Below are 72089 nucleotides of genomic sequence, written 5' to 3' on the forward strand. Positions count from 1 at the left end.
TGGCAGTCACATGCCAGCCTCTTGCCACCTTGGCCCACTCTGGACTGGGTACCATTAAGTACAGGATGGAGGCTGGCGGGAGCTGAAGGCAGCTCAGCGCGGGCCTGCAGGCATCCCCCAGCATGAACAGCCTGGGTGCTGTGGACAGCATGTTGATGGCAGAGGCAGAGATTCCTGGGCAGAAAGGGGTGGATCCCTGTTGAAATCCCACCTTCTGGCCAGGGACGGCCTGAATCCTGGGCTGCCAGTTGCAGGTGGAGTGTGGGCCTGGAGTGAGAATTTATGGTGCTTTTTCTGGGCCCATCCCCATGGCCACCCATGGACCAATCATCACATACTTCCTCCCTTCTGAGCCCATAAAAACCTCTGGACTCAGTCAGACTCACACAGATGTCAGGACTACCAGCGGTGGGAAGGAGCTACCCACTTCAGTTCTCCTCGACTTGTTGGGACAACCTGACTGTGGAAAGGAGCTATGCACTGCAGGCTTCCTATTTGCTGAGAGCTAGACACTTGTTGGGACAACCTGCCTGCATAAAGGAACGACCCACTTCAGGTCTCCTGAGAGCTGTTCTGTTACTCAGTGAAGCTCCACTCTGCCTTGCTCACCCTCCAGTTATCCACATACCCCATTCTTCCTGTATTCAGGCCAAGAACTTGAGACCCACTGAGTGGCAGGACTGAAAGAGCTGTAACACAAATAGGGTTGAAACACATCCCCTGCTTGCCAGGTCGTGGGCCTCTAGAAGGAGGAAGAGCTGTGGTCCTTTGTGGAGCCCAGACCTAGGGACTCCCTGAGTCAGGGTTGTGACACTCGCTTTGAGGCTCTGCGGTTTCTGGCATCTGTAGGCTTCCTGGCACCACCTTGCTCCCCTCTTCCAGACATGGGTGTCTGCAGCAGAAGCCGCATGCAGTACATCTGGTCCAGCTGCAGCCTCACATGGAGCTGGCACCTGTGCCAGTGCCTGGAGCTGCCTGCCCCGCTGCAGCAGCCAAATGTGCCTGGTGTGCAGTGGTTGGACCTTGCGCTGGCTCGACCATACACCCCTCGCTGCTGTAGGCCTGGCTTGCCCTTGGCAGGTGTGGGATCTGGGCTGATAGTGTAAGCAGAGCACAGCCTACTGGGCTGAGTGGGCGGAATGAGCCCAGCAGGCACAAGCAATACTCAAGCAGAAGGCGCCCCTGGCCACAGAAGTTTCTGGCCAGGAAGCAACACCCCAAAGATCCTGTGACAGCATCCGCTTGAAAGTTTCTCTAGAACTATTTTCATAATCGCTGTTTTTATTCTTGCCTGGATCTAATCTACTGAAAAGCCTATCAAACACGTTCTTTATTTCTGTTACTTTGTTTTTGTTTTTAAAAATTTCTGGTAATTCTTTCTTATTCTTTCTTACATTTCCCATCTTTTCTTCTTACATTACCCACCTGTTTTGGTATATCCTTTATATTAGAAAGCATAGAAAATTATCCATATAGTAGATTTTCCAGCTACTTTTTCCATTAGAGCCTGAAACATATTAATCATAGTTCTGATGAAATCTTGGTCATTTAGTGGGCCTGTGTCTCCGGGCTGTGACATTCACAAATATTTATTCAGTGATATAGCTGTTTTTTCTTTTTAACCTCCTGCTCTTTTCTCTTTTCAGTGAGAACAGCAACCTGATCTACTTTCTTCAAGCCCTGACTCGCCCTAATTTTGCTCCCTGCTACACAAGGCTAGAGGGAGCTGATGTGGAAGCAATGCCCTAAGCTGGTCTAAAGTTCTGGAAAAGTCTTTCTCTGTAAAGGTTTTCATTTTTGTTGTTGTTGTTTTAATAGACAGGTCTTTGGGTGTATTTCACAGTGATTACTATATCTCCTCTCAGACAGAGCCATGAGGGGTTGTCTTCTCCGTGGAAATCTGATCGTGTTCCTGGAGAGAAAGCCTGTGAAAGCTTGAGGGATCCCACCAAGAGAGTTTCTCACTCTCATGCTAGTTCTTACTTATCCTCTAGTAATTTATCAAAATTTATCATGTAAGAGTTCATACTAGCTTTTGGCTTCAGATATGCAGATCTTGACTGTGTCTCTCTTGATGTGGCTGCCTCTCCAGATTTGAGGATGGTGGTTTGCCTTGCAACCTCAGTTCTCCTTGTGGTCCAAGAAAACCCATCGATTTTCAGTCCAGCTTTCTCTTTTTATAAGGATTTGAGTGTAGACAGTAAGGTCTTTACATAACGGAAGTTGTCCTGCCAATAGTTTTTGCATCCATCTACATTCGGATTCTTTCTGTTGTTTAATCTGGTTATTCTTCTTTCTACTACATGTTTTTGCATTTGCTTTACTCTGTCTCAAATGCTCTCCATTCCAGTCTTCAACTAGATAGCACTTCCTTCCAAATTGAAATAATGTTTACCAAGAGAGTTCTTCACTATAACTCTAGCACTGCTACACCACACTGTACCTAGACATATACAACCGATGCTGTTATTTTTATTCACATATCCTACTGCTTCTTGTTTACTTGTATTTGCAATTTTAACTGAAACTATGTAGTTCAATTAATATATGTTATTGCAAACAGTCTCTTAGCTCCAGTAAAGGAAAATCAATATCTGTTCTTGTTCATTGGTGTATATATAACTGTGTTTTCAAAAGATAGCCGTTATTTCCATTTAAGGATTAAAAAAATGGATACAGAGAGAATGAGATAAAATAAAGTATGTCTTTATTATTGACATTTCTATTATTATAATATCTCGTTAAAACAAGTAAAATAAAATTAGCAACAATTGCCTGCTAAGAGCAGTAGCTTCTTTTGGAAAGTAGTAATACTGGCCTAATGTTTATTTTAGGGAAGATGAAAATAGAAAATATTCTAAAGCTCCATTTCCCACAATTCTGAATATGTCATAACTTTCATTTGAGTTTTGCATTACAGTGATACCGATAAGATATTTTAAGTGATAAATTATGGGTCCAAATTTAGCTTACACTGAAAATATCAGTATCACTATCATTTATATTACATTTAAAATGTCTTATTAGTATCACTATCACTATAAGTGTTCAGAGCATCACTTAAATGAAAGTTACTACATATTTGGAATTTTGGGGAAATGGAGCAACAGAACAGAACATTCAATATCTTATTTAATTTTAAAATACATGAAGTGTGTCTGCGTGTATCTGTATATGTATATATATATGAACTTGTGAAAGTGCAATCCTCAATGTCACACACCTGCATGCCACATACACACACCCATGCAGTGTCACAAAAACAGTGACTGCACCCTCACATGTTCTCACAGCATGATGGCATGAGGTTATGTTCCTATTTATCCAAACAGTCCCTGCTTATACGCTCATTTGTCACCACATAATTGTTATTAAAATATCAATACTATCAAGTCATTTAGTTGGAAAGATTATTATGCAGAAGGCAAAATCCATTTGTATTATGCTTTTATGTACCCTTCTTATGAAGGTATTTACTCCCTGTATTATCTATTTAAATGAACAAATATTATAAACTAACAAATATAAATAAAAAATGCAGAGGAAAAAGCTTGCATATTTCAATATGCCTTGAAATCTTACCTTCCATCTAAACATGCTAAAATGTTAGACAAGATCCAGGGGTGAAGAAAAGCAATGTTTTTCCTGCTGAAGTGTGCACTAGCAATGGTAAAAGAGTGTGAGAAGCCAGGCACGGTGGCTCTCAGCAGTAACACCAGCACTTTGGGAGGCCAAGGCAGGCAGATCACCTGAGGTTGGGAGTTCAAGACCAGCCTGACCAACATGGAGAAACCCCATCTCTACTAAAAATACAAAATTAGCCGACTTTGGTGGCGCATACCTGTAATCCTAGCTACTCGGGAGGCTGAGGCAGGAGAATCACTTGAACCTAGGAGGCGGAGGTTGCAGTGAGCCAAGAGCATGCCTTGCATTCCAGCCTGGCAATAAAAGCTCCATCCACCCCCCCCAAAAAAAAGAAGAGTTTGAGAAGAAGCTAAAGAAGACCAACTATGAAGAGGGGAGTCCGTTATACTCATTGCTTTCAATATAAAAAGCAGTCTTTAATGGTACAGATAAATATGTAGAATTGCTTGTTAGCTAAAAGTTTCTTGAGTTGTTTATTTCTCTGAAAATTTTTGTTGCAATTTTTACAACTGTTATTAAATTACTATAAATAAACCACAGTATTATTATTATATTTCTATTTGAAAAAAATACTTGAAAGTTAACCACTAAAATAGGACAGTTTGTAAATCTCACATGTTTTCCTGGCCTTGGACGAACACTACTGAATTATTGAGAATGAATTGCCCACTGCAGCTTGGAATAATCAGGGAATACTTCTCACCGATAAAGAATCGGAAGTATGAACAGAAATAATACAAGCAGAGAGGAGTGCATTCTCCAGTGTCTGGAAAGGTAATATATAGGGCATGTCCGTTGATCTGCATCTAGGAGAGTTCATGGGGAGTGTGCAGGACTTCTATTGGGGAAAATGGGAATACGCTTATAAAAATATGACGTGAAGCCTGTTTGTGGGAGTTGAAAGACACGTTAGAGAAACATTTATCTTACAGGAAGTACTAAACCTTTGGAGGTATTTGAGCAAGTGGGTGCCAATATGTACAGCAAACGAAAAACGTGTTTGCCCTGGAAGATAACTTTCTCTCACAGAAAAGAATACTGGCCCCAAGAATATCTCAATCCTTAATATTATGATAATTGATCTGAAAAATTGAACACATGAAATCTTCCTTACAAACTGACTGCTGTTTCTCACACAAGCCTGTTCTCCGTCTCCATATGCATTATGTTTTAATTATTTGGTTAATGACATGTATTTGGTTACACATGTTCAGCTGTTCTTCATTTTCTTTCACAAATCTCTATTTGGATATGTCAAATAGCTACTAGATCCAGTGAGGACTCCGGATTTTATTAATGTTACTTGCCTTTATCATTCTGACCCTTTAACACTGTCATACTCACACGTAAGAACGGTCATGGTTTTATTCCTCCCCCTTTGTATTTCTTATTCTCCAAAATGAATTCCCATTTCCTTCTCTCTACTTTCATTAGCAGCTAATGTACCAAATCTTTTCTGTAATCACAAGTGAGCATGGTGAATATTTATTTTCAGAACCCATAACTAGACCACATTGCTTTTGTTAGCCTTCCAGAATTGCACTGTGACTATGATACCTTCACAATAGCAATTTCACAGCTTTTACGATAAACATTATTATATTTCTCACTTTGACCATTTAAAACAAGGTTGTTTGGTGAAAAATACACCCAGCTGAAGGTTTTCAAGCTGAACAGTGTATGGCTTTTAATTGCAGAAATGCATTATGTAAATTATCTATTATTTTTATGCCATCACCAGCCCAAGAGCATGTAATAGAGTAAAAAAATCTTTGGTGTATACTGCTTATAACTTTTCTTACTTTTGGCTACTAAGACATTGGGAGAAAAAACAAACTTTCTATTTGTGAAGATTTATAAACATCTTAAAATTGGTATTTAAATAGATGAATTATTTGCTGAAATAGTAGATTTTAATTAAAGCCGCATAATGAGTAATGTTACAGCACAGTACAAAAATTTATCTTACAAGATTAAATTATTAACTTGTTTTATAAATCTTACATGATTTATGCAATGCTAATTAAAGTGTAATGAAGTAATGTCATCAACACATGACCAACGCTTCTCATTTCAAAAACTACTTATGCAAGTTTTGTTTCTTAAAACGGAATTTGTAATTTATTTTTCTGTAGTACTTACATAGTGTGTACTCATTAGGATTTAATGAAAAACATTTACATGTGATTTAAACATTGCCTTTTATTAAAATTATATTTTAACTCTGAATCAATTTGGACTGTGGCTATTTTTTTCCATATATGTCTTCAATAAGAGATCCTCTTTTTGATTTTCCAGAGAATCAGTTCACATCTGCTTATATAAAACATTGCATTCTTTATAGATAACTAATTATTGCTAATCTACTGTGCTTGAGGGAAAGGAAGCTGTATTAAGCTAGCTGACATGAAATTCAGGAAAACTGAACCAAAACTTAAAAAGTGGAGGGAAAAAAAGCGAAAATGCTGATGACTGAGGAATAAAATATAAAGCATCTAATCCTTCCAAATGTTGTAAGTAGTTTTATTATCTTTGTTCACTTTGTCTTTGTTGACCAAAATATGAATTATAATTACCTTAATGCTCCAAAAAGCAATAACAACAAACTTCCAGAGGAAGTAAATATTGCCATTACAATTTCCAAGATACTGGTAAGCATTCTTAAAACTCATTAAGTTGTATCAATCTTTTAGAAAAGAAAAAATTATGATGGAATTGGCTTTTAGTTTAGATGAGTTCTAATATAGTTCACTCCTGTTAAATACTCATAAAAGTATTTAATCTAGGAAAGATCAAATAAACATTTAGACACATTTCTTTCTGATTTGGCATATGATTTGAAATGGAATCTTTCTATTCCAGAGAAGTATTAATTAGTTAAAGAAACATTATTTCCTAAAGGATATCTCATAATAGAGATCCAAAAGTTGCTTTTTAAAACAAGATTCACAGATCAAACATCTTGAGAAAAAAAAATGTGTTCCATCATCCACTAAGAGAATCACAGTCAACTTAGAATACAAAAAAGGCTTTGGAAAATTTTTTTTTAACTCTAAAGTTTTCAAATGTTTTTCACCATGGAATCTAATTTTTATGAAGTAACTCATCAATACCAATTTGGATAAACGTACCCTGCCTAACCATTTTGCTAACATTCCTATTAAAAGTGCTACTCAGTATATATTAATATACATAACCATAGCTTTATTTTATGAAATTCACAGTTCAGTATACCTTTTGTAGGAAAAAGTAGTTTAATAATGAAATATATTAGTAATACCCTTCAGTTTCTTTGGCTGATGCAATCTATTATAAAAAATGAAAGTAGTATTAAAAGGAGATTTTTCAGTAGAAAAGTCATTATTTAAACATGCTTATAAGTTTTGGCTCCTTTATATTTTTTAATTTGTGAATTTGTAAAGTTTAAGAAATGATTAAATTATGAAAATTTAGGTTGTGTACCTTGTATCACAATAAATATAAACTAATGTTTAAAAAATGGCCATCATAGCAACCATACCAAAATATGTATTTTAAATGGTTGAATTTTTTTCAGAATAATACATCTATAAATGGTGTACATAGTAACATTTTAAAAAATATTGTTTGCTGTTTGTCTAATTTTTATTTTCTTCATCTAATACCAGTGGTTTAAGTAGTTTTCAATAATTTAAGCTTTTATTACATAGACAATTCAACCACGAGCAAACAGCTCATTCACATATAGGAACTTTTTATTTTTATTTTTATTTTTTTTTTTGAGATAGAATCTCACTCAGCCGCCCAGGCTGGAGTGCTGTGTGCAGTGGCGCCATCTCGGCTCACTGCAACCACCGTTTCCTGGGTTCAAGCGATTCTCCCATCTCAGCTTCCCGAGTAGCTGAGATTAGAGGTACCCGCCATCATGCCCTGCTAATTTTTGTATTTTAGTAGAGACGGGGTTTCACCATATTGGCCAGGCTGGTCTTGAACTCCTGACATCAGATGATCTGCCCACTTTGGCCTCCCAAACAGGCATGAGCCACCACGCCCAGCCCACATATAGGAACTTTCTAAAATGTAATCTTAGTCTTTTTTTCTTCATATGTGTTCCTTATAATGTAGTTTTCATCAAGTATACAATGTATTTTTTACCCTATTTTAGAAAATAATTTTTTCACTAATATGTTGTAGTAAAACTTTAACCACATGTCAGAACAAAATGAAATATAAATAAATACAAAATCCGTACATATTAGTTTATCTTATTTGCAATGACAACTGATTAGCCACACTTGAAATCCTGGGAATCACTCTAAAGATTTTCTTTTTCTTTGCTTTGCACAATAAGGTGTATAATTCTACCCTACAAATAGAGAACCTTACATTCAAGTAGGAAATGCATTAACAAATAATTGAAATACATTCTCTTAAGTTCTATATCAAAATATGTGTGTGTATATATACATGTGTTTTTGTGTACATAAGCAGGTATGCATGTATATATAAGACTACACACATGTAGGGGAAGTTATACACAATGGTTGACATAAAGATATAATCATAAACAAAGGTAAAAATGATCAATTATAAATGAAACTGTGGCTGGTTCGGTGCTTATATCTGTAATCCTAGCATTTTGGGTGTCTGAGGTGGGAGGACACATTGAGCCCTGGAGGTAGAGGCTGCAGTGAGCTGTGGTCCCACTGCACTGCAGCCTGGGCCACAGAGTGAGACCTTGTCTCAAAACAAACAAAAACAAATGCCTGGAATAATGAAATAGGATGCTTTATTTAGGTAAATATATACAGTTAACCCTTGAACACTGGTCTGAACTGTGCAGGTCAGCTTATATGTGAATTTTTTTTCAACCAAACACAGACTGAAAATGTGTTCGCCAGATGAAAAACTTACACACGCTGAGGGCCAACTTTTCGCATATTGGGTTCTCACTGGGCTGACTGAGGGACTTGAGTACGTGTGGATCTTGGTAAATTTGGGAGGTCCTGGAACCAATACCCCATATATATCTAGGGATTAATTTACTGTGACTAGCAGAAGGGCTAACAATAGGCTACTGAGTTTGAGATAATAGGAAGGAAAAAGTCGCATTGGTCTTATAAAGAAGTATGAGATGCAGAGCTACTGAAGAGTTAAATTAATCTTATGCTTCTATAAGATTTTTAAAACATTATTATTACAGAGTTTAGGGCAGGTTACAAGGAGTGTCTAACAGGGGCAAGAAGACAATTTTAGAGAGATCCTTGCAGTAGCCAAAGTAGGAAAAGATGGATTTGAGCAGTAACTGCGCTCACTCAGAAGTGGCAACAAAAGTAAGAACTAGGAGGCATCGCTGACAGAATACAGCATCAAATGAAACGTGGAGTTTGAGAAAGAGGCAGGTCGTGTTTAATATTAACATTATTTTCATATTGTTATTAATAAAAACAAAAATTGTAGAAGCATAACGAGATGGTAATGGGGGAAACCTAAGTACATATTTTTAGTAGATTTGAGAAGCTGTGTCAGTATAAGTGTAAAATACAGGGCTTAGTAAAACAGACATCAGCTTGAATAACAAAAATAATGAACCTTGTGTCATTTTGGGTATGTTACTTAATTTCTCTGGGCCAAGTTTCATTCATTGTATAATGGGACAATAATTGTATAAAGGGACAATATTACTTATTGTTTAGTTGGTTCTGAAAATTAAATGTTACAGTATAAAAAAGGTAATGTTAAAATGGCACCAGGCCCATGGGAAACATTGATTAATGTTGAAAATTATTACTATCTGTTAAAAGTAAATTCCAATAACTACCTCATTAGGTGGTTGGGTATATATACAAGATACTGTTTTAAAGCTGTCACACAGCCTGACACATGTTATGTGCTCCTTTTTTACAAACAGTAGCTGCAGTTATTATGGGTGTCAAGATATCTACATGGAAACAGAGTTGACATGTCTGTATGAAGTCTCTAAAAAGATCTATGGTAGAAATACAGATTAATATTCTGTAGGTAGCTGTTAGAGGTAAGAGTGCCTAGATTATATCACTTGGTGAAAAGAAAAAGGGCAAATCAAAGGTAGAATCTTGAATAAACACCAAAAGGTTAAAAGAAAGATAGAGTAAATATATTTGGTGAAGATAACTGCCTATAAGCAAATTAGTATTCTATATACATGGTATGTTGCATACAATGTACTGTGGGGCCTGGGGCATACTTCTGCGGTAGATATAGGACTGGACACGCTATTGATGTGAGTAGGGAAAGACAATTCATGTCAGTCACACTCGTTTGTATGATTACATTTGTCACAAACACAATTTCAGAGCTTTTTGAATTTTAAAATTGTGGAAAAGAAATTGAAATGCTGATATTCAGATAGGATTGCCAAACATGGCAGGAAAATAGCATATAAAATTTGCCTACTTATAAGTCAACTAAAAAGGCTTTCATGGTACCTGAAAAATAGGTGAAGACTAAGGCAAAGAGGGTGAATACCAGAAAACTTTGACAGAGGAAACTATCTGGAAGAAAGAAGAAATAGGACAATGGTAGCTGAAATCATGAGTAGAAACAAAGACTGAGTTTTGTTTAAAAAAGCTAAACACAGAGCAGTAACAGGGAGGTGCCAGAGAACATGTTCATAAATAATGGTTAATAAAAATAGCTAAAAATATAACCCTACAACCCCTATTCCAGATAAGAGAAAAAATTAAACACAGCGTTCTTAAAATGAGCATAGTAAAGAATAGAAAATAATTTATCTATTCTTCTTTATTTTCAGTCACATAATCCTAACGATCCTGTAGTTAGTGTGAAAGCCAGACCTTTTTTATTTTTAAAGATCTATCAGTTGGAAATGTCCATATTCAAAATATACAAAGTAAGACTTTCGTAATGTTTGATTTTGTAATAGCCTGAGAATGGTTCAGTGTGTATTTACTTTCAGGAAAAGAAGGGGAGAGTGTAACTGAAATTTTACTCCATTTAATCCTTGGTTCCAAATAGTCATTTGGTTGCCAAGAAAATGAGCTCATTTTTCTTCCTCATGACTTTGTGTTTGCTCTCCTTTACTCTGTGAACATTTTAATAATAGGAACCTTGTTGATCTGTGTTTTTTCTAATAAGCATTTTAGCTGCATATTTTGCCTGCCTCAGTGGAATAAATTTTAAGGAAAAAATTTGAGCTGATTAGAAGAAGAAAATAATTTGTAAGGATCTCTGAAAGCTGTATTTGGACTTCTGGAAAGTCCTTCTTTGTGGGGAGTATAATGGTTTATATACGTCGTCATTTTTAAATTTATTTTACATGAAGTAGTTGCCACGTACAATTACAGTTGCAAATGATTCTCTTAACACTCTATTAAGTCAAGTAATATGCATAAACAAAAGTGATTCACAGGATTTCACTTTGTTTTATAGAAATCATGGCCATTTCAGACAATGATGTAGAAATTAAATTTAATATAAATTTTGGAAAAATATTTGGGGCTTAGGTGAGAGTAATAATGATATGTCCAAGATTTAGGTCCATGCTATCTTAGGGAACACGAGAATGATAAAAATGCTTTACTTAGTATTCTGGTGCATATATCCTAATATTCTTTCCCCCAACTTTGAAATTATTTTCTAATGCACTATACTTACTATATTTAACTTTGTTATTCAGTGTATCTTATACTTGTGAAGTATTGTGTGTGAGTTTGCATGCATAATGATCTCTTAGTTTTTTAAGATTAATCAAATGATAATAGTTAAGATTTCTTTGGGTGTTCAATTTATTTTTAGTGCAAGTTTTGAAGTTATGCACATTATGTGGGAAAGGCTCCACTGATTACTTTTCTGAAGGAAATTTTGTTGCAATACAATTTAGGTATTAATATTGCATATTACTGAATGAAGTCCTGGATGAATATATACCTGCATTGATTGTCATGAGAAATATTAGAAATAATCGTCACCACCCAATGAAGGTTTTTGTGTTCAAAATTCTTCACAGTTTCCTGAATGGATCTTTATATTCTCAGAATATGACCATCACTAGAATTAGTTGCACGGAACAACAAACATTATGAAAAGCCTAACCGTCACACCATTTACAAAGCAAACATGAAAATGATGTGAGATATGTCAACGTACAAAGCACAGATGGTGACTGAGTGCCAACATTTTAAGTGATCCTTTTCAGTTGATCATGCATAATTTAATATGTCAGTCATTTAAGGCTCAATAGGAAACAGCAAACTTGTGGGAAGTAATTCAAAACAAACCTCTTGGAGCCAATATTAACAATAAGCAAACTACAACACAGCAGGCAAAAACTATTATTGGATGACTTTCCTGCATTTGGCTTTCCATTTGAAAATTCTGTATTACTCTTTTCCTATTCCAAAGTGACCCAGAATTCAAAGAATGTAATGTAGTTTTCATTCATTTTGATGAAAGTTAGCTTCTTGACATTAAAGTATTTTTGTAGTAGCCAAATGCAGATATAAATGGAAGAAACATGAAAAATATGATGATTTTCCTACATATGTAAACCTTTATTAATGAAAATATTAATAGATGTGTGTAAAGTGAAAACTTACAAAACCTGTAGATATAATTAAGCATTTCTTTGTTGATAACTGTTACTACATTTTTAGTTTCAAGTAATGTTATTCAAATGATTTTAGAGTTAAGTGAGATGTGGACAGTGTAGTAAACTTAGCTGTTTTCTAGATTTTTAATTTACAAAAGTATTTTAGATTTTTTAAAATTAAATTTACCTGTTCTGTTCATTGTTGTGTAAAACTGGTAGGTATATGCTGACACAGTTTTATTTCTCTACTCAAGTTAATTCTACTGTAAAAGGTAGTGTGATTAACTAGTGATACATAAATTTACATTCATATAAACATTTTAAAGATATTGGAAGAAGAAAGAATAAGAGACTTCAATATTAACAACTACACTTAGCCAATAAAGCAGTTATGCCGTAAGGACCGAAAAATATTAAGGTGAATTTTTAAAACTATAGGGAAAAAAGTGCTCTGCCAGCCCCATTAGATGAAACTATAGCAGCACAAAGCTGTAGTGTAAGAAGTTTGCATATGTTCAGGGAAAACCCTAGCAGGAAGAGACCTTCAAAAGCACTGAACATTTGAACTGCTTTCTCACCATAAGTTTCCAGTAATTGTGGCTGGTGGCCCAGGCTATTAGATGGTCAGCCAGGCCACCTACACTTGTCATTGCTTAAGAGTAACTGCAAGCCTGGCTAATATCGAAGTGTTGGAAAAATCAGGTATAAATAACAAATGTAAAACAATGTTAAATCTCCTTTGCTTTGGCCCGTGTATATCTTAGCTACTTTTCATCTTTCCTATATCTATTATGTTAATATAAGTATAGCTTTTCAATTACCATCACGTGCAAGTAAAATAAATAGCATCTCCCTTTCCCACAAACCTATAGAGTGTTGAATACAAAGATGAACAATATGAATGAAAGAATATCTGAATAGGCTACATTTAAATATGGGAAATATTGAAATTCACCAATTTGTAGTAGAACATTATGATTTGAACAATATGGAATTCAGATGCAAATATAGCTCTGGATATATTAAAATTTTAATCCTATTTCAATAAAAAATATGATATTTAATACATGTCACAAACCATACATTAAAAGATTCGAAGGTGATAATGTCAAAACTGGAGATTGAGAGCTGGAAAGAGTAGAGACTTCCATAATGCTATTTTTGTTGGTTTTTTTTTTATTTCTGTGTAGCTTTAAAACTGTACTTGGAAATTAGAACAAATTCTATTTAAGCAAGGAAAATGGTTGAGAAAAGCAGAGTCAGTTCGCTTTACTTTCTTCTTTCTTTCTACATTTTTTCCATTTGTCACTAAGTCAGAAGCAAAGCCAAACAGAAGGCTCAGGGTAAGCTGTGTTTTGGAAATTTTGACAACAAAACACATAAAGCACATGTTCTTATGAGATTTCAGAAAAATGTAATCTTTTACTATAGTTATTTAAATGTAGCATTTATAATTAAAATTAACTGACAGCATTCAGAGTTTTTTAGGGTGTATTTGGGATCTTGGACAGCAAAGAACAACATTTTTAAAATTCTTAATTTCCTGGGAATAATAAAAGTATATATTTTTATACAAGACTATGTTCTCTGAAAACATAATATAATTGTAGTATGTATTTAATAAAATATATACTGAATTTGTTTATATATTTAATATATATTTATTATCAGTGCATATCATATCCTTTTAGTATATGTTTATTTTATATATACCATATATGTCCTCTTATAAATATGTACTTATTATAAATATATCTGTTCTCTTAAAAGTTTGAACCAGCATATTAAAATGTTGAAAAAGCCTTACAATTAAGAAAACTGCTTAAATTTGTTTTACTCAGTATTTCATACATATCTTTATGTGTTTTTCTTTTCAACGAAATAGCTATTAGAATATCTGAAAGATTCAATTGTGAATTAAAGTAAAAATCTGTGATTAGTTTGGTTTTGTAGATGTTTAGTTTGGTTATAACATATTGTTGTTGCTTCTGAGAGGTTGACAGGTGTTATCACAAGCTTCACACTCTAAATAATTATCTCCTGGTGTCCAATATTAAGGGAAAAATATTTAACAATAATTGAAAGCTGAATATAATTATTTCTGCTAGATAATGAGCATCCTAGCATAATAATTGGAATTTTTTTTCCTGAGTTTTAATTCTCTTCATCAAGAAAAGAAGCTAATTTTTAAAACTTTTAGCAAGTATTTATATTATACATGCCATGGGTATATACATTTTCCCCAAAAATAAATGTCTGATTTTATCAGTCTGATTTCACACTGCTGATAAAGACATACCTGAGATGGGATAAATTACATAGAAAAGGAGGTTTAACGGACTCAATTCCACGTGGCTGGGGAAGCCTCACAATCATGGCAGAAGGCAAGTCTTACGTGGCAGCAGGCAAGAGAGAGAATGAGAAGCAAGTGAAAGGAGTTTCTCCTTATAAAACCATCAGATCTCGTGAGACTTATTCACTACCATGAGAAGGGTATAGATGAAACCGCCTCCATGATTGAATTGTCTTCCACCGGGTTCCTCCCACAACACATGGGAATTATGGGAGCTGCAATTCAAGGTGAACTTTGGGTGGGGACACAGCCAAACCATATCACCAATTAAAGTGAGTTTGCTATTGTTAGCATGAGAGCCATAGAATAACTGTCTTTTCCCATAGGTGCAGCAACCTGGGATTTGATATCAGAATTTCCACAATGACCTTGTGGGCTTTTTCTGTGGACCATACCCATAAGGGAAGAGTATGTTCAACCACAAATTACATCACCTGAATGGCATAATACCATAGGCTCCTCAAAGTGTCCAAATATCTGCTCTACAAATTGCCCCCACATTTTAATAATTGTTATTAGGATAAGTGTCCAAATATCGTTTTAAAAACAGAAACGACAACATCATTCATTATAGTAGTTTTATGTGTACATTACACACCTAGGATTGTGCAAGCATTTGCTCACTAAACCATTAAGAAGTTATTAATTGAGACTTAGGAGTTAAATAACATGCCAAGTGATACACACTAGCCAGCTGTTAACCTGGGATTTAAACTAGAATTCTAACTTTGAAGCCTGTATTATTATTCTGCATTGTTCCATTACATCATATTTTATCAATACTATTGTTAAGCAGAACAATACTAAGTGACAATTAAATTAGAAAGACTGAATAGAAAATGAAATTTCTACTGGATTTACTGAAAATAAAGATGCTAAGAAATGTTACTACCTTTTTTTGTACTAAGGAGAATTTTAAGATAATAAGATCCAAATTCTTTTTTTATGAAAGGGAAACTTAAAGTATGTGTGACTAATTCCAAACTGCACAACAACAAATAGGGATTAAAACGGATGTCAGTTGACCTCTATCTGCCTTGATAGAAAGAGAAACTACTCTTTAGTTTTAGAGTTATACTCACTCTTCATTTCCCTTTCTCTATTGGAGCATCAGTAACTGTTCTGGCAATAATGCCTCAAATATTGCTTTAAACTTGGCTTCTAACTCACCTCATGAGGATATTTTATCAAAGGGAGTGGGCAGAGGAAGATAGTCAAGAGTGAGTATGGAAGAGAACCAAAGACCAACTTGCTTCTCCACTTAATTTTATGGTAAGCTTAGCCTATCTGTTGACTAAAGCAGTATATGCTATAGAATATACTCAGTCACACTGTCTAATGGTGCCTTGCAGATTTATTTATATTGGCTTCTAATCATGACTATTTTCCCTGCTGGAAACTGAAAGTAGAATTGGCCCTCCTTTCCCAAAGAAGCCTTTTCTGTATTTTTCATACCCAGGGGACTATGGCATGATGGATTCAGTAGATTTCACAAAATAGAAATTGAACATAGTCAAGTGAAAAATACAGTCTGCAAATGTGAGAAAATAAATTAGGATAAACACTGGTAAGTTTTACTAGCAGAAATTAGTTATTTTTAGGATCTGATATCAGAAGGGATTCATCAAACTGTGAATGAGCAGCTAATCACAAGAGAGCAGAGAAGGGGACCACCTTATCTACTGCATAGATTCTAAACTAAACTTACACATTCTTAGTTTTCATGCAGGTCATTTGAAGAACTTTGTTGGCATAGGCAGAGTGCATCCCCTATACCATTCTTTAGATTATCTCTTCCTGTTAGCTATTAACATGGAGGCCTCATGTTTGAGAGCCATTTGGAATCATTGATTGATACATGAATCAATATAGCCCAGGAATATTATAGGGATCCTCACTAAATATGCACACAAAAAAAGAAACTTCTGTAGTGTTAAGTAGATAAGAGTAGGGTTGTTACTACATCACAGTTTATAACATGCTTATACAATGAACTCAACAAAAACTTTCCATTGCCTAACAAAAGCAAGTGAAAATTAATAAAAGATTACCCTAGACATGGACAAATAATCCCTTTGAGAGGGTACTTGCTTCTATGGTTGGAAATAGGTGTAAACTCAAACACTGAATAAGATTACAACCACCTTACCTACTACCAGATCATAGACATCCTATTGGCCAAAGCAGAAACCGACCATCACTAGCAACTCTCTGCTGTAAATAGGGAAACAAAAACCAGAATTCTGGATTTAACTCCATGTTGGTCAAAGCAAAAACTGACCATCACTGGAAACTCTCTGCTTTAAACAGAAAAACAAACAAACAAAAAAAACAGAATTCTGGTACCAACTCTCGGTACCCACAAGGAGCTTATCTTAAGCTGACCCTATGTTTTTCAATGAAAATTATAATCACTGACTAGATTAAGAAGAGGACCCAGAGGATCTACAGTTAATTAGCTAGGACAGGATTTTACAAAGACATTCCAAGGAACAAATAGTCCACAAGATGCCTCCAATAAGGCATTTATAGGCAAATACATTTGGGAAATCATAGAAATTCAGAAAGCATATTAGCATATTGAAGTCTCCAGTTAAAGACATCTGTGCAACTTTGCAGAATGTGAGTTTATTTCTAAATTTGCTTGTTCATTGTATTATTTATTTTTGTAAACTTAGTTAATATTGAGTTTCTGGCATTTCCAGAATACCTTTTAGGAATGAAACTAATGTAGAGATCTCTTAGAGTGATGCAGTGGTAACCATGGCTATAGAAAAACACTGTGAAAAAGGAAATGTGTTATATCAAAAAAGGAGAGGTCAGAACAGTAAAGCCACGTCATACCAAGTTGTATTCGCCTCAACACACTAAAGGCAAAACCATGTGATTGACCTAATCCTAGCAGCAATGGTAGTTGCAGCTGTCAATATATGATCTCATCATGGTAGGAATATAAACATTCTACCTTTACACACAGAAATTGATATGAAACCTGGTCATTTGTATGCCTTTAGGTCATTTTTAGAAATTCAGTTATTTATTTTGTCTGATAGGAATGTCTCATGTTGACATTTTTGTCTTTTATTACAACTTAAATCTTCCATTTGCTATACTGAGGTCAACTTGCTTCAGAATAGGAAGCTGGCATGAACTACTTTGACTCTGCAAAGGTTTCTTTATAGGGTCTCAAGACAATAGCAAGGTGAGTTTTCTAAATGGTAATATGGATATTTAGTGGCATAAGCATTCTTCAAACAAAGATTAAAATACACATGCCAAGAAAGGGAGAAAACACAGTGAGGGAACTAATCAGAAGTACACTGAATTTAGGTTCCTGTTTTTGTGATTTCAAAAATGTACCTTCTAACAAAGCAACAGGAATCTAGCCTTGAAATGCTAATAGGTCTTTTCTGAGTTATTGATAGACAGTGAAAATCTTTTTCAAAAAAAAAAGACACATATAGCTTCTGTAAGATACTTGGGAAAGCTCACAGGAAAATAAGAATATGGTCTTTCTGCAAATAATGGCAGCAGGAGCTACTTCTCTATATTACTCACAGATATAGATATAGAAAATCTGGAATAAAATGGCAAAATATAAATAATTGTGTAAATAACATTTTGTATGATTTATTTTCTATATTTTATGTTCTCTATTGCCCCTTTTTCAAGATAAGTACTTATTATTTTGCCAATCATAAAAAGTAGAAAGATATTTTTATAAAATTAATTAAGAAAAAAGATGAAAGCAATACAAAATTCTGAGTGATTTGACAAGATTTTACACAAATCTCAGAACAGATAGATCCAGGTGGTTAATATCATGATATTTAACATTTCCATATAAACACATTTTATTTATTATTTGGGAATAAATAATGAGATCCTCAGCTTTGCCTGTGGAATCAGACCTTGGCAATCAGCGCTAGTTTACTTTCTAAAACAAACATCTGTTTTTTCTCAGGCTACCACAGAATCAATTTCAAACATAGCCACCACTGATGAGTGGACAACCTGCTATTTCCTTGACTGGTTTCAAATTATTGTAGTCCTTTATAAACTTCTTTTTCTTCAGCTGCCTGTGTTATTGCCAAATTCCTTAAGAAGTTTCTGCAAGCATCATTGTCCAGCAATGTCCATTAGAAAATGCACAATGTTAGGAATGCTTTAGGTTGATAATCTGCCTTGAAGCAATCCTGGATCATGTCAAGAAGATCCGATTTCAGCCAAGATAGGAAGTTGAAAATTCTCAGCTAAAATTGATCATGAAAGTATATTAGTTTAGCAAAATGCCAATCAAATGATGCAGGCAGAGATGAGCCAGAGAGGCTAATGAGGAAAGTGAGCACATCTTTGGCACACTAACAGATAGCATATTGTCCTGTGGCTTCCAGCTCATACTTTCTACTTAAAATAAAATTCTCAGACAATTCTTCGGTTGTGATACACTGTGAGCCCAGTGGCAATGGAGTCACAGGCATTACAATTTAGCTTTATGGGGCTAGTCTGTAAAAGAGGGTGAATGACAGGAAGTCAAACCACATACTGACTGATAAGTTGAAGCAGGGTGATCACAAACAAGTCAGGCAGAGAAAACATCACAAAACCCCATTATGTGGCAACTTGAAGCAGTGTGAGACATTGCTGACGGCTAAGAAGTGACAGCAGGGAAAGAAGAAAAATATATAGTAGCGTGTAAGCTACTGAATAGGGAAAGCTCGATTTGTGCAAAAATGTCATGAAGTCCTTGGGGCAGAGGCAAAAGCCTGCATGATGACAGGTCCTGCACGCAGTCGTCATAGGCAGTGACTAAGAAACAGTGCACAAATACTCTCCCGCCTGAACTGCATTGCAAATAAGAAGTTTATGTTTTCAACCAAGCCCATAGAAAAATATTGACGTCGAATATTTTTAAAGATGGGAGCCTAAAAATGCTATCTTTTGCTGAGTCACACAGAATAGTAATGAATTATAGAGTCGTCATTTAAATTGTAAAGTATGATTTGTTTGGTATAATCACTGAATTATAATTATGCACAATTAGTGAGATTTAACACCTTTAATTGCTTAAATATGTAAATGGAATTCATTCATTTACTGTACAGGTGCACTGCTATGAGAGTTTGCAAAACAGCTGTAAAATTACTGACAGTTAAATGAAAGAATAAAGAACACTTTTACATACCTGTGCTGACATGACACCTCTCCTCTTCTTTCACTGAGATCCACATACGATTTCAGAGACAACACATATCTGTCACTGAAGATATTTTTGACAACCTATCAGAAATGACCTTTCCTGACAACCTGTCTCCAAGAAGCTTCTCCTTCAGGGTTGCTACAATGGCCAATAAGACACACTTGATCCATTGACTTATTTAGGAAGTGGAGTGGACAGAGCTGACTATGTAACAAGAGCTGGGCAAAGTAAAAAGGAGGAATATAGAAAAACTCCAAGATATGATGCTGGGCAAATGTTTAGATGGTGAATCCAAATATAGGTGCGCAATTACTGTAACGCATCATTTTAAACCTAACATGCCAGTAGCCTCTTCCCTCTCAACATCACCTTTCTACTACAATATATTCAGAGGGTATCTGGTAGAACTCTGGTTCTATATGTTACTATGTGTTACATAAAAATGTCTTTTGACAGTCTGAAATTATTGTGAAATACTAGGTTATGCAAAGTTAAGCACCTTATAAACAATACGTTAAAGACTTTCCATATTAATGTGTGTATTACTTATCTTCAAGAATGATTATGGGATGCAACTTCCTGACACCCTGATTTGTCTAAATCTTATTTGCTAGTTGAACTCCCCCACAACATATTAATGTGTGCATTATGTATCTTCAAAAAATGATTATAGGATGCAACTTCCTGACTTGTCTAAAACTTATTTGCTAATTGAACTATCTCATGACATTTTTTGACCAAGTAAAATTGCAGTGAAAAAGGCTTCAATCAACTATTTTCTGTTTAATAATTTAGGGTTATCTGAATATATGTATCTTTCTTTCTCTCGACTTTAGATTCTTTGAGGGGAGCAGTGGGATATCGCCCATCTCTATAATGCTGGGACTTAACATAATTCTTTAACATAGTGAAACTCAATATATGTTTATACAATTAATAAGCAAGTGATGATGATTGTAATTCTAACACTGTATCACTCTCAAATTAATGTGATGCTATTTTTTCCAATTTCTGTCTATTTGGGCATAATTTGATAAATCTTGAAAACATGATCATAGAAACAGCTGGTAGAAACTATATAACATTCGTTCTCTAAAATTCTTGACCCTTGTGTTATCCTGTATACATATCACTTAAAAACTAATATGTATGGATTTGATATCTCCAATTATGGTAATCATACATAATTAAAACACACATGCTTTCTGGGATAGACTTGCTAAATAAATGTGGTTGAAACCTTTAAGGTGACCCAAAATGAGACACATCCTTGTGTAAGCCCATCTTCTTGATCCTGTGACATGCCTCTACTCAAGAGAATATGGTAAAGGTGATGAGCTATCATAGTGATTATGCTTTCTTATATGGTAAAAATGAGATATTTTGTTGACGTTATTAAGTTCCCCAATTGATTGCCATTCAATTAATACAAAGGGAAACTATTCTAGGTATGACTAACCAAATTATACTCTGCCTTTAAAACAAACAAACAAACAAACAAACAAAAAACTAGGTCTTCCCTGAAGGCAGAGACTCAAAGCAGCAGAAACTTTCTTTCCACAGCTGGCTTCCAAGAAGCAAGCTAACGTGAACTCTACAACCAAACAAAATAAATTCACTCACCAGGCTGGAGAAAGGGATCCTTCTCTAGTCTGGCTTCCAGATAAGAACACAGCCCAGCTGATGCCTTCATTTCAAGTGTTGCAGACCCTGAGCAGAGAACACAGATGTTGATCAGAAATGCCCTCGTGTTGGACTTACAGGAAATGATTGAGTAAAATATGGATATTGATTTAAGATGCTAAAGTTGTGGTAATTTATTACACAGCATAAAAAATCGATAATTGAAATTAAAGCTCAGGGAAAAAATAAGTTTTTGTTTAGTATATGTATGTTCCAAATATTACATGGGGCAAAAATATTTGTTTCTTACCTGAAATTTGAATTTAGTAGATAGCCTGAATTGTATTATTTATTTATTTGTTTGCTTATTTATTATTTTTAAATCTGCCAACCCTACTTGGGAAGTTCTGTTCACATTTATCACTTCTTCAACTCTACAGTTAATTCACTGGTACTTTCCATTTAAAGTTTATTCTGAGAAAAGTAGTAAAATCTCAACAAACTATTCTAGGGGAAAAAATCGAGGCCACAAATTAAGGAATTTTTAGATTCATATAGTGTAGACAGCCTGTGTTGCTTTACCATTTTTATCCTAGCCATACCCACACATGCCAATAATTCAAAACAGGGTGTCACTTTTAAACACACACATACACGTAAACACACAGCCATTAAAACACATCCCTAAAGCCATATGCTATGCAATAGCTTAGTTCTCTCTAAAGAATATTTTGCAGAATTTCCTTTTACATCAAAACCAGAACAATTAAAATATTTTTTAAAGTCTATATTCATTTAATTTCCAAATTTCTCGTAATGTCACAGGAATCCAAGTAAACTAGTAAAATAATCAATACCAGACTTTTGGATTACAATTGTATTTTCTTTAAACATGGTACCTGCCATTAAGTTCCCAATACATCCTGAGAATTTCTCTATAATGAGGCTATTGTTTTAGACTTTAGATGGCCTTTAAATGAAAAAGTGTTTTAAATAAAAAGAGCCCAGGTTTTGATGTCAGTGAAGTTCTGTTTAATCCTATGTTCTTACAGTTGTTCTAAATACAGCTCAATTTTTATACATTCACTTCAGGAGTTTATGTAATATAACTGACAACTATGGTTATTAGAGAGAGAAAAGCAGAAAATGGGCAAAGGCATGGTGATCATGAGAAATGTGTACAGGCTTGTACTCTGTCAAACGCTTTCACTTATGTATCATCTCTTTTTACCTTACCCAGATGCTATGAGGCAAGTAAGGAAGATGGTATTAACTTCATTTTTCAGAAGAAGAAAATGAAACAGCAAGGTTACATAACTTATGATCTGGCACTTGAACCCACAGCTTCATGTAAATTATTTTTTTCCAATTTATTTTGTCTCAAATACTTTCACTTAGAGTATCTCAATTAAGGAAACCCTACTATTTATTTGTAAACCCCTTTCTTTGTGTGATGCTACTTGAGAACAAAAAAGTAAAAGACAAAATTTACAGACACAAATACTGATTCATAATATTCCATTGATGAATAGGAATTCATGGATAGAGGGCAAAGAGCTAGTTCAAGCAGAAAATGGCTTATATCCTGTACTTCACCAGGGAAGTAATTCTGATCTCGGTTTGTTTTGTTCATTCCTCCATCATTGTAGCATGACTGTGAGATCTCAGATATCCGGCTGTCACAGAGGAAGTGGAAATTTTCAACCATGAATGTCGTCATCTTTTCAATGTGAAGGTTTGCTACTGCCAAATAAGAAACACCATTTTGTTTTCAGGTATGTGAGAGTAAATCATTATACAGAATACCAGATCTCCATATTTTAAAATATGATAATATAAAGTTATTTTATCCTGTAGAGAGACTGTTCATAGTTAAGGTCAGTCTAGAGTTCACACTGGTTTAGAGGATTAGATCACCTCTTCTTTCTTCTTTTTTTTCAAGGGTCTATTGAAAAGCTCTCAGTCTAGCTGGGTAGCTCACTCTTTGATGTGTAAATTGTTCTTCTGTTACTGAGACTACAAAGAGGTTAGTTTTACCAAATGTAACCTTTCTCTTCATACACAGTAATGAATGCACATGGACTCTCACTTAAATGTCATTGTCACCCGGATGTTCACATGAGATAGGCAAAAGTAGTTCACGGCAAGGGAAACCACTTCAACCAATAAATATCTGTGATGTATAATGCCACTTTACCCTTCGAAAGAAAGAGGTTTTTTTTACATGTTGGGGATTTTGTTTATTTGGTTTTTTTTGTATTATATCCCTTAATCATATACATTTGAAAAATGGCTGTACATATTACAAATGTAATATAATTAATTTTAAATGGAAAACAATAAAACTTCTACCTAAATCATCATTGTGATTAATTTAAACACGGTTAATGCATCATTTGAATTCTAGGTAGTTCCATATACTGTTTCGAGATGTGTCTTAATTTTGTGTCTGTTCAGAAATACTAGAAAAATATTTAAAAGCTTTTTACGTGGCTAAATATAAATATATAAACATGTTTTTATTATAGGGTTTTTCATTCCAACATTCGGTTTTTAAAATGTCACAAACAATCATTAGTTTCCTGAGAGATAACCTAATTTGGGCGGTGTGAAATTCATTGGTTTTAGGTTCACATGAATTTCAATGACTTTTTTATTTTTATTATTCATCTCAATTGAGTTTTAAGTTATATTTCCTTTAGTTCTTAGCCTTCAAACTTTAAATATGATTCAATTACCTCAAATTCTGGCAAGGACTAATAATATTACATTCCCATGGGGAACAAACAACCATTAAGTATTGTTGATATATTTTTCATATGAAAGTAAAGCAGTATAGAATGAAATTTTATTATTAATATCATTGGCAGAATAAATTATTGCCAAGGGTCAAATTATTCTATTTTATATGTAGAATCTAAATTTTGCATGATAATCTTATATTTTGCCATTGTAGAAGTCAGGCTCATTTTCTGATCACAGCTATAAATATTTATCCTTTTTATTTTCCATATTGTGAAGATTTGTTAAACGAAAATAGATTAACTCATTTCTATCTGACCTTATTACAGATATGCTAAGGAAAACATACCTGAAATTTAAATCTGGCATAATTCAGAAGAATTCCTATCTAGAAAAATCAGCAAGTTTTCCTAAATCTTCTGAAGAAAGCTTTCTGATTTTTTTTGTTATAGTTTTTTAAATTTTATTTTTTTAAGAAAAGGTAATATAATGCCTATTATGAGCCAGCCACTTTGGAAATATTAACACATTGAATCCAAATAACAACTCTATGAGCACTAACTTATTTTGTAATTGAGGAAACTGCATCACATCAAGATTGGATAACTTGTCTCAAGAGATACATATATGACTTTAAGACAGCACCAATGGAATATTAATGAGGAAGAGAAATTAGAAAAGTTTATTGTCTAGAATTCTCTACACCAGCGTTTCAAAGATTTAGTTCTATATCTAACATTAAAAAGAGGCTTGAACATGCACATATGTACACACACACAAACACACACACACTCTACAACTTTTAGTCATATTTTAAAAACACTATTTAAAATGTGTCCCTTTTATTTGACCAAGGCTTTATTTCTTTCACATAACTCTAAGTAATGTCTAATGAGACACTGATATGCACTTCACCTGGCTAGGCCAATGCCACTCGGCTCCACATGTCTCCCTGGACCCAACAATAATGTTGGCCCACAAACTGCCATCCAGTTTATAAATTATAGCCCAAGTGTCAGGCTGCATCTAGGCATATGGATAGCAAACTTACACTAGGGAGGATTAAAAATCTTTTCTTCCTGCCTCTGAAATACCCTTGCTTACACTCTTCTAGGAGGAATTCAGCTAATATCATTCTAAATATTAGCTCAGCAATTTTTTAACAGCTGTACCCCTGGATTTTCAGTTTATCCAAATAAACAGAATCAAAAGATGGCTTGTTGAAATTTAATTTGTTCTTGAATCAGCTAAGGAGGTCATTTAAGCATAAAAAACTTTTTCCTAGAACATATCTACAAAACGCAGTCCCACACCACCGGGCACGGGAAAGCTTCTCCATGAGCAATTGGCTCCTTAAGCACAGGAGGGAGTGTCTTGGCCTGAATTCTAAAGTTGAGCTGCCTTTCTTCATCATATTTGGAAGAGGTGCCAAAAACTCTTCATCTATGCTACATATATTCTGTCTCTATGTATGAAATATTGTACACCAACCAAGAATAAAGTTTAGTATTTCTTTCCTATAATGGATATGAGTTTGCTTTAGAACTTTCTGTTGTGTAATATTCATATATAAGATATGACTTCACAGGAATGGCATAATTTATAGTAAAACCATCACAACCATTGGAACAGCAATAATGTAGAATTGTGTTTCCGTAATTCACCACTTTGAATGTGGGTAGCATACTGCATTTTATCAGTGATGACACTCCTTAATAGCCGTTTTATGTAATGAGACCATCTGCTAATACTTTACTAAGCATTCACTACTCTTCTAAGTGTTAAAAAAAAAAAAAAGTACTTAAAATGCTTTTTTTTTTTTTTTTTTTTTTTGTCTTTGCTGTGCACAGCTTGTTCCTTTAAAGCTAGGGAATTTCAGAGGTTTGACCTATTTCAGAATATTATTCTCTAGCCTAAGCTCTTTGACTACATCCCTCTTTAGATTCACATCACACTAATTCTGGACAGAGTTTAGTGATCTTTGACATCAATATAATAACCTTTGATGCAAAGAAATATATAATTCTATTCACTAAATTACAACCAATTACATTTAGACCTTTGACCCAGTTAATGACTTTGAGATCAAGCAAAACAATTGGAGGAACGGAACACTTTCTTGATCATTGCCTGCAATTTTCTATGAATTGAAAATTTTACAGTGAGCTAATTGGTGGTGCACTGACTTCCTCCTAGAACTGAGAAACAAAGATACATTAAAATAGTTTACAAAAATTGTATCATTAAAGAGTACAAGATTATAAAAAGATAGAAGACATAAGTTATATAAAACGCATTTTATGTAAAGATAGTATCATAATTACACACTTTTTATTAGAAACTGTGAGTGAATTTACTTTGCAGTTTTCCTGTTAGTTAGGATTCAAACTTCTTTTATGTCCTAATTTATGTCTTATAACTAGACTAGAAATTTAAAAACAGTCATACACAGCAAAATGACATTTATGTAAAATACAGACTGCATATACTCATAAGATTATGATGGAACTGAAAAATTCCTATCACCTAGTTATTTGTGTTATAGTTGCTTACTATATTCAGTACAATAAGATGCTGTACAAGTTTGTAGCCTATAAACAATAGGTTATACCACACAATCTAGGTGGATAGTGGGCTATATCATCTAAATATAATAAGCAATAGGTTATACCACACAAATCTAGGTTTGTAGAAGGCTATACCATGTTTGTTGGTGTAAATACACTCTGTGATGTTTGCACAATGATGGAATAACCTAACAATGCATGTACTCTCATCATTAAGCAATGCATGACTGTATGTTTTTTAGTTTATTTTTCGTGCTATAAGAAAATATCACATGCTGATTAATTTCTAAATAATAAAAAATTATTTCTTACAGTTGTGGAGGCTAGGAAGTCAAAGATCAAGGTACAGACATTGGTGAGGGCTGCTCTCAACTTCCAATATGGTGCTTTGTTGCTGTGCCTTCGTATGGCAGAAGGTGGAAGAAGGTGGAAAAGATAGCACTCTCTTTTACCTCCAGCCCTCTTATTAAAGTGCTAATCCTATTCATGAGGGCATAGCCATAAAGACATAATCGCCTCTTATTGGCCATATCACTTAATATTGTTGCACTGGAAATTAGGTTTCAACATGAATTTTGGAGAGGACGTCATTATTCTACCATAGCATTCTGTCTTGTAGAAATCATACCTTCTTCAAAGTTGCCATTGTTTTAGAATACATTTAACATGTTATCTGTAAAGAGTATTAAGATTTTTCTTCCTGAGCATTACCCTCCTTTTTTAATCAAGATAAGAGGGAAAAAATGAATGTTTAAATTCAGGTAACAGATTGCCAAACCAAGAAATGTTTTCTTGTGCAGAATATGAAAAATCAAGCTAAGACAAAAATAGAGCAATTATTTGAAATGGAGGAACCATTTTAGAGTGAAGATATTAGCACCAACATAATAAACCTTTGAAGATGTTTGTTTATTTTTTGGTTCAGTTAAAACTCTGTTCTATAATAGAATAGAAATTGTGTCCAACTCTTTATGGAACTATTTGTTCCATTCACGATAATTACTATTGAAAGTATTTCATTCATCCAAGCAACTATATCTGTAAGCCGTGGGCAATAAAAGTTGCCAAGGATTTTAGGCTAAGATCCAATGTATATTTATCTGGAGTTTTGAGAAACTCCTGGAAACTAGGCCATTCTCATGTTATGTATATTAACAATAGTTTCCCACAGAGGATCCTAGAATAAGATTGTTCCCATGAGTTACACTTAACAATGTTTCCCACATGCAGAGCTTACACTACATATGAAACAAAAAACTTGAAAATAAGTACAAATAACCTCATTCTGAAAGGTACTTTAATGAATCTGTGAATGTTGTTATTAATTTTACTGTGTTAATTTCTAATATGAACACATACAAAATTATAGGTATGTTAGCAATTCAATTTTGAAATCAGATAGCTTTATTTTTCACAAAAGGGGATATGCAAGTAATCACAATCATATAATATTTATTTTATTGACTATGTATTTCTTTAGAAATGGTGTGCTTATGTAATTTCACTACAGATCCATTTAAAACCATTTTATAGTATTCTCTAACATAAAATCAGTTGGTATAATTTCTATTATTGTATTTTTAAATTTTTACCTATATGTGTTATTTATATTTATGTAATTATTTTAATTTTATTACAATTTTTCTATGCTTTTGTGCAATTTAGATCTCCTTCCTAAAATGTGTGTGTGTGAATGTTTATCTGTATCCATCTTGCAAGTTAGATCCTTAGTTTAGCTTCTCCAATTTCTGTGTCACATAAATCTATGTCAAGATCGATGCTATCTAAAGGTGGGACAGTGATTTATTTACATTACTAGTTAAATAGACCATTTTATTTTTAGTCAGCTCTTTTTGTACATGTGATGTTTATAAATCCAAGGTATCAATGGCTCAAGTACAAAGTCAATTACAAAAAACAATTTAAGACTTCTGATATGTGAGAAGTAGGGGAATGTTTGAAGACATTAATATTTGTAAATAATTGTATGCTGGGCACTCTATAAGTACTCTATTGTTGCTATTGTTAATGAATTTTTCAAAAATAATTATTGTGTACCTACCTTTTTATCAAGTATATTTAACATTACACATATATACAAAGGCTGTAGCTTCATGGGATTAACATTCAAATAAACAATCCAGAAAAATCACTTAAACTCACTAAGATTATTAATAGACTGGGTCGTACTATTAGGACTAAATACAATATATAAGTGCAATTTATATAACTGTATGTTTTCATTGCCTGACAGCCTTCTAGGAGCTAGAGATAGAACAGGAAGAGAAAGGCAATGATAGGGCTATGATTACAGGAAAGACTAATCAAAGGGCAAAGAGCAGGGGCAGCTAATCTGTCTAAGAAGGGATGAGGTGAAGGTAATGCCATGGAAGGTTTTCCACAAGAATTGATATCTAAACTGACAGTTGAATTATGACTAATCGGAGTTAGTCAGAAAAATGAGATGAGGTAAGAAAGGAAAAATGTTCCAGGTAGTTACCACATTTATGGTAAAAAAAAAAAAAAAAAAAAAAAACCTGATTAACTTGGTTAATTTGTCTGTTAGTTAATTATCAAAACTTTATTTTATCATGTAAGACATCTGAAACTCATAGAGTTTAAAACCTGTGTTGACCTAGGTTCACCTAATTAATGAGAGAGCCTGAATTGAAACCTATTCTCCCTGACTGTAGAGTAGAAAATATTCTTTCCAATTTGCCACTGTGATGGTACATACAACAGGGACCAAATACATTTTTGTGGTTTGAGTTAAAAAACCTAGACTAATCAACTCTAGAAAATTTGAACATTTTATAAATTTTTAATTTAAAATGTTGCATATGTCAGTAGCATTAATATTCCTATATAATATGAAGTAGTAGACAATAATTATTTAAAGCCTTATATGTTTCACCAATATTTATCCAAAAGCAGCCCAACTCTTAATGCTATCTGATCAACACAATTTCACAAACATGAGGTTTATGCATACAGTAGGCTATGCAACTAGGCAATTTTACATATATTTTCCTAAGAAGATACGACTATTGTTATTGTTTCTGCCCTAGAGGAAACCTTGAGGTTTCTTGTCTCTGAAAAGGAAAAATTCAGAGCAAAATTTCAATAAGAGCAGCAATCATAAATGCTCCGATAGTTACGGAAATCTAAGTCAATACAAATAACATACCAGTGCAATTTTCAAAGAAAAAGTGCTTCTGCTGTGCCTTATGCTGTTGTCCTATGACAGCAAAAAAGTGATGCAAAATGTGGATCAAATATCAATTAATAAAATTTATTTTGAATATAGTAATGCTGAGCTTTGGAAATAGAAATACTGTTGGAAATTCAGCGTTAGTTTTTGAAAACATGACAGGGCATTTAATTATTTTATTAAATGTTCATTTTTAAAACATATAGTTTTAATCCATAATAATTTAAACTTCAACATTACATGGGAGATTTTTCACATAAATATATTAAGGTTAAATTAAACATTGCCTTAGGCCAGAAAAAAACTTTCCATCAAACAAATGCAAAAAAAGAAAGATGTTTTTCTTCTTATGTTTTCCAAAAGCATTTGTTTTTGCTCTCTTTGACTATTTTGCTGTTGAAAGGGCCCAAATCTTATTGTTCACATAGATGTTCTGAATGGATTTTTAAAATGTTTGTTATAAAGATGGACAGTTTTCTTGTAAGTATAATAAATTTTGACAAGTATCCTCTGTTTCTCTGGAACACATAATTCACTTTTTATTTCTGTCATCCTCTACTTTTATAATTATTATCAATGAACTTCTTTAGTCCACAAAATACGGCTATGTAGAATAAGAGCAAAGATTATAGAACAAAAATTCTAATTAATATTTTAAAAGTCACATTTTGCATGAAATATTTATGTAGGTTAAATAACTTGAACATATCATTCTACATAAAAACATACATTTCTCTAAATAGCCATTGAATAATACCACTTGGAGGGATGATAAATAATTTTCAACAATTATGTTCATAATATGTCACTAATTTCTGGATTATCTAAACACTCTTGTGATGGGCAGGATTCTAACATGGACTCGAATCCTGCCCTCTGGTGTACTACTCACTGTGTATAATTTGTATAATTACTTCCCCTGAGGGGAGAACAAAATCTGTGAATATGATGGGGTAACCATTCTCACGTTAACAACATTGCATAGCAAAGGTCAAGGGATGTTGCAGATGTAATTCATATCCCTAATCAGTTGACTTTGAATTAATCAAAAAGTGGATTAGCATGAGTTGGCCCAATCTAATCAGATGAGCAGTGCAAAGAAGTCCAAAGACTTTTCTCTACTGTATTGCACTGTTGCTTTTCTCTGTTAAACATGAATAAAGACAACAACAATTGCATTTCATAAACTACCAAATTGCGGACTTGGTCAGAACTTACTACTAATAAAGACATCACCACAAACTTAATCAACAGTATTTATTTTGGGGTTTGGTGTATGCACATCTTATTTCAGTTTTTGCAACTTCTTTAGACATGTTATTTAATGGCCATGTCCCCATCAACCCATCTTTTTAGAAGGAATTTGTAGTCTTGTAATCTCTTCTAAACAACTGGATAAAATTTAAATGTCTGTGGAACACTAAGGGCTTCTTTAGAGACAGCAAAACCTCCCACATTAATTTCCCAATGTATTTTTCAGGCCTCTAAGTCTTCATATTGTAACATTTTGAGCATATAGTTCTAAAAGAGTTTTCTGAAAAATTATATGCCTGGTGCTATCTAAAGTTTAGTGTATATTAACTGCATACTAACTTAATCCATGTTCACAAACAAGGCCAATATTTTGCAAGTATGTTCCGTACAGCTCACACCTGGTAATAAACTTTTGAAATACTTTTGTTCCACTATACACTCCACTTCTACCCTGGCCATACCACCTTCTTCCCTGCATTTCCCTGTACCTTGGCATGTTCTATCAATTAAAGAGTTGATATCCTGCCTAGCAGGAAGCTCACAGGACCACATTAAACAGAGTAGCAAGGGCAGTTGGCTGTACTGGCTGTTAGGTACCTGTGAGCTAAGTATTATTATGCTCTTTTTATATTTGTGTCAGTATGGATACTGAGAGGTTAAGCAATTTGCCCAAGGAGAGTTGGACTTTACAGCCAAGGAGCTTGACTCAGAAACAAACTCTAAGTGATTCTGTATGGTCCTAGATATTATAAATTAAACAGAAAGTCATTGCATTTACACTTGTGTTTTGGCAAATAATATTCAAGGAAACTACAATGGAGTGATACAGACTCTTTATATTTCTACTACATTCTACATTTATGAATATATATGTATACATATTATGTATGTAGTAAATTTAAGTCCTATTTTGAAATAAGAGATTTAATGTAACCAAGTATATTTTATGTAAAATATAGACATACTGAAGTGACCAAAAAACAGACAGTTATATCTTTTAAAGAAACAAGACATCAGGAAAAAAAAAATCTTTACATTTCAAAAGTATATCTAATTGAGTTTCAGCCACAATTGTGCTTTGATCTTGTTTTCCAGATGAAAACTAATGTGAGGTCAAGGAACCAGCCTGCTGTCGGCTGGCACAACCACTCCTGCAGCCTGGGCTTCAGATTCTCCCTGTAGCTGCAGGTTAGTGATCATTTGAGCTAATTTAAGTAGGACTGTTCCAGAGGTGACCTTTCCAGTCTCCTATAATTTATATCATTTGCTGGGAATTGGAAAAGCAGCTTCAATAACATCAGCCTCCAAAGAAGCTAGTGGTTCTGCTGGACCTCCTGGCCAGACAGTAGATATCGGTGAAGATTCTGTGCCAAGAAAAATCATGCAAGAAGATACAGGAAGGGATTAAAAACAAAATGTCCTATAAAAGTTCTTACCTGTAATATCAAAAGTTAAAAAGAACTCTTTAAATCTGTTTGCATAAGGCATTACATAAGGTAATTTATTTACAGGAGGCTTAGCCAAAAGTAGGAAAGCAGAAAAAAATATAGCGACAGGGATTCCCTTTTCTTCTTTATTTCAAAACTTGTATAAATAACACTAACAAGCTTTTATCTCTTGTGCCAGAGACACAAGGACATGAATAAATGAGTTAGTATCACTTTGTACAAACTAAGTACAAATTCAAAACTTTTCTTAACAAATTCAAAACATATTCTAAATAGGCATTGCTTTTGTGATTGAACACTTTCCTCTAAGAATAAAATTGATAAGCATATTGCATCTGTTTTAATAAAATGGAGCTTTACGGTTTTCTTTAACATAGTAGGGTCTTTGTCATTTCACTTAGTGGTTTCAAATCAGGCTCAAAGTACAATGTTCTATACAGAAATGGTAACATCATATATAACATTGTTAAATCAAGTTTAGCCTAAAGCTGCCTCCTCTCATATTTGAAGTTTGGACTAAAGGTTTCTCTGTACATCCTGAAATATAACAAGTAGATGTGTAAACAGACTGTAGCCCACACTTGTACCAAGCCCCGAGTTTTGGTCAATCAAATGTAACCAACTGTTCAAACCATGTTCAAATCAGGCAAATACCAACCTGTAACCAATTTGGCTTTTTCTGTACCTCATTTCCATTTTTATGTACATCACTTTCCTTTTTCTGTTCATAAATCTTCTTTTACCATGTGGCTGTGCTGGCGTCTCTGAGCATACTCTGTTTTGGGAGGCTGCCAAATTTATGAATTGTTCGTTGCTCAATGAAACTCTTTTAAATTTAATATGGCTGAAGTTTTTTTTTTTTCAATCACCATGAAATAGATGAGACAACTCTGAATAAAAGAAAATTTCCCATATTGTTATCACTTTTAATATATAAGATTTATATAATATGTATAGTTGAATTGTGACTTGCCTTTAATTTTTAAATTTAAGAATGCACAATTAAAATGACATGCTGCATATGGCACTACATTTTATTTTTAGAAGTAAAACTTTTTAAGTTACATTTTATGAAAAAAGATTATTCAATTTAGATATATATGTTTATATACACATATATATTCGGTTTCAGCATCTTTGTTATGAATAAGGTCACTTTTTGAATTATTTAACAATTTTTCTAGGGCATATCACTTTCACTTCCATCTAAATTGTTTGAAATAAAACATCTGTTTAAAATCCGTGAGTGATGCTGTCCCTGGGAAATTTCTTTCATGCTACAAGTATCTATTTGCATAACTAGAACTACTTATTGTATTTTGGTGAATAACACTTACCATGGTAGTTGATAAAGTGATCTTTATGAGTTTTGTTTACTATAATATCCAATACAATTATGAAGCCATACCACAGGAATAATTAAGCTTGTGTCAAATCTCTTTGCCTCCTTTACTCACTTTATTCAGTGACTCCCATTGGTGTTGAAAACTGGCATTGATTGAGTTACTTTCTGTTTTTTAAAAAACAGTGATATGTGGTTCAAAATAAAGTAATGGAACCATAGCCCCATTCTATGACAACAGAAGGAAGGCTAGGAAGGCTCACCTAGGAAGGCTCCCTTACTGAATGTTGGCTAAACTCCGAATTGTCAAAAGACATCTATTTTTTTTTTAAATCTAGCCCATGCTAGTTTTAGTAAGATGTGTCATTTAAGTGGAGAGTAAAAATTGTGATATGTGTATACACATATACCCACAATTATACATTATTAATCACATTAATAACATTATTTAACTTTATATTTTTCCCACAGGCATTAAATTATGATGAAGGCCACAGAAAAATAATTAAGGTCAAAGTCTAGAATCAAGTGTCAGCCTATGTTATGGACATCACATTTATGTACCATTGGGTCATGAGGGTGGAGTGCTCATGAATGGAATTAGTGACCTTATGAAAGAGAGACTAGAGAGCTGTCTCATCCCTTCTGCTGTGTGAGGACCTGGTGAAAAGATGTCAGGTATGAAACAGAAAGCGAGGCCTCAGCAGACACTGCATCTTATAGTGCCTTGATCTTGGACTTTCCAGCCTCCAGAACTGTGAGTAATAAATTTCTGTTGTTTATAATCTACCCAGTCTATGGTATTTTGTTATGGCAGTCCAAATGAACTAAGGTATTCTCTAAAGTGTTTCTGCCAAGACTTCTCCTTATTGGGGACCTGGGAAATGCTTTTCCTCTCTTTGACTCAGTACTCAGTACTTTTTCAGGCCTAAGCCTTTCCTCTCTCTTTTCCCTTGACACCACCTTCAAGTCAATAAAAGAGCAGGGCCTTCTGTCTGAGGCTTTCTGTGCAGTGAAAAGCCCCCCACATCTGCCCTAATCCACTAGCAATGCCCGCCCGCTGCTGTTCCACGGGGGGAAACTGGAACACTAAGAGAGCTGATGCTTTCTCTTGTTTCATTGTTCCCTTATACAATCACAATTAAGTGATTAAAGGCTTGACTGTTACTTTCATTTTGACTTCTCTTAATTAACCACTGGACATCTGGCAGCTCAACTGTCTCCAGCTCAGCTCAGCTTTTGACAATTGATGAGGAGACAGAGGAGAAAGAGATGCTATTGATAGGTGACAAATCAAAGAGTGAGAGATTTAATGAGAATCATTAAAACAAATAAATAAAAAGTAACAGATTAAAATATATCTGACACCCAACACTATTTTCATAATATGAATGCAATAAAAGAAAGAATCATAGACCTAGATTTCAGAGATATTTCTTGCATTCGTTTACCATGAACTGTGCAAAGTGATGACAGGGTTCTGATATACATGTGTTTCAATTAAACAGTGTATAGTGCAATGCAAGTACTGCTTGTATCCTCTGTGTCACTTTAGGACTCATTGAATAGGAAAATATTCATGGGAAAAATAATTTGGAAAATAAATTGAAGATTCAAGCAGGGGTATGATTAGTGCTCGTTTTCCTATAACAGCACATTTAAACACAGCATATTCTATATGTGACAGTATCAAAATTTGCAGCACTTAAACAATAAGAGAATATCTGCAGTGAAAGGAGACATAATTTTGTACAACTTTATAAAATAGGTAAAATAGATAATGGAAAACAGAAGACAGGCATATGAGTATTTTAATTCCTTGTCTATATTCACCAAAGTTGATGGCATATGACATAGTAAATAGGGAGTAAGAGCTTTGACCCCTCAAGGTTCTTTAAATCCTGAAGGCATTCCATTTTTGATGGGCTTGAGTTCACAGCAATTTGACATGCTCTGTCTGTGATTAGAACTGCTGTAGTTAGCTTGAGAGCAGCGGAAAAAGCTGTCAGATTAATAAGCAAGAAAATGCTGCTTAAAGCAAGATTTTAGAGTCTGCTTCTCACCTCATTTGCCAACTCTACCTCAGAGACCATGTCTTTGAACAGCCCTTACATTGAAATACTATGCATTCCCTGTGTTCGTTTTAATTATGAGCTGCCCTTACACGAGACTGAATTACCAGTCTTCGTCATGATAACTACCACAGCTTCAAATTGTTTCTGCTATCTCAAACACAGGACAGACCTTATTCCTATTTGATTAAGATATTTTAACCACTCCCCCTACCTGCCCCCCAAAACAGCTATTCATCAACTATTGCAGGACTTGAGATTTTTTTTTAAAGAAATATATCATGATTCTACTTTGAGGTATGAAGTTAAATAAACCCAACCAACACTGTAATTGAGAAAACTGAAAAGCCTAATATCACTAGTGAAAGTTGAGTTATTACAGTATTGATATAAGAAAAAATAGGTATATTGGAGTGAGGTTAAATGCACATATAATGTCTATGTCCAAAGTCCAATAAGAGATATATTCTTTTTTTTTCTGTTTTTCTTTTTTTTGGGGGGGCACAGAGTCTCACTCTGTCATCCAGGCTGAAGTGCAGTGGTGCGATCTCGGCTCTTGAAGCATATGAATTAGTATTTGATCAACCATACTAAATGCCAGGCACTACGTTAAAAGATAGATTATGTATTACCTCAAAAATAACTAAGATGACATAATTAATATGAATGTTTGAACTAGGGTCCTGAGATGCCCACCAACGGCATCCAGGTCACGCCTTTAGCATGTACCTTCTATTAGAACTTGGTTTGCTTTTACAGCACTTGTTTTTTGACCACATAGACAGACCACTGGTACCTGGCAGGTAGTTTAGAATTTTAGGCTCCTCTGGATCATTTCACACTGTGCATCCACTGTGCTCCGTACTGAGTGTGGACACAGAGCTGCAATGTGCATACCCATGTGTGCTGCCTTGTCACTGCACATTTCCTAGAGACTGTGTAACATGATGGTTTGGGTATGACAATAAAAACTGTAAGAAAACAGAGGTTAGATCCAGATGAAATTGGCTTGCTAAAAAGGTAGTTTTCAGTGTCACATAGAGTAATTATTTTGGCCTTTCACAATGTTAAGATTATAAATTCTCAAGGATAAAGTCAGAGATTCCTGCAGTGTATTAGTCTGTCATCACACTGCTATAAAAACGAGACTGGATACTTTATGAAGAAAAGAGGTTTAATTGACTCAGTTCTGCAGCTTAACAGGAACCATGACCAGGAGGTCTCAGGAAACTTACAATCATGGCAGAAGGTTAAGGGGTAGCAAGCACCTTCTTCACATGGCAAAAGGAGAGAGAGAGAGCAAAGGGGGAAGTGCCACACTCTTTTAAGCCATCACATCTCATGAGAACTCTTTTACTATCACAAGAACAGCAAAAGGGAAATCTGCTCCTATGATTCAGTCACCTCCCACTAGGCCCCTCCTCCAATTTGACATTAGATTTGAGCAGGGACACAAATCCAAACCATATCATTCTTCCCCAGCCTCTCCTAAAGATCATGTTCTTCTCACACTGCAAAATACAACTACCCCTTCTCAATAGCCCCCCAGTCTTAACTCATTTCAGCATTAACTCAAAAGTCCACAGTCCAAAGTCTCATCTGAGATAAGGCAAGTCCCTACAGCCTATGAGTCTGTAAAATAAAAACAAAAACAAAAACAAAACAAAACAAAAAAAACAAAAAAAAAAGTTAGTTACTTCCAAGATACAATAGGGGTATAGGCACTGGGTAAACACTCTCATTCCAAATGGGAAGGACTGGCCAAAACAAAGGGGCTACCATCTCCATGCAAGTCTGAAACCAAGAAGGATAATCATTAAATCTTAAAGCTCCAAAATAATCTCCTTTGGCTGCATGTCTCATATCCAGGGCATGCTGATGCAGGGGGTGGGCTCCCAAGGCACTCCGTCTCTGTAGTTCTGCAGGGTACAGCCCTCTCAGCTTTTTTTCACAGGCTGGTGTTGAGTGCCTGCGGCTCTTCCAGGCACACAGTAAAAGCTGTCAGTGGATCTACCAGTCTAGTGTCTGAAAGACAGTGGCCCTCTTCTCACATCTGGGGGCTGCAACCACACATTTTCCCTCCACACTTCTCTAGTAGAAGTTCTCCATGAAGGCTCTGACCCTGCAGCAGACATCTGCCTGGACATCCAGGCATGTCCATACATCCTCTGAAATCTAGGAGGAGGTTACCAAAACTCACCTCTTGCCTTCTGTGCACCCATAGGCCCAACACCCGTGGAAGCTACGAAGGCTTGCAGCTTACCCTCTCTGAAACCATGCCCTGAGCTGTACCTCGGCCCCTTTTAGCCATGGCTGAAGCTGGAGCAACGAGGATGCAGGGTGCCATGTCCTAAGGCTGCACAGAACAGCTGGGCCCTGGGCCTGGCCCATGAAACTATTTTTCCCTCCTAGACTTTTGGGCCCATGATTGGAGGGGCTGCTGTGTAGGTCTGTGAAATGCCCTGGAGGCATTTTCCCCATTGTCTTGGCTATTAACATTCAGTTCCTCTTATGCAAATGTCTACAGCAGGCTTGAATTTCTCCCTAGAAAATGAAGTTTTATTTTCTACCACATGGCTGGCTCCAAATTTTCCAAACTTTTATGCTTTGCTTCCATTTTAAATGTAAGTTCCAGTTTCAGATAATCTTACTTCATGCAAAGGAGCGTACACTTTTATAAATTTCACAAAATTTACCCTTTTGTAAATACACTTTATTTATATCTTGAATGCTTTGTAGCTTAGAAATTTTTTCTGCCAGATACCCAAATCATTTCTCTCAAGTTGGAAGTTCCACAGATCTCTAGGGCAGAAGCAAAATGCCACCAGTGTCTTTGCTAAAGCATAGCAAGAGTTACCTTTACTCCAGTTACCAATAAATTCCTCATCTTCATCTGAAACCACCTCAGCCTGAACTTCATTGTCGATATCACTATCAGCATTTTGGTCAAAACCATTCAAAAAGTCTCTAGGAAGTTCCAAACTTTCCGACATCTTCCTGTCTTCTGAGCCCTCCAAACTGTTCAAATCTCTACCAGTTACCCAGTTCCAAAGTCACTTCCACATTTTCAGGTATCTTTATAACAATACCCCACTGCTGGTACCAATTTTCTGTATTAGTCCATTCTCATACTGCTATAAAGAGCTACCTGAGACTAGGTAATTTTTGAAGAAAAGAGGTTTAATTGACTCACAATTCTGCATGCTTAACAGGAACCATGACTAGGAGGCCTCAGGAAACTTACAATCATAGTGGGAAGTTAAGGGGAAGTAAGCACTTTTCTCACATGGTGGCAGGGGAGAGAGAAAGAAAGCTAAGAAGGAAGTGGCACATACTTTTAAACCATCAGATCTCACGAGAACTCACTATCATGAGAACAGCAAGGGTGAAAACCACCCCCATAATCCAATCACCTCCCACTAGGCCTCTCCTTCAATTTGACATGAGATTTGGGTGGATACACAAACCCAAACCATATCGCTTAGCCTGGCAGGATCTCCTCTGGAAAGGCCTTAAACCATCAGCACCCAATACCAGTTTATACATCATGAGTGAGAGCTGGGGCATGCTCACTGACTACTCTCAAATCCTGACCTGAAATTGCTTATTTTAAGGGTATTGAAAAAAATATTTTCTACGTATATTGTAGTGTGCTCATTTTTACCATCCTCTGACTCTATGTTCTATTTTATTGTGCATAAAAACAAATGCTTTTGTAAAAAAATTACCTGTTGATTTAAGTCTTAAAGTGCAAATAGAATAAGACCCTTCTCTAGAAACAGATGGCCAGAAACCCACTGTGATTATTCACAGCAGAGCATGGAGTCCTATGAGAGATCTCTCCCTGCCCAGTGGTGTGACAGGAGAAGGGTCCAGGGGATACACTGCACCAGCCAAGAAGCATGAAACACAGGAATGGAAGTGGAGTGTCTTCCTGGAAGACATATGTTCCCTTTTTCTCAATTCACTAGACAGGTGGGGGCAGTGATAACTTAATTGAAAGCAGAAGGGGAGAAGCTGCCTCAGGCAGCTTGCACTCTCGGAAAGCACTTGGAATCATAGCAGAGAAAGACTTTGATTGATTTAATTACCACTCAAGTGTAGAGAGGTTGGAGCCCACAGGCATACTCCAATCATGCACAAGTTCCTTCTGTTAGATAAAATTTATGCTATTGAGAAAGAATAAAGCTGGAAGGATGAGAAAGAATCTGGAAGTATTGTCTTCTAAAGAGGAAATTGCTATTCTTCTGGTTCTATGCATCTATGCAAAAACAGAATGCTATAGTGTTACCAGCATCTGCTTTATTTTCTCCTTTTCACCTCTAGAGGATGGGGCAAGGCGATTCTTCAAACAGGAGGTGCCTGGTAACTGTTTCTGCCCAAGTAATTGTAATTGATGGTTCATACTATAGAATACTTATTATGTGCCAGATATTGTTCTAAGATGCATATTACATTTATCAAGTAATAACCCTTACTACAACTGGATATTTAAGGTTGGTACTATTATGATCCCCATAGAAACTACTTCTATTCATGTTAGGTATGCCTAGGATGACAGATAGCAACTAAGAACAATGTTTACAAACCTAAGGAATGGTGATGGGTCACAACTGATTTGATTAAATAAAATTGAATTCCACTAGATTGTGTCCCTAATAGAAGACCTGTAGATTTCGTCCCTACCCTGTGTTAGTGGCACCTGAGGACTTACATAGTTATCACTGAATGAAGACATACCCTCTGCCCTTGTTATGCAGTATAAGGGGTCCGAGGGAACAAGTAATCATCAAGAAATAGTGATGCTTGATGAAATATGTAATCTATTTTGTTTTGGTAAGATTAAATCCCATCTCTTGGGAAGGGATTACACATTTCTCTAGCTTTGGGTGTTCTTAGGAGTGAAAAGTGAATTGAATGAGGATTTATTATTGACAAGGCCTCCTCCGTATTGGAAAGTCCAGAGAAATATTTTATGGTAACTCCAGTCACTGTAACCCAGTGAATTAGCATCATTGAAAATATTCCTATCTAGGTGACAGATACACATTAGTTACAGGAGAGCAATATCAATACAACTCAAAAAACAGATCTGGAGTGCCTAAGGAAGCAGAGTATTCATTAATTAATGGCTCCTGCTATGGTTAGAAAAGAATGGGGAAGAAATAGCTGGTGTCATATATTGGTGTGACTGTCCATTGGAAAAGAACAGGTGAAGAAATCTTTATAGGCTTACTAAATATTACCAGTCAAACTAATAACACCACCCCCAAAATTACCAAGTATAAAAAAGTATTGCTGATAAATATCTGCTTAAGATCGTATTTTCCAGGAAGCAAACTCTGTGTGGAGATTAGTGTCTAGGAAAATTACTAGGAAGAAAGCAGATTTTGAAAAAGAGAAATCTTATGCTGTGGCAAGGTCACAGTAATGATTTACTTGGCTGGCCTCGGTGGCTCACGCCTGTAATCCCAGCACTTTGGGAGGCCGAGGCAGGTAGATCACCTGATGTCAGGAGTTCAAGACCAGCCTGGGTAACATGGTGAAACCCTGTCTCTACTAAAAATACAAACATTAGCCAGGCATGGTGGCGGGTGCCTGTAGTTCCAGCTACTTGGGAGGCTGAGGCAGGAGAATTGCTTGAACCCAGAAGGCGGAGGTTGCATGGAGTCGAGATTGTGCCACTGCACTCCAGCCTCGGTGACAGAGCTAGGCTCTGTCAATAAAGAAAGAAGAAAGAGAAAGAAAGAAAGAGAGAGAGAGAGGAAGGGAGGGAAGGAAAGGTTGATTTACTTGACCATATATATGTAGCCGTGAAGGGCATAGCCCTTCACAGTTGTCCCAAATTACAGAGAGACAGATGGGGCTTCATAGCTTTGCAGCAGCCAGTCACAAATGGGTGTGAGGTACCGTATGAAAAGGATACGTTATTTAGTAGTAACTCTTTTGAGCTGAGGCAGTTCCCTTCAGTTCTCAGTGGACGTCTGAACAACATAGCACAACATTCACGCAATGTCATAGTTTTGGACGGGCCATAACAAGTAGTGCAAGTCAAGGCCCAAATATAAGTATAGGTAAATAGTTATAGAAATTGCAATGGACCTGGCAGAATGCTCTATCAAAAGCTGATCCATTTGTGGAGTCACACTGGAGCTTGGGGCTTTGGATAGAAATAGAACTAATCTCCCAACATGTTAAATGCAAATACCCACCAAAGGGGCAGTTCTCCACCTGCGTTTTGGAATTGCAAAGCAGATATTATTACAGAGATGTCTGAAATTACAACCTGGCGTCACATCTAATAGGCTCAGAATGGCTGGGTGCTATCTTATTGTGGACTAGAAAACGCTTTGTGCCACTAACCAAGAATAAAGCAATCACAGCAGCAGCCCTCCAAGCCAGCAAGAAACCTTCATGATTATAGCATCATAAAACGGCTCTCCAGGGCACAAAGGAAGCCCAGGTTTAAAAAGTGGATTACATGGCATCTTTACCATCAAGGCCAGGTGAAAATATGCCTTGACCTGACTGCACTGGATTCTTTCTCTGGATAGAGAGAGCTCATGCCTGCATCAACTGTAATTATTATCCTCACCAATCAAACTGTACACCCATAAGCATAAACCCAAATGATCACTAGTGAAAAAATAATAATTTTACAGCCAAAGCTATACAGTATTAGGCAAAAACGGGCCATGTGCATTGGACCTCCCAGTTACCTAATAACCACTAAATTTTGAAACAGATTGATAGTAAGTCATGTGAAAATTACTATGCCAATGTTTATCTATCTAGCTAAAAAAATCAACACAGCCACACAATGTGGTTCTGTCTAAAAGGAAAAAAATATTTATTTAATGTTCCTTCAATAATGGAAGAAGTAAGCATGGTGTTAATTTTACACAAACTCCCTGAGGTACAAGCAGAAGATTTACATATCAGTATTCACCACAGTGAATATCAGTATTCACCACAGTGCAAGTAACAGAAGTTGTCTCACTCTGCAGATGATCTTGATTCATGCTAATACTATAAATATCCATGATTTCCTTTAAAAAGTGACATTACTGATTGGGAGACTTATTCATTTATACAATATTGTTTTTGTTTGGAACAGGGATACCAGCAGTGGGGCTTATTGTATCTCCCATCCTTCCGCAATGACTTATCACAATAGTTCACTGACCACTGGGAGCCAGAATTCCTCAGAATTGGGATCTGCATAATGTAAGGTACTAGGTCCCACAGATATTATATACAAGCTCTCTGGAAATAAGGGAATGGAAATTGAAAAGTATGATTGCTAATATTTTCACCACTATAAAAATTATTGGTAATATTGTTACAAGAATTCAGGCGGCTCTTCTAAAGGAAGTGGAAAGAATTTATGAAGTTGTAATACTAAATCACTTGGCCCTCAACTTCTTTCTGGCAGTTTGGAGGATTTACACACCATGTGAGATAGATCATGTCCTGATCTATAAAAATATCTGTATAAATCAGTCAGGGATGTGGGGGAAAAATTAAAATACAATGGTTCGTCAGCCACTGTACCTTAAAACAGGGCAACAGGAATTAAAGGTGGTTCAAAAACCATTCCAATTAGTGTCTGAGGGTGAGTGCAATTAACTGTTCACTTACTAAAAATAGGATAATGTGCCTTGTAGCAATTAAGTTAGCAATAACATGTTTTCTTACTAGGTAGAAAGAATTACTGCTGGTATTATGTTGTTCTTGATTATTAAGTTTCATCAGAGAACAGGAGATTGCCACTGAGTTAGATTACAATTTCATTGTTTCATTGTATTTATGCATGCATGATACCTGATCATCATCATAAAACATAAAAACAATGGAGCAAAATGACCCTGAGAGGTCACAGGAAAATATTTTGCCCAAAACCTGGATATGAGTTGTGCTAAAGGTACATGCCCTGTGACATGAATAGGGCATAAAAGATGCTGTAACATCCCATTTGGGGTTTGTGCTGCAGACTATCCATGCCATCCACCTGATGTTCCCCTCAGAGAATATGGAGAGACCCAGAGTAATCTTGTCACTAAATAACCCTGGTCAAGTGCATTCTGGATTCATTTGCTAATAATATATCTTTTCAGGTACCAAAGTAAAATTTTACTTTTATAAGATTTATATGTCAATGTGCGCATTTTCACCAAACCTGGCAGACCAAGATTTGTGTGCCTACGTTGAGAAGCTAAAAATCTTGTCCACATTTCTATAGTGCACTTCACAATATTCTAATGCATATATGACTTTCTGCAAACCCTGTGCTTTTAATCACTATACTTTATTGCCACAGGCAACTTAAATTATATGCATCACAATTACATTATATGACTTGCCACAAAAAAATTGTTTCTTCCAGCCCTGGCTTATGCCTGTAGTTCTAGCACTTTGGGAGGCCAAGGCAGGTGAATCACCTGAGGTCAGGAGTTCAAGACCAGCCTGACCAACATGGAGAAACCCAGTCTCTACTAAAAATACAAAATTAGCTGGGTGTGGTGGTGCATGCCTGTAATCCCAGGTACTTGGGAGGCTGAGGCAGGAGAATCACTTGAACCAGGGTGGCGGAGGTTGCGATGAGCCAAGATCGTGCCATTGTACTCCAGCATGGGCAACAAGAGTGAAACTCGTTCTCAAAATAAAAAAGAAAAAGTCTCTTTCAATACATGTCTTATAATTTTAAAGGGTGCCACTTTTTAGCAAAGCCAATATTAATCTAAATGCATTGCAGGATTGATTGTGGCCTCCTTCTCCCCACCACATTCAATTGATTGTTACATCCATTGATTACACCTCCTATATAATTACTGAATCTTTCTTCTCAGACTCCAGCTTTACTGCTGATTCAATTACCTCCCACTTTGACTCGTGTGGAAACCATATATAAATAATTATCCTGTCTCTAGAATTGGCCCCTAGAAAATCAGTCCTTCACACTATGACCGCAGAGACTTTCTAGATCTTCTAGAAACATAGGAACTTTCATTACTATGATCATGTTACTCTCCTTTATAGTGGTTTCCCATGGCTTAATTAATACCTAAAAACCCTTTATGAATTATAATCTACTTTTAAAATGATTTCTAATGAATGTTCTTTTCACCCTGCTTCTGAAAATTTACATTTGCCAAAATTAGCCGCATTATTTTGTTCATCCATAGCTCTGTCATTATCCTCAACTTGAATAGTTTTCCTGCTTGGTAACATATACTCTCCTTTCAAAACATTTTACACTTTATGCCTTGCCTTCGTTGACTTCCAGTGAGCATTCTTTCTTGTTTAGACATTGAGACCTCAGTCACAAGTATAATGCCTGGGATTTAGTAGTCATTAAATTAATATTTAGTGAGTAAGTAAACAAACAAAACATGAATGATGAAATTTAATCATCCATATTTTCAACAGGCACCGTATGTAGCTCTATGTGGTAGGAAGACCCTAAGATGGCTCTAATGATCCCAACTCTTGATATTTATGAATACAATATGGCAGAAATGATCACATCACTTCCAAGATTATATTATAAAATAATTGTGATTTACTGCCTTGTGGGCTGTCTTTCATTTTCTCTTGTTTTATTTACCCTGAGGGAAAACAGTTGCCTGATGCAGGCCTATGGAGAGGCAGTTCAGAAGAAGCTGAGTCTTTAGATAAAATAGGTTGAGCTGATGGGGAGATAAAGCCTCATCAAAGAATTTGAACCAAAGGCACTCAGCTAAGCCACAGCTGGATTTCTGACCTACAGAGAGTAAGAGATAATAAATGTATGTGGTTTTAAGATGCTAAATATGAGGTAACTCATCATGAAGTAATAGTTATCTAAATTATACTATAAATGCATGTGCTAAATGTACTCTAGATGTTAAAACAAATGCACAAACTTTTAAGAGTATTGTAACAATGCTTGTGTTATTTTTTTAAAACTTATGAGGTGAAGTCATGTACAAGTTTGTGGCTTGCACTAGTTTAAATATTAGAAAATAGTGGAGAACTAGCATAGATTAACAGCATAAATATGTGTAAGGTAGAATTGTGAAAAAAAAACCAGATGATCCATGTAAGATAATGCTAGTGTATATTTTTCTTATATGTTTTCCTTTATATGGCTTTTGATTCTGAATATGCTGTCTACTTTTTAACAGACCCAACTATTTGAGTCACCATATTTTTTTTGATTCTAGGACGGACATTCTGTTACATTAAAGCATTTCTTAAACTGGGTAGATCTTAAAATTGATGGCATTGTTCAAATGCTGGTGAGCAGCAGCCATTTGTCATGGCTGTCACTGCCTGTGGAATCTGATTGTTGGAAATCCAGGTAGCATGACCAGACAACTGTAACTCCTCAAAGTTTCAGTTGACAAAACTATTTAAATAAATACTACATCCAGCTATTATGTGCATATCGGCTTAGACTTTCTGGAAAGATCAAGAATGCAATGGCATCAAAATTTGCCATTGGAGGCAATGGGTTGAATGAAAATCTCAGAGGCAAGAACAGAGTGCCATTTTAGAAAATACTCCACTACCAATATTCTTAATATACAGATGGTGGTATTGTTCAAAAAATGGTGGACATGGGCAACTCCCAGCTGAGAAAAGATTAAGAAAACCTCAGTGGGAAGACAGGAATCCTTATCTACTATTATTTATTAATATTTTCTCTTTCTATATTGATAATATATTTAATAAAAATGTTTAAATCTGTTTTAGTAGCTTTAAATAAGAATAAAGTGTTCTAAATAATTTAAAGTGTTTTATCACAGTTCAATTAGTAGCACATTTTTTCCTTAGTGTGTATAAATTAATGGTGTGCTTCACAGTGAGGAAGCCTCTAACATAATAAAGTCTAATATATTCCTAGGAGCTTCACAGATTGATATCTGTCTTACCTGGTTCTTGAAGGAATTTGAGTTGGCCTAAAACATGTGTGTATATATATATATATATATACACACACAGACAGTACAGCAGATCATCTAAGTTACATATATGCATTTACAAATTACATAGCAAAATTGTAAATACATCTTTTAGAATGCTGTAGAACAAAAATAAATATTTTTAAAAATCCTTGAAATTTATGAATCTTTTTATGACACCCGTAGTAGACCAGCAGTCTCTAACGGAGAGGAGAAGTATTGGAATTTAAAGATTATGTTCCTCCAGGTTTTAGGGTCACATAAAGAACTGATTTAGGGCTGTTTAATGCAGGTAATCTGGAAAGCTCTCTTTGATCGTCAAAGAAAACATTTGGGGTATTCCTGTAAATTTAGCTAATAGAAAATAATCTAGTCCATGTTTACTCGGGAATAAAACATTGTTAAAAGCCTTGGGAACATTGAGGTTAAACTAGGATATAAATAGATGCTTGTTAAATAAAATGAAGTTTTAGGCCAGGCGCAATGGCTCACACCTGTAATCCCAGCACTTTGGGAGGCTGACGCAGGTGGATCACGAGGTCAGGAGATCGAGACCATCCTGGCTAACACGGTGAAACCCAGTCTCTACTAAAAATACAAAAAATTAGCTGGGCGTGGTGGGGGGCGCCTGTAGTCCCAGCTACTTGGCAGGCTGAGGCCAGAGAATGGTGTGAACCCAGGAGGTGGAGCTTGCAGTGAGCCGAGATTGAGCCACTGCACTCCAGCCTGGGTGACAGAGCAAGACTCCGTCTCGAAAAAAAAAAAAAAAGAAAAAGAAATTTTAAAAAGCGAAGTCAGGTAGCTGCAATGAGGCTGGTGAATGGAGGAAATGGAATACTAGTGTTTGGTGTTTGGGTTGAACTAATAGGCAAGAATCTGTGCTTGTACTTCAGGGCTGTAGTCTTTGCTAAACATCTGACTTACACGATTCCCAGAAGACACATGATGTTAGTTCATAACAAGGAAGCACAAAAAAGTTAGAACTTGATATTTTGATAGATTAATTTTCTGGGATTTCCCACATTGGGAAAGATAAAATGTTATTTTAAATGTTTCTTCTTACACTCCCCAGTGCCTCTGTTTTACTGTAAAAAGCCTACGTTCTGCTGGAAACTATTGAAAAGTGTAAAATATAGTTTTGGAATCTGCTTGGGAAAAATATAGAACCCAGAACAAATGAACATATAAATTATTACCATGTCTTTCTTCAGGACAACAGTAATTTTCATTCATTGTTGTTTTGCTACTGTTTTTGACCTTTAAGTGTTCAAGGTCCAAATATTAACTGGCAGTGAATTCTGTCAGTTCTGGAATGAGCTTTGGAAAAAGAAATAGGCTCACATTTCTTGGGAACTTCAAGGGACAGGGGATAATTTACTGCCTTCTTTTGAGGCTTAGCTACTAACTCCAGAAATTAGATGATGCTACAGGCCGCCATGAATGACCGGGCAGGAAAAAATAATCAAAACAGTATCCTTTAAACCAGTGTAGCTGATTATGATATAAGTATGACAATGAAATGGTCACCTGCTGTTGATTGAAATTTTAAAATATAATAATATTGATTGATTTTTAAATATTGTTATATTTAGCAGAGTAATATATGAATTCAGTCTCAAATCAAAAGCACAAACAGCTTACATCGAATAGCCACTGTCTCCCATTCTCTCCTTTTCCATCCATGGTTCCTCTCTTAGATGTTATTTCTTAAAATGTTTTTATTTTGATTTTTTCATGTTTATTTTTCTTACTCTAAATATTTTATTTACAGTTATATTCTTTGATTAACAAATGTGGAATATTTTTGCTCCCCCTTTATAAACTGTATGGATTTCAATGGATTCTGCCACCTCTCCTTTTCCCAGTGCTTGATATTTATCTTACTTTTAGGTCTTTCATTGATTGGTTTTTCTAACTTGACTGAATATACGTAAACTTCAATTAGGCTTTCCATCTCCTTTAGTCTTCAATATGTAAGGTGAAGATTTTAGCTTCATTATGTATTTTTTAAGCCTTCCTCTCCCTTTCCATGCCTTACAGCTCTGCTTTGCATTTACACTGTAACTACATTTAGCCACAACATGATTCATAGTTATATTCCACAGTCACAACAAAATCTTCTGTACTGTATTAATAGTTTTACTTTAAAAGCCAAAAAAATAATAAACTAGCTCCAGGTTATCATTACTACGTAAATATATATTTTTGTAATACTGAGCTAAGCTGTTGTGTCTTAATTTCCTTCTCTAGAAGTCTATGGTAGGATCTCTTGGTTCATACTACACATTGCCATTAATTAATTCTCTTATAGTTCTGTACTGTGTTAATAGGTTTACTTTAAAAGCCAAAAAAAAAATAAACTAGCTCCAAGTTATCATTACTACATAAATATATATTTTATAATACCGAGCTAAGCTGTTGTGTCTTAATTTCCTTCTCTAGAAGTCTAACGTAGGATCTCTTGGTTCATACTACACATTGCCATTAATTAATTCTCTTATAGTCATTCACTGACTTTCAATATTGACTTATTTTTATTCACTCATAGCTTAATCATGTTTTCGTCCTTTTTGTTTTAGTTGTTTTCTTTTGCTTTGTTTTTTTTCATCATATTCCAGTGTCATTTGCTATGTTACATCCTGCGTCTTCCTTGTCTCACACTTGCATCCATGCTTTCCTCTCTCTCTCAAGCCTCTTTTCTTCCTGGAAAAATTCTTCTGATTTTCTCTGTCAACCTTGGATTTCCATTCATTTCTCTCCCGGATTTGGTAATGGCTTTCCTGATATCTGAGCTTCTCTTCCTCCCCCTTTTCCTGGGTTATATCTTTTACAACTTCTTTTTAAAAGCCTATAGAAGTGAAACATTCTGAAACATGCCTGTCTACATGGTCTTTATTCTGCACACACAGTAACATTTTGTGCAATTTATTGTACTCTGACGTATTTCCTCAGAACATCCCAGTAATTGTTCAATTGTTTTTTGCATCTATTATTTCTGATATCAAGCCCAATATCAGTATAATGCTATTCTGTTGTTTTTTCATCTCTTGGTATCACTCAGATAGTTATAGCTATATATGGGTAATTTTCATCCATTCTTTTCACTGAACCTTTTAATCTGAAGGCTCAATTTTTTCCAATTGTAGAAAATTATTGACCATTCTTTCTTTTTATTATTTTCTCCTTTGTATTTTTTTGCTCATGAACTTGTATTAGGTGAATGATAGGCCTCTTCAATTATTCTTTTGTATATATTTTCTCTCATATTGTGTCTCTTTATTCTTGTGTTCCATAATCACGGAGGTTTCTTAATTTTTATTTTATTTAGTTCTTTTTGACCACATTATTATTAATGTATTTTAACATATTTAATGCTTTGCCTTGAAGAATTCCATTTTGTTCTATAATTATTCCAGTAGCATTTGTAGCAATTGTTTAATATTAAAAGTTTCTTCAGAAATTGTTCTAGATATAGTAATCATAGAGAATTAGTTTTCCTTGTTTTTTTTCCAGTAATTTTATGTTACTACAATTAGCTTGATATTTTTTCTCTTTTTATTTTTAAATTCATTTTGCTTATTTTTTTCCATTTATTTTGCTCGAGAATCCTTGGTTCACTGTATTTAGGAAAGGTCATGTCTGTAGCTTGGATAGTTTTGCCTGCTAATAGGTAAGACTGTTTTATTAATGGGAATCTGACTACAGTCTCTGGGGGCAAGACAGGGGTGTGGCAGTGAGGCCTCACTCTCTATTTTAATCTGTGGTGCAATCATCCAGAAGAAAATTAGTTCTCTCCAAATAGTATGTTTGTGTTCTTTATCTTGGCAGTAAAAAACCAACAGCTAACAGCTTTTCTGGCAGAGAGGGACTAGAAGGGACCACCCAAGGCTCTATTTTTTATTTTTGTTTGTTTGTTTGTTTGTTTATTTGTTTTTAAGACGGAGTCTCACTCTGTTGCCCAGGCTGGAGTGCAGTGGCATGATCTCGGCTCACTGCAAGCTCCACCTCCCGGGTTCATGCCATTCTCCTGCCTCAGCATCCCGAGTAGCTGGGACTACAGGCGCCCGCCACCACGCCTGGCTAATTTTTTTGTATTTTTAGTAGAGATGGGGTTTCACCATGTTGGCCAGGATGGTCTCGACCTCCTGACCTCGTGATCCGTCCTCCTCGGCCTCCCAAAGTGCTGGGATTATAGGCATGAGCCACTGCGCCCAGCCCAAGGCTCTATTTTGATTCTATTTTTCGTGTTGTTTCATTTTTAACAGCTTTATTGGGCATAATTGACATACCATACACAGCACATATTTAAAGTTAATGTACATGGTTTGGTGAGATTTTACACATGCATATACCTGTGAAATCATCATCACAATCAACATAATGAATATATTTATCACTCCCAAAATGTCCCTGCAGAAGTTCCCCATGGCTCTGTGTAACCCCTTCCTCTCCTCCCTACCTAGCAATAGGATATTTCCATTTGCATATCATCAAAGTCTAGCAAAATTAGCAGTCTTGATAAATATTTGTTGAAATGATATCATTTGTTGAAAACAGATATCTATAATAAACATTATTTCCAACCCATCTAAAACTGAAAAACAGAAAGTATGTAAACAGATGGATGATTAAATGAATAAATGAATAACCCTATACATAGCATACAACAAGCACTTGTCCTTATTTAATTAATATTTTATCGTTCCTTAATTATTTGCAACTAATTTTGGATATGACTTTTTTATTTCTATAACAATAGCATCACAGGAATTCAACACATATTCAAGGAAAGCTCAGATGCCAGAAACTAACCTATACCCAAGGGTACAGCAAAGGACGTGTGAATCCTTGCTCTTACGAATTTTACACTCTAGTTACATGGAAAAGAAAATGAAACTTTAAAATAGATAATGGGGGTAATTTAAAATATTTTAAAAACAATACAAAAATAGAGAGTGAAGGATTCTGGGTTTGTCAGACTTTACAAAGGGGCTGAGGCAAAAACTACAGAGTAGGAATGAGTTTGAAAAAGTAAAATAAGGCTAGGGAAAGTGTATCACAAAGCGAATGATGAGAGGAGTTGGTGTAAGATGATGTTGGAAATAGCAGGAGCCAGGTTATGTAAAGCCTAGCAAACTTCCTAGGAATTTAGATTATAAATGGAAAGCAGCCACTGGGTATCAAGCAGCAAATAATGTGACATGATTCACAATGAAAAATGGATGATAGATAGATAGCTAGATAGGCCTGGTGCAGTGGCGCATGCCTGTAGTCCCAGCACTTCGGGAGGCTGAGGCAGGTAGACCTCTTGGGCTCAGGAGTTCAAAACCCTGTTTCTACAAAACACACAAAAATTAGCCAGGCATGGTGGCATGCGGCTGCAGTCCCGGCTACCTGGGAGGCTGAAGTGGGAGGAAGGCTTGAGTCTGGGAAGTCTAGACTACAGTGAGCTATGATCACACTGCTGCACTCCAGCCTGGGTGACACAGTGAGATTCTGTCTTAAAAAAAAAAATCCATGTAACTGTATAGATAGATAGATAGATAGATAGATAGATAGATAGATAGATAGATAGATAGTTATACTTACAGGTATATACATATATGTATATATAGTTATGGTTATATATATGTATATATAGTTTGTGTATGTGTGTATATATTGTGTGTGTGTGTGTGTGTGTTTGCTTTCTGATAAATTTATTTTAGGGGGCAAAATAGAAGCTGGGAATCCAATTAGTAGGCTATTGATAGTTCTGAAGAAAAACAACTGAAAATAAGGTGGTAGAGTTGGGGATGGAGAGAAATGGGTGGGAGTTAAAATTGAGATGATCTGATGATGGGTGGAATGTGGGGGGAAAGAAAGGAATAAAAGATGATTCTTAGTCTTTCAGCTGGGTAAACTTGAAAAATATGTTTTTCTTATGTATAAAAGAATCAAAATGGAGAGCAAGTTTTGGGACTTGGTGGTGGGAAGTGAAGAGTTCTGTTTCTCACATGTGAGTGATGAAAGCTGCAGCCCAGGAGAGGGTTGGGGCATCTTTAGTTGTTTGCTTTTAGTTTGGATGTCAAAATTAGAGGTGGTATTAAATTATGATTAACTTCTTAGTTTCATTTTTATACTACACAGATGTGGACTCACACAGAGACACAGATATAGGCACACAAACACATCAACACACAGATACCCTCCTGGGTCTGTCACTCACAGTTACATGGCTCTATGAGAAAAAGAAAATTAGGCAACCATATTTGTAACTTTAACAGGAGTTAGTTTGATTTGTTATTGCCTGATTTTAATTTAGAAAGTCATATAAAGAATTTTCTTTTCTATGTTTGCATATGGTCTTCAGATGCCTGGGTAGTATTTTCTAAGTGTTTGGCTCATTTCATCCTACTGAAGACCATACTGTAGTTTTCCTTGTTTGTAAATTGACCCAAGCATAAAATATTTTTCTTCCTTTCTAAATAATTGTTTCTATTTCTGTATTTCTCTCCTGACTCCAAGTATTTTTCTCATGAATTTACCAAATTCTAAAATGTTGAGGCAGCTTGTCACTTTTCTCTGCTAAAGTAATGGAATCTAGTTCTCATCTCTCGTGCACGTTATTTTATATGGTCATTTAGAATTGCAAGTAAATGTCTTTATTGATTTATTTTATTATTTTTAATCTTATTTTTAATGAAATTAGCCATGGAAATACATTCTTCAGAAGAGATAATAGGGGATTCAGGAAGAGTTTTCAAACAGTGAAAAAATATTATCAACATTATAAATCATAGTGATTTAAGTCAAGTGAGTTTCTAAAACACTAATATTTTAATATGCAGAGTATATCATATTTAATCTTTTGTTCAGATTTTACATATATGCATAATATGTGTATATATGTGAAATCATATGTGTACACAGCGCATCATAATTGTCATTATTCATGAGTTCTGTATTTGTAAATTTGTCTGCTCACTAAAATTTATTTGCAACCCCAACATTGATATTTCTGGTGTTTTCTTGGACATTCATGGACGTGACTATGTGCAGAAGAGTGAAAAATTTCTCTTCTTCCATTCCAGCGAAGATGTGAGAAGACATGGCTTGGCCTTTTTGTTTCAGCTTTCATACTGTAAACAAGTGTTTTTGCAGTTTATTTGGCATCTCATTTTTCACATTTTGAAAAATGTAATTTACTATTTAAAATCACACCAAAACATAAAGCTAAAGTCTCCTTAAGTGTCCCTAACTGCAAGAATTCTGTGATGTGTCTTACAGAGAAAATTTAGGTTAAATAGGCTTCATTCAGGCATGAGTTATAGTGCTGTTGGCTGAGTTCAATGTTAATGAATTCACAATATATATTAAATAAGATATTTTTACATAGAAATACACAGAAAACAGGTTATATATTTATCAGTTGACCTAAATATGTGACCAGAGGAAACTAAATCTCTATTTCTTCTAAAAGCAGTGACTTAGTACTCTCTAATTCAGAATTCACAGTGACTTTATAAAACATAAGTATGTAAATAATGTGAATACACACACACACACACAAACATATACACAGGGGCCTTGTAGGATTGTTGGGTGTGGTATTCAGAAGAAGAATAATGCCTCCCCTACCAGATGGCTATGAACTCATGTCTGAAACAAGTGAATGTTAATTTACACAATAAAAGGAACTTTGCCAGTGTGATTAAATTAAGTACTTTGAGATGAGGAGGGTATCCTAGATTAACAGGATGGGTATAATGTAATCTCATTGATTACACTTCCTGAAAAATCCTCAAACATTTATCTTTTGTTCCTCTTTTATGACCTCTGGAGTTGTTATAGCTATTGCCATTTCTAACTTGGACAATTGCCAGTGCCTCCTAGTTTCTCTTTAGTAGACTTCAAATCATCTTCAAATGTGTTGCCAGGATAGGTTGCCTAAAATTGAACTTCACAATTGCATTACATTGTTTCAAACTCTTCAGTATCACCAAACTACCCATTCAATAAAACTCAAGCTGATTGATAGGACATTGAAAGCTTTCTGTATATGACCTGATCCCAGGCTACCTCTGTCTCTTCTATACTTACTCTTTAATTCATACTTTATGTGCCTCAACACTAAACTGCTTCTGTGTCTACATATGCACTGCGAGTTCCCTCACCTGGTTACTTTTGCTTCTTGAATCCCTTGGCTTGGAATGTCATTTTACTGTTATGGAACATGCCAATCTATTTTAACTATGTTTTTGTAATGCATTTAAGATTTCTTCTTTGTAAAATCTTTTCCTTAATTCCTTCTCACTTCCCACTAGATTCACCTAGGAGCTTCTCAGCTGAGCTGTCATGACCTGTAAAAAATCAGTATTATCACAGCTTCCATACCATCACATAATTTTCTATTATGTGTCTGTCTCATCAATTAATACAAGCTTTATGAAAATGAGGACCTTAAAATATTCATACCAGCACAACAAGTATTCAATGTCTAAAGGAATGAATGCGTGATCATCTTTTAGGGACCTATTCCCTGTCTATTTGAATCAATATGTTTTATACACACTGTATGTTTTAGGAAAGGGATCTCACAAGTCTTTTCTGGCCACCACTGGCCGCACATCTTAACAATGAAATGAACCAAAAGTTTCAGAATGCGTTTAAATAAATAATACATTCCTTTATTGGACATTCATAAAATGACCTTTACTTGCTGCAAATTTAGAAAGAAGCACTTCCTGTACATCATGAAATAGAATTACACATGGCGTAATATGATAGAACTTTCTTTTCTGAATCCCCATTTTTAAACTCATGCAACATTGAGTAATTTGTGATGCGACCTTACCATTGACTTATGTCTCAGGAACCTGACTATAAAATATATGGGCCAAAAGTCTCAGGAAAGTAGGTCACTATAACTGTAAACACATGTTTTAGTTTAAAAACAAAAGCAAAAACAAAACCAATGTAGCAAAACTAATTGGATTGACAGAAATATCTTATAAAATTTTTCAAGAATATGAGAAATAACTCATGTTTGAAATAAAGACAAGCCCTATTATCAAATCTGGGCATTGCAGTTCATCCTACACTGAGAAAATAATTTGGCTTATAACATATAAGGGTAGCCTACACCCCCCTTTAAAAAGTAAATATATGATGATAACATTTTCCATTTGCTGATTAAAAATTCTCATGAGATTTACTTGGTTTCTGTACAATATTTGTTATCAGTACTAAATCTAGAATATAAGTTGATGTTTTCTTCTCATAGGAAAAATCAGATCTTTCTAATTTTTTATTTTTATAAAGTATCTCTCAATTTTTTTGTGTGCTATTTTTGGTCACTTTATTTTTCAGAAATAGCTTTAAGCCTCTCAGTCCATGAAAATTTCTGAAAACCACAAATTTGATTGTTGACATTGTAGATACATACTTTCACATAACAAATAAAACCATTTCTGACAGCCTGCATCAATTTATATTTATGTTGTTTAATGATCATCATTTTAATTACCATTTATTTAGTATAGTGAATTTTTCTAATTTGTTAAATAATTTTTATTATTATAAATGACATTTCTGTTATTATCAGCCCTTATATCTAGTACATTATATTTATATATTAAACATATTGAAGGGAAACTTTCTGGTAAATAATTTCTAAGACAAATTATAGTGCTTTTTTGTTTTGTTTTTGAGATGGTGTCTTGCTCTGTCACCAGACTGGAGTACGGTGGCACGATCTCTGCTCACTGCAACCTCTGCCTCCCAAGTTCAAGTGATTCTCCTGCCTCAGCTTCCTGAGTGGCTGGGATGACAGGCATGAACCATCACACCCAGCTAATTTTTTGTATTTTTAGTAGAGACAGGGTTTCATCATGTTGGCCAGTATGGTCTTGATCTCTTGACCTTGTGATCCATCCGCCTCAGGCTCCCAAAGTGCTGGGATTACAGGTGTGAGCCACTGTGCCTGACCAAAATGCATTTTTAAATCAAGTATTGGTATGTATTTTTTAAATGAGTTAATACACCAATATTCTAAATGTGGTATACGTTTTAGAGTCAATCGTTATGTGTTAACATTTGTTTGACTCTATCTTTACTTACATTCAGAGTAACTTTAGATCTACATGCTCTACAGACGTTATCATATTTTAGTTAAGCCTGTTTCAGTAGTTTTTTTTAAACCCAGTTAAAATGTTATTTAATATAATAAAAATGCCACTAAATTTAGACTAATGAGAAGATTCAAGTAGTAATTTTTTAAAAGAAAGACATTTTTCAGTATGTGAAAATTCTGTTAAGAAAATTTATACAGTATAATAAGTGAACTTTAATTATCTTTGCAAGAATGGAAAGTTGTGCATGGGAACAGCATATGAAATCTAATTAGGTGAGTATTGCAGAAGTTGTTTAAACAAGTCCAAATTTTGTAAATGTATAGCACTAGGAAAATGAGGTGGCCGAAACCGAAGTAGAGGAGAAAAAAAAAACAAACTAATATTAGGTGATGGGTTTGGTTTTATATAAATTAAGTTTGATGTACCAATAAAAGTATTAATCTAGAGATGTTTACCTGACATTTACAAACTATTAAATAGACAGCATGAGCTCCGTTTTAGTGATCCAGAAAAAGTCCCGGATGTTTAGGTCGTTTTTCTCAAAGTTATTCGTGTATTAATTATAAATTATTTCTCTGCAGAGTTCAGAGAAAAAAGATAAAAACAACAACAAAATAACAAAAATTAAATATAAGATCATGGAATTCAAACTGAGTGTCTTAATATGTTTTCTGTTGCTTTAACAAAATATCAGAGAGTGGGTAATTTATGAAGAAAAAAATTATTTCTTACAGTCTTAGAGGCTGCGAAGTCTAAGGGCATGGCTCCATCTGCTCTGCTTTTAAGGAACTTTTGCTGCATCATAACAAGGAGAAGGGCATCACATGGTGAGAGGTAAAGAGCACAGCAAGTCAGGTTTCTCATTCTCTTATTATAAAGCCACTAGTCTCACCATGGGAGCCCCCATCTGATAGCCTTATCTAACCCTAATTACCTCCCAAAGGCCCCACCTCCAAATATCATCAACATATTAATTTGGAGATTAAGTTTCCAACACATGAAATTTGGGCTGCTTATTAAAATCATAGAACCAGGTCCGTCTGATTCTAAAGGCTGTGCTTTTGTCCACTCTGCACAGGACCAAACAAGGTCCAAGATAAATTTGTATAAGCGAGAAGAAGGAGCAGAGAACTTGGATATACTCACCCAAAGTGTGAAAACTGAGAAAGAGAAATCAGTGAGGCTCATGGTAAAGAGATCCAGGAATGTGAAAAGAAATCAAAAAGGAAAAATGCAGCAGAAACAAAAATAGTAGAATTGCCAGAATTAGAGGATGGTCAGAAGTATGAAATGTAGCAATTCTGAATAAAAATAAACCTATGGAAAAAATTAGGTTTGGGAATTGATTATTATTATTAATGTTAGAGAAGGTGATTATAATAAACTGCTACAATGAAGGTAGAACTGTGAGAAGAACAAGAGGATAGGTGGTGAGGTTGTATGGTAGATAATTGGAGCCCCCCCACCCCATCTGTACCCTTGATTCTCCATACGAACCACTTTCTTAAATTTTGCTTTATTAAAAGAATTTTTTTTCTCTTACCTAACTCATTTTTATTTCTCTTTTTCTGAGATGGAGTTTCATTCTTGTTGCCCAGGCTGGAGTGCAATGGCATGATTTCAGCTCACTGCACCCTCTGCCTCCCGGGTTCGAGTGATTCTCCTGCCTCAGGCTCCTGAGTAGCTGGGATTACAGGCGTGCACCACTATACCTAGCTAATTTTTGTATTATTAGTAGAGACGGGGTTTCACCATGTTAGCCAGGCTGATCTTGAACTCCTGACCTCAGGTGATCCACCTGCTTTGGCCTCCCAAAGTGCTGAGATCACAGGCGTGAGCCACCATGTCCCACCTCATTTTACACATAGCCTGTACTTACTATGTGTAAGTACATAGAGGAGGATTACTTTTTTTTTTTTTTTTTGAGACGGAGTCTCGCTCTGTCGCCCAGGCTGGAGTGCAGTGGCGCAATCTCAGCTCACTGCAAGCTCCACCTCCTGGGTTCACGCCATTCTCCTGCCTCAGCCTCTCTGGTAGCTGAGACTACAGGCGCCTGCCACCACGCCCGGCTAATTTTTTGTATTTTTAGTAGAGACGGGATTTCAGCGTGGTCTCGATCTCCTGATCTCGTGATCCGCCCGCCTCGGCCTTCCAAAGTGCTGGGATTACAAGCGTGAGCCACCGCGCCCGGCCTGAATTACTTTCTTTCAATAACTAAATATCAACTAAAATCGATTTTTTTAAATTTCCTTTTTCTTTCAGATGATTGCCACCATTCAAATATTTGAAGCCCATTTTATGGTCATTAGTTATGTATAAAATAAAGAAGAAAAGGAATTTCTTCTTAGTATATTTGTGTTTAAAACTCTAGGGCCAAACTCTGCCCTAGGAAATAGAATGTGGAGAAGGCATTATAATAGCGAATGTTCTCAGCCTTTCCAAAAGAGAAATTAAAAAAAAAAAAATTCCAAGACTGAAGAACAAGAGTGGCAAAGAGAGGGAGAGAAAGAGAGAGAGAGAGAGAGAGAGAGAGAGAGAAGATTTTTTGAAATTCAAATAAAATAGTAGTTGGCTAGGCAGATGCATGCCGTTGGTTGTGTTTTCTAACTCATGGGTATATGGGAAAAGTGGCTTCAGAAAGCTCAGGAGCTGAAATAGAGATCCTGCTTGGACAGGTTTAAGATATGAGATTGTGTTTATGACAGAATGGAAATTCTGAAGTGCATAGTGGAAAGGTTTGGAGGGAGAAGAACTGAGTGAGACTCAAAGTGCTGAAAGGACTGAGGAAGAAAAGAGCATGCTTGGAATCAGTGATCACGGGTACAGATTTGAGAAGACGGATGGATGAAATCCATCCCAAGATTCCAGGAGAATTAGCCTAAGGGACAAAGGGTGGATGTAAGGACACTGGCTCTATATGGTCCAGATAGGTTACAAGTCTCTAGAAAACGATAAGAAAAAAAAAAAAAAAAGGCTACATGGAAGGATTCAGAGAAGGTTCCACCTTGAGAATGAATGTCCCAGGAAGAAACTCAGGAAGTTTGTACAAGAAATGCATCCCACAGGAGGACATTAGCAGAGTGGTAAGTTCCTCAATGAGCTTTGGAAAATTGCACTCCTTAACTAACTTTGGAACAATTTAGGGTACAAGGAGCCCAAGGATGTGGGTAAAGCAAGGGAGGCAATCACTTCCTCCTGATCTCTGAGATGATGACAGTTTTCATGACTTCAGAAAACTGATAGTTGTTGAGCTATTGTACTACATACACCTAAGTTCTCAAAAACATAAGAAAAAGGGAATACCACTGATTATATTTCACTGCAAAGTCATTGTCAAGACCCTAATATGCAAAATGTCTGTAACAGGCGTGTCTATTTTCTTTGATAAGGATCTGGAATTTATAGAAAACAGTGGAAATTTTTCTGATCAAATTTTATTGGGCAATTAGTAAATTTCTAAATTTTGTTTTCTATATTAGCATTTAAGGCATTCCTGCACAGAAAATACTTTGCATTTTGTTAAGATAACCTCAGACAAGTAAACTTATTTTATTTTACTAAATTGAAGATAATCTAAGAGCTGTTTCTGAATTTTACTGAGATATTTAGTTTTCAGACATGCATCACAATTAAAATTAACACCCGAGATGGATAATGCCTACATAGTGCCACATTTTTTTGTAGCGTACCTATTATGCTGCTCTTGAATCTCCCCTTTAGCGTACAGATATTTTTTTTCTTCCTTAAAGAGGGGAATCATGAAGCTGTATATAGATTAATCAGAGAATTAAAATGTACTCCAAGCAAATAGTTATTTACTTTGTTTGGAGGTTAGTAATCCAAATGTACATTTTAAATTATGTAAATGCTTTCTGTGCTTCTACTTTGCCCTTTTGTAAAAGTAGCATTAACATTGGGCCTGGTCCAAATTTAAAGTTTATAGATTTAAAGTAAGAGAATTAACGAATGCAAGAGAAAAATTCTTTGTTTATCTATGGAGATTTAAATATGACACACCAAACTAATCAGGATATGGCAAAAAGGGTAAGTTTGAGTCCATCTAACGTTTAGCTCTCTGATATGAGTCCAATTCTAGCAATCAGAACTGCATTTCAGCAGCAAAAGGAATTATTGAATGTTGGTGGTTGCATTTTTGTATTGCTTTTGTTGCTTGTTTTTGGTTTTTGTTTGTTTGTTTCATAGCCTGTCTTGTTTGGTGTTAGGGTTTGATTTTCTTATGTTGTATTACTTACCTCTCTTTGCATACCATCTGGTGGATCAGATACTCAAAGTACTTTTCTCTCAATGGATTTTAACCCTGAGCAGTGATCAAAGGGAAAAAACAATTTAAAAATACATATTTGTTCACTTTCATGACAAGAAATAAATGAGTCTCTTGGGAATTCATCTCTAAAAAGAAATCCTGGAATTATGTGGTTTCTATTATTTCTGAACAAACTTTCCGTTTTTCCCCACGGATCCTCTAAGCTCCAATAAATTCTCTTTTTCTTTAAGTTTGCTAAAGGGAGGCTCAGGCTTGCAACCAAAGAACATAACTTATGAAATAATTGGTTTCAGAAGTTGTTTACAAGTAGTAGATCCTAAAGAAACTTAATAAGAAATTTAGTATGTTTGGAATTAATATCTAGGAAAGATGAAACAGAAGGCAGAGCAATTCATTGCTCAGTTGCTGGAACTGGAACCTAGAATCCTTGTTACATATTGATGAAAACTAATTAAGGTATTGCTTATGGCCATCTGGAACAAAGTGCTCCTAGAGGGCATGGTTCTGCAGAGCCAGGTAGTGGCTGTCATTTAAAATCAGACAGTAAGGAAAAATAGTTTATTGGGAAAACATTACATCATACAAAACATTACAAGGCAAAATATAGGCTAATTGCCTGAATTCTCACCTTAAAATCAAAATTGCAAATCCAGATATTTTTATGACTTTGATGAAGTAATCTCCCTCTATTAGCTGAGGGACCAATATTTCCAAAAATTAATTCTAGTGTGATTTTGTAGGCTATTGAATTAAAATCCAATGAAATTCTTAGCCTGACTTGGTCTTATTTGAAAATTTATATAATTGAAGGAGATACAGCTAGCCCCTGACAATGACATATCACTCCACACAGAACTCAGAAGTCTAAGAACTCTAAAGCGTGTTGATTTTTTTTTTTTTCACTTCCAGTATTTGCTTGGGGAAGTATCACCTCTTTTGCCCAAAGAAGTGGGTCATCTCTAGCCTGAGGCAGCTGTCCACCCTTGAAATATCCAATATATGATTTCCTTCGTGCTGAATTACTTGTGCATGTAATTTTCTGCACCTTTCACTGGTTTCACTGTCCTTCTTTGGCTTGCAAACTTAGAATAGTCTACTGAAATAGTCAAATGGCAAAGAACACTTGTGAAAATGGATTTTCAGCATGTTCAGCCAAGGAAACATAATTGTACTGCCTTCTGGATTATTTGATGTGGCTACATTTTTTCTTCACTCAGGACCACATGTGCCACATCTTGTTGACATCTCTACTTGGATGTATAATAGAAACCTTAAATTTATTATGTCCAAACCAGGTTGCCTGAATGTGGCCGACTTTATTTCCCAGAGATTGTTTCATGGTATTGTGCCCGGAATTGGTGGGTTCTTGGTCTCACTGACTTCAAGAATGAAGCCGCGAACCCTCGTGGTGAGTGTTACAGTTCTAAAGGCGGCGTGTCTGGAGTTTGTTCCTTCTGATGTTCGGATGTGTTCGGAGTTTCTTCCTTCTGGTGGGTTCGTGGTCTCGCTGGCTCAGGAGTGAAGCTGCAGACCTTCTCAGTGAGTGTTACAGCTCTTAAGGCGGCGCGTCTGGAGTTGTTGGTTCCTCCCGGTGGGCTCGTGGTCTTGCTGGCTTCAGGAATGAAGCTGCAGACCTTCGCGGTGAGTGTTACAGCTCATAAAAGCAGTGTGGACCCAAAGAGTGAGCAGTAGCAAGATTTATTGTAAAGAGCGAAAGAACAAAGCTTCCACAGTGTGGAAGGGGACCCGAGTGGGTTGCCACTGCTGGCTCGGGCAGCCTGCTTTTATTCTCTTATCTGGTCCCACCCACGTCCTGCTTATCGGTAGAGCTGAGTGGTCTGTTTTGACAGGGCGCTGATTGGTGTGTTTACCATCCCTGAGCTGGACATAAAAGTCCTCCACGTCCCCATCAGATCAGTTAGATACAGAGTATGGACACAAAGGTTCTCTAAGGCCCCACCAGAGCAGCCAGACACAGAGTGTCGATTGGTGCATCCGCAAACCTGGAGCTAGACACAGGGTGCTGATTGGTGTGTTTACAATCCCTGAGCTAGACATAAAGGTTCTCCACATCTCCACCAGACTCAGGAGCCCAGCTGGCTTCACCCAGTGGCTCCCGCACCAGGGCTGCAGGTGGAGCTGCCTGCCAGTCTCGCGCCCTGCGCCCGCACTCCTCAGCTCTTGGGCGGTCGATGGGACTAGGTGCCATGGAGCAGGGGGTGGTGCTCGTCGGGGAGGCTCGGGCTGCACAGGAGCCCATGGAGGGGGTGGGAGGCTCAGGCATGGCGGGCTGCAGGTCCCAAGCCCTGCCCCATGGGAAGGCAGCTAAGGCCCGGTGAGAAATCCAGCGCAGCGCCGGTGGGTTGGCACTGCTGGGGGACCCAGTACACCCGCCACAGCTGCTGGCCTGGGTGCTAAGCCCTCATTCCCCAGGGCCGGCAGGGCCGGCTGGCTGCTCCGAGTGGGGGTGCCCCGCCAAGCCCACGCCCACCGGGAACTCCAGCTGGCCCGCAAGCACCGCGCGCAGCCCCGGTTCCCGCTCGCGCCTCTCCCTCCACACCTCCCTGCAAGCTGAAGGAGCCGGCTCCCGCCTTGGCCAGCCCAGAAAGGGGCTCCCACAGTGCAGTGGTGGGCTGAAGGGCTCCTCAGGTGCCGCCAAAGTGGGAGCCCAGGCAGAGGAGGCGCCGAGAGTAAGCGAGGGCTGTGAGGACTGCCAGCATGCTGTCACGTCTCAGTATTATCCACATATACAAAGTAACCATTAATAATACCAGCATTTATTAAGAGGCAGGGCATTATGTTCTCTCCCCTTCAATCTGAGTAAAGCTTTGCGACAGTCAGGGTAGATAAAATATAGAAGAAGTGACAATGTTTGGCTCCTAAGGCTAGATTATAAAAGTGCCATGTCTTCTGCCTGGCTGTTTCTCTTGATGCTCCAAACTTCAGAACCCAGCCACCAGGTTGAGAGGCAGCACAGGCCAAGTATAGGTATACTGGCTGGCAACTCCATGTAAAGCCTTATTCAATAGTTAACAACTAACATAAAATTGAGCCTTCCAATGATTCCAAGCCACTCCCCTTAAGCCCTTCAGCTGACACCAAGTCAAACAAAGGAGAGATATTCCTATTGTATCCTGCTTGAATTGCTATTTCATGAGCATTTAAAAAATTGTTTTAAACCACTTATTATAAGGTGATTCGTTGCACAGCCATAATAACTCAAATGCTGTCTCCCCAAATGCAGTTTCTCTTTCATTGTTTCTTATACCAGTTTATAGCAACTTAATTCTTTCAGTTATTGAAGCTAAAATATCAGAAATTAATATCTTTATTCTTCTTTTTGTGCTCACATCCCCTCATTAGCAAATCCTATTGCCTTTAATTTCAACATAAATCTAGCTGAGAGGCCGAGGCAGGCAGATCACAAAGTCAAGGGATTGAGACCATCCTGGCCAACATGGTGAAACCCCGTCTCTACTAAAAATACCAAAAAATTAGCTGGGCATGTTGGCGCCCACCTGTAGTGCCAGCTACTTGGGAGGCTGAGGCAGGAGACTTGCTTGAACCCGGAAGGCGGAGGTTGCAGTGAGCTGATATCGTGCTGCTGCACTCCAGACTGGCAACCGAGTGAGACTCCGTCTGAAAATAAATAAATAAATAAATAAACAAACAAATCTAGAATTCTTTCCATTCTTACCTCCCTTCCTCTACTGCCACCACCTATTCCAAAGCATACTCTTCCACTTCTTCTGTATCATTGCAAAATCTTTTAACTGTTTATCTTTTCAGTTACACCTTTCCTTCTAACCTATCATACATTAAATTATTAGAACCAGAGTCAGATAATAATTCTTGTGCGAGTAATTTATTGAGAGGCTACATTCAGGAGAAAGCTGTGAGGAAGTAATGGAAATGAGATACAGTGCAGGTGTGAAACTTAGGCAAATATGGTTTTGGAAGAAGTCCAGCCACAATTAGACCCCGTAGAAAGCTCTGGAGTGTCAATGGTACCACAAAAGTTGTACTAGCAAGGACTGTTTTTTCTCCATTTGTCAGTAATTAGGGAGAGAAGCTCATCCATAACCTCCCAGGGTTTTTATGTTTAGCTGCTCCTGTTGGCCAAGGGCAGTTGGATGGAGAAGATGTAAATGCCAACAGTTGTAGATAACACTTGTGGTACCTGGAGAGTGACTGCAGCTGGGAGATGACTGCTAGGTCAATGGACCTCAGCTGCATCTGCAACATGACCATATTAAAACTTTAACCAGTATTCACATTTCATATTCTCCTTCACCACTTTTTTTCACTTACAGAGCTTACTTTTGTTTAAAATATTAGATTTGTTTTTGAGCATTTTTCTAATTATTTACTTTTTTTTAAATTTTCTTTCTAATTAAATGAAGCTCCACTATGACGGGGCTTTTAAAAACTGTATGTGTGTGTGGGTGTCTTTTTTTTTTCACTACTGCATTCCCCAAAATTAGAATAATGCCTTGCATTTAATAAATGCTTTTTAAATGATTTAAAGATTGACTTAATATGCTAAGAATACTTAGTAAGTATAAATTAAGTATGTATATTTAAGAGTAATATAGAATAGTAATTTATAGTAGAATATATAATAATAAGAGATGATAATATATAATTAAGCATAATGCATACTTATTACCATATAATTAAGTATACTTAATATACTAAGAAAGAGTAGATTCTCAAGAAATGTTAGTTCTTTATGCTGGGAAAAACTAAACTGTTTATATGAAACTGAAATCCTCTAAAGCAGGAATTGCAAACTTTTTGTGTACTAAACACTTGAACATTTTTGATGTCAACATGTTTGTTGCACCCACTCAACTCTCTTTTTGTGGTGTAAAAATCACGATAGACAATGGTTAGATGAATGAGTGTGATTGTGTTTCATTGACACTTTATTTACAAAGGTAGGAGGAAGCCATAGTTTTCAAACAATATATCCTAATTTCGACCTCTCCTACTGAGACTACTGGAAAATAGTGGTGGTCTCCCTTACTGCTGTAAGCAGTAAACCTTCTAGGCCTTACCAACAGAATGTTTTGTTAGTGTTAGGAGAAGCTAGCAGTTGACATTTTGGTTATGCTGTGTTACCCGCTGATTTTTGCTCAGGCTTTCTTCCTTCTAGAATACATGCTTGTCCTATTTCTTCATAGTACTAAAGGCTCTTCAAGATGCAGTTCCAAGGATCTTTTTTACCATGGCTCCTTCTTTTATATGATTGCCTGATGTAAAGCCATCTCTCCAGCTCTGGGACACCTATATTATTTTCCAGATTAGTACAATGAACAAAATTTAAAAAAAAAAAACAACCTGAAATTTAGAGCCTGGGTCATCTGAGTTTGAATATTGGCTCAGCCACCTATAAGTGGAATAGGGTTAGACCTGTTTCCTATCATTGTTCAGCCAGTTTTCTTCTTCTATGAAATGATATTATAATCTATTTTACGTGATTACTTGAAGACCTAAAGAATATGGTGATGAAAAGTAAATTGTGTTCTTTAGGTATTGTCTTTCAGTGGATGTGGCAGCAATTTCAATATAATTTGTTTGCATTTATAAATTTTCACTCATATCTAGGTACCAAAACCCATTTTTTTCTCAATGTTTTTAAAAAATATGGCATTTAATCCTTCTACTTTATTGGATTATTTTATATAATTTTAGCTTCCCTACTTGACTATATACTTTGGACACTAGTGTTATTGCATCTAACAAAATACTTACTGATCAGTGAATAAGTATTTTGTAATAAATAATGTATGATCGTTGAACAGATAAACTCTAAACTCTTGATTTATTCTTGATTGGTACCGTGAATGTGTCTGAAGTCAACATATTCAACTCCTTTGAACTAATTTTAATTTTCCTATTCCCTGAACCAACTTTGTGTTAAGTTTACTCCATTCTGTATAATAATAACTCAAAACATAAGCTTTAATTATATACAAATTATTGAGTGTTTTCCTGTCTTGCATAATAGCAAAGTTCTGTTGAATCATTTTTTTCAAACCTAGAGTTTTTCAACTGATGCCAAAATTCAAGCATGTTCAGAGCACAAAGCTTTGTCACAATTCTGCTGTTTTATACACTTGGTAATCCAAACTCTTAACATCTGTCAAACTGGCAGAAACAAGGTACTTCTGAACCATAGTAAGAAAGCCCTTCAGCCAGGCACGGTGGCACACGCCTGTAATCCCAGCACTTTGGGAGGCCGAGGTGGGTGGGATCATGAGGTCAGGAGATCCAGACCATTCTGGCTAACGTGGTGAAACCCCGTCTCTACTAAAAATATAAAAAATTAGTTGGGCGTGGTGGCACGTGCCTGTAGTCCCAGCTGCTCAGGAGGCTGAGGCAGGAGAATCGCTTGAACCTGGGAGTTGGATGTTGCAGTGAGCAGAGATGGTGCCACTGCACTCCAGCCTAGGCGACAGAGCAAGACTCTGTCTAAAAAAAAAAACAACAACAAAAAAAAAACAAAAAGCAAAAAACCAAAAAACAAAAAAACAAAAAAAAAAGTTTTGAAACGTGGGTAACATGGCTAATTGTGCTTGAAAACCAATTAGAGATATAAAATAGTGTGTCCAGGAAAGGACTAGGAACACGCGTATTCAGATTGGCCAGGTTCTTCTGCTATAGACCTAAAAGCTAATCATGTAGACAGGCAGGTTGGAGGAGGACTCAAGAGCTTGCGTTTCCACTTTTCAGTTTGCGATGTGTTTGTATCACCTGAATTAGTTCCCTTCAGCAGCCTGCAGTGATTGAATCCAATTTCAATAGGGCTCAAGCACATAAACAGTATTAGTGTTTAACTGAAGAGGGTAAACCTCTCACCATGGTTTATCTATAGCTCTCAAAGTTAATAGATGGACGCTTGGGAGCCAAGAAGAAAGAACAGATTGCAGAGGATAAAGGCCAAAATGTGTGGGCACATTCTGGTGGGAACTTAATTTCCTTGAGACCAAATTGAAATACTTCTTGCAAACTGCTTTTTTCTATTAAAATATGATTTTCTTCAGGGAAAAGAAATATATTGTTATGATGACCATAAAAACAATACACAGGTATTATTTTAAGTTTTGATAGCCGAGTTAAAGGGTGATACTCGCTTTAGAAGTCATCTTTTTATTTCCTTGCTTAAATCATAATAGTTCTCATGAAATGAAGTTCTTTAGATAAACAGCTCTTTCCTTGGTGATACATTAAAGAGAACTTTTGCTTGTCCGCTAGTTTTGATAAGACTTTCTATTTAAACAACTATTTCAAACTGGTTACTTTTCTGTGCTGTTGTTTCCCATGTCTACTTCATCTTGAGGCTAATGATGTTGTTAGAGAAAACCATACACCAGGATCATTTTGCTTCTAACTGTTCACTTTTCATGTATTTATGTCCTTCATAGGGACTTGGGTTCCTCCCCTCTTATTATTAAGAACCATTAATTCTCAATTAAAATCTAAAAGTTAAAATTATCATATGATATTTCATATGTTTATGACTTTAACTCTGTAACCTTCTCCTTTCATGCAGGCAAGGAGGAGGGTATAGTTTTATATGGTAGAAATATTATGAACTTAATTCTGATAGAGAAGGATATTGTATTACATTGAAAATTATAAAAGGCATTGACCCAAATAAAACATTCTCCTCAACTTAGCTAAACTTTAGACAAGTTTTTTTCTGACTATAGATAGGACCATGACCTCGCTTTTTAAATAACTTTTATTTTTAAAAACTTGCATATGTAAATTGTTTCTGAACCCCTTTTGAGATATACATCTTTCCCAGCCCTTTGCTAGTTTTGCAACCTAAGAATGTCTTTCTCGAGTACCTGAGAGTCATACCTCTGAAATTTAACCATAGAAAGAGACAGCAGCATTTTCTTCAAGTCTCGGTTGGAGGATAGTAGCCTCATATCCAAACAGGATAATTAGCAAACAAGGATGACCTTATCACATTCACCAACATCCCCTCTATTGCCCTTCAGTACTTTTCATCTACCTAACCCAGCATTTAAAATTCCTCCCACCTTTTGTTTCAGTGGAGTTGAGTTCTGGTCTCTCATGTTGCAGTAGTCTTAAAGAAAAAGTCTTCTTTGCCTGTTTAACTCTGTCCATTGCAAATTTTCTTTGGCAACACTTAAAACCTATGTAGTCTATGGTAAGTTACTTAATTCCATTTACTGGCTAGTTATTTCCTTTGTAAAAAAAAAAAAAGAGAGAGAGAGAGAAATCAATATTATTTTCAGGGTTACATTAGGTATTATAAAGAAGACTTTTTAAATTGATACCTAATTGTACATGTGATATTATGATACATGCATAAAATGTGTGTGATGATCAAATCAAGGTAATTGGGATAACCACCACCTCAAACACTGGTTATTTCCTTGTGTTGGGAGCATGCCAAGTCTTCTCTTCTAGTGATTTTGAAATATACAATAAATTACGGTTCACTACAGTCACACTACTGTGCTATTGAGCACTAGAATGTATTCCTTCTTATCTAATTGTATTTTTAAAGTTATATTTAATTCTGGATACATATGAGTTGTACATATTTATGAGATACATGTGATATTTTGATGAAGCATACATTGGTAATAATCAAATCAGGATAATTGTAATATCCATCAACTCAAGAATTTATCAATTATTTGTGTTAGGAACAGTCCAATTCCACTCTTTTAGTTATTTTGAGATATACAGTATTGTTAACCATAGTTACCCTATTGTTCTACTGAACACTAGATCTTATTCCTTTTATCTAACTGTTTTTGTACTAATTAACCATCTCCTTTTTATCCCCCCACCCCATTACCCTTTCTAGCCTCTGTTAACCATCTTTCTATTCTCTATTTCCATGAATTCATTCTTTTTAGTTCCTTTATATGAGGGAGAACATGTAATATTCATCTTTCTGTACTTACCTTATTTTACTTAATGTAATATCCTCCAGTTCCATTCATTGGGTTGCAAATGACAGAATTTTATTTTTTGTGGATGAATAATATGACATTGTGTACATATAACACATTTTCTTTATCCATTTATTAATTGATGGGCACTTAGGTTGAATCCATATTTTGGTTACTCTGAAAAGTGGTGCAATAAACATAAAAGTGCCAGTATCTCTTTGATATACTGATTTTCTTTCCTTTGGATATGTACCCAGCAGTGATATCGCTGATTCATATGGTAGTTCCTTCAGTATGGGTAAAGGTAAACTAATTTATATGGTAAAATTCCAAGACGTGAGATTTGATACTCATTTTCCCTCTCCTGGTGAGTCAGAAGATTATAAAACAGGAAGCTCTGTGAGTCAAAACCTCAAACATAAAATGAGACACCAAAACAAGAATGGGCAAGAGAGGGAGCACCTTGATCAACCACAAGCCAAAACTAGCAGAAGCCTGTATATTAAATAAGAAAACAGTTGAAGAAAGCTTCCCTCAGGGTAGGTTCTAAAACTATGCATATCCAAAATGAGTTTAAGGAGTTTTGAAAATTGGAAAGCTATCATTGCTGACTGCAAAGGTTTGGATTGTTTGTTCATTTATTAATTCCATTGTGTTTTTGGAAAAAAAGGAATAAAAATTGAAGGGATACTTGATGAAATTTTCTTTCTCGTATAACATTTACCTTAACATTAATTGTTGCTATTGTAATTTTTTTTTTTAAGACAGTGTCTCACCCTGTTGTCCAGGCAGGAGTGTAGTGGCATGATCATAGCTCACTGCAGCCTCGACCTCCTGGGCTCAAGGGAACCTCCTATTTCAGCCTCCTGAGTAGCTAAGGCTACAGGCACACACCACCACACCCAGCTAATTTTTTTGTTTTCTTAATACTTTGTAGAGACAGGGATCTTGCTATGTTGCCAAGGCTGATCTTGAACTCTTGGCTTCAAGTGATCCTCCTGCTTTGGCCTCCCAAAGTGCTGAAATTACAGATGTGAGCCACCTCACCTGCTGGCATTGTAATTTATGTTGTTTAATACCACAGCAAATGTTTATAGATCAGTGTGTTTTATGTCAATTGAAATTCAGTGACTGGAGCAGGAAGTCGGATTCATATCATGGAACTCAAGGCTTATAACCTAAGTCTTTATTATTATTTGCACAGCAAACGATGCTTTTTTCCTTATTGTAAGATCATACAGGAAATGGAAATATTATGCACCAACTTCCCTGTCATATTAAAGGAGCTATGGGAAAATGGTCTATGTACAGGCATAGAGGTGACTGTTGGATACCGAACAACTGAAAACACTTTATTGCATTTAATTTTTGGATTACTTTCCCTTTAGAAATAAGGCATAAGTAGAATAGAACTTGGCACTTCAAAATTTCAATTTTTAAGAAGTTTTTCCTGTATAAAAATATTTCCCTAAATAAAAATATATGAGCTACCCATTTATGGATATATATAAAAATGTATAATTAAAAAGAAATTATGGTTTAATTGTTTTGGGAAAAAACATATAATTTGAAATAGCTTCGATTACTAATTAACAAATTACATGAGAGAGAAAGTTCAGCTGAACCGCTGATATGCTAAAAATAAATGTAATATTTTTTCATGGTAAAAAATGCTTACTTTTCAACCAGAACAACTCATTGTAATGTGTTCCTGTGTGAAAATATAAATGGATATTTATTCCTCTAACTTTTTTTGCTAATATAATTAGCCT

The 72089-nt window shown here is 35.7% G+C and overlaps 1 long non-coding RNA gene across 1 annotated transcript; it reads left to right on the plus strand.

Moving 5' to 3' along the window:
• Window positions 1-23037: 23037 nt before the first annotated feature.
• Window positions 23038-34712, plus strand: LOC105739826. Its single transcript, XR_001115808.1, has 3 exons — window positions 23038-23165; window positions 32260-32352; window positions 34426-34712. It is a non-coding gene; the product is annotated as an uncharacterized LOC105739826 (long non-coding RNA).
• The last annotated feature ends 37377 nt before the right edge of the window (window positions 34713-72089 follow it).

Source organism: Nomascus leucogenys, chromosome 5, assembly GCF_006542625.1.
Source record: "Nomascus leucogenys isolate Asia chromosome 5, Asia_NLE_v1, whole genome shotgun sequence".
NCBI classification, from domain to species: Eukaryota; Metazoa; Chordata; class Mammalia; order Primates; family Hylobatidae; genus Nomascus; species Nomascus leucogenys.